General features: G+C 36.8%; 3 protein-coding genes across 8 annotated transcripts in view; all 3 read right to left on the bottom strand.

Annotated features, from left to right (window-relative positions):
• Positions 1 to 5,062: 5,062 nt before the first annotated feature.
• On the bottom strand, positions 5,063 to 39,349 carry IMPA1 (inositol monophosphatase 1). Of its 2 annotated transcripts, none has more exons than XM_059394775.1 (9): positions 39,242 to 39,349; positions 36,061 to 36,126; positions 35,551 to 35,684; positions 33,463 to 33,567; positions 31,898 to 31,943; positions 29,385 to 29,493; positions 27,563 to 27,671; positions 8,325 to 8,476; positions 5,063 to 6,568 (listed from the first exon to the last, which is right to left on the bottom strand). In XM_059394775.1, the coding sequence occupies exons 2-9, from the start codon at positions 36,121 to 36,123 to the stop codon at positions 6,453 to 6,455; spliced, it is 834 nt and encodes a 277-aa protein (XP_059250758.1). In that variant the 5' UTR covers positions 36,124 to 36,126; positions 39,242 to 39,349; the 3' UTR covers positions 5,063 to 6,452. The 2 variants fall into 2 exon arrangements, with proteins under 2 accessions (XP_059250758.1, XP_059250757.1); XM_059394774.1 differs by having other exon boundaries at positions 36,061 to 36,123; positions 39,242 to 39,322.
• A 5,883-nt stretch (positions 39,350 to 45,232) lies between these two features.
• Positions 45,233 to 48,346, bottom strand: SLC10A5 (solute carrier family 10 member 5). The gene is given in 10 exon segments (XM_059395516.1): positions 45,233 to 45,573; positions 45,576 to 45,724; positions 45,927 to 46,001; positions 46,003 to 46,231; positions 46,234 to 46,281; positions 46,284 to 46,354; positions 46,356 to 46,386; positions 46,389 to 46,486; positions 46,696 to 46,827; positions 48,306 to 48,346. Coding segments are annotated over 10 exon segments (1,215 nt in total).
• Positions 48,347 to 49,616: 1,270 nt separating this feature from the next.
• ZFAND1 (zinc finger AN1-type containing 1) overlaps positions 49,617 to 72,089 on the bottom strand; it is a 37,049-nt gene continuing 14,576 nt past the window's right edge. For 2 of the 5 annotated variants that reach the window (XM_059394780.1, XM_059394778.1), the window contains exons 2-9: positions 65,980 to 66,022; positions 64,369 to 64,408; positions 63,690 to 63,762; positions 62,392 to 62,519; positions 62,213 to 62,304; positions 61,325 to 61,446; positions 50,947 to 51,102; positions 49,617 to 50,839 (exon numbers count right to left, since the gene is read on the bottom strand). In XM_059394780.1, coding sequence (XP_059250763.1) covers positions 50,669 to 50,839; positions 50,947 to 51,102; positions 61,325 to 61,446; positions 62,213 to 62,304; positions 62,392 to 62,519; positions 63,690 to 63,762; positions 64,369 to 64,408; positions 65,980 to 66,001 — 804 coding nt within the window. In that variant the 5' untranslated portion in view covers positions 66,002 to 66,022 and the 3' untranslated portion in view covers positions 49,617 to 50,668. The remainder of the gene's footprint in view (positions 50,840 to 50,946; positions 51,103 to 61,324; positions 61,447 to 62,212; positions 62,305 to 62,391; positions 62,520 to 63,689; positions 63,763 to 64,368; positions 64,409 to 65,979; positions 66,023 to 72,089) is intronic. The other 3 variants (XM_059394781.1, XM_059394777.1, XM_059394776.1) reach the window with 2 other exon arrangements.

A 72,089-nucleotide genomic window follows, 5' to 3' on the forward strand; every position in this document is an offset into this window, starting at 1 on the left:
AATAACTACTTGATGTACTTAGGTGCTCCAATATTGAGTGCATAGATACTTAAAACTGTTATACTTTCTTGTAGGATTGACTCCTTTATCATTATGTAATGCTCTTCCTTTGTCCTTTGCTATTCTTTATTATTTTTTTTAAAGATTTTATTTATTTGACAGAGATTACAAGTAGGCAGAGAGGCAGGCAGAGAGAGAGAGGAGACAGCAGGCTCCCTGCTGAGCAGAGAGCCCAATGTGGGGCTCGATCCCAGGACCCTGGGATCATGACCTGAGCTGAAGGCAGAGGCTTTAACCCACTGAGCCACCCAGGCGACCCTAGTCTTTGTTTTAGTCTACTTTGTGTGATATAATCATTGCTATCCTGGCTCCCCTCCCCTCACACACACCATTTCCACTTCTATTTACATTGTATATCTTTTTCCATCCTTTCACTTTCAGATGGCATGTGTCTTTAGGTCTGAGGTCTCTTGCAGGCACCATATAGACGGGTCTTGTGTTTTAATCCATTGTGTCACTCTATATCATTTGATTGAATTATTTGGACCACTTACATTTAAAGAAAGTATTCAAAATATTTTTCAAAAAAATTATAGGAATGTATTTGCTGACTTTTGTTAATCGTTTCCTGGTTTTTGTTTTTGTGGTTGTTTTCGTTACTTCTTTTACTCTCTTTCCTTGTAATTGATAACTTTCTATAGTATTTTGTTTGGCTCTCTTTCACCTTATCTTTTGGGTACCTGCTATAGGTTTTGGGTTTGTGGTTACCGTAAGGTTCATATATAGGTTCCTAAGTATATAGCAGTCTATATTGTTGATGGTCATTTAAGTTTGATCACATTGACCACATTATAAAATATCTTCTTTCATCCCCCTCCATACTTTTTTAATATGTTATACTTTTATCTTTTAATTCACAATTTACTTCTAATTATGGCCTTTTCCAACTTTAAAGAATTCCCTTTAGCATTTTAAAAATATTTATTTTACATACAGCATGAGCAGGGGGAGGGCAGGGAGGTATAGAGAGAGAAAGAGAGAGAAGCAGACTTCCCACTAAGTGTAGAGCCCAGAGTAAGGTTCGATCTCATGACCCTGAGATCATGACCTGAGCTGAAATCAGGAGTCAGATGCTTAACCAACTGAGCCACCCAGGGTCCCCAAATTCCCTTTAACGTCTTTTAAGTCTTGTTTAGTGGTGATGAACTCCTTAACCTTTTTTTCTGTGCAAGTCTTACCTCTCTTTCACTTCTGAATGATAAACTTGCTGGGTGATTATTCTTGGATGTACATTTAAGCTCTTTGAATATACTGTGCCACTCCTCTCTGGTCAGCAGTTTCTGCTGAAAAATTCACTGATAGCCTTATGGAGTTTCCTGTGCTTAACTTTTTTGCTTCTCTTGATGCTTTCAGAACTCTAATTTTATCTTTAGCCCTTGCTGTTTAAACTATTGTGTGTTTTTGGGTGGACCTCCTTGGGCTCATCTTATTTGGAACTCTGTTTCCTGAGCTGGAGGTCAGTATCCTTCCCTAGGTTAGGGAAGTTTTCAGCCATTCTTTCTTTCAAATAAGTTTTCTGCCAAATAAGTTTTCTTCAAATAAGTTTTTTCTAACTCCTTCTGGAACACCTATAATGTAAATGTTCACTTGATGTTGTCCAAAAGCTCCCCTAACCTTTCATTTTTAAAAATTCTTTTTTTCTTTTTGCTGTTCAGCTTGGGTGCTTTCCATTATCCCCCAAATGGCTGATACATTCTTCTGCATCCACTAAGACTCTTGATTCCCTGTAGTGTATTTTTTTTTCATTTAAAAAAATTTTTTTTCTCAAGGATTTTATTTATTTATTTGACAGAGAGACAACAAGAGAGGGAACACTAGCAGAGAGAATGGGAGAGGGGAAAGCAGGCTTCCTGCTGTGCAGGGAGCCTGATGTGGGGCTTGATCCCAGGACCCTGGGATCATGACCTGAGCCGAAGACAACCACTTAATGACTGAGCCACCCCAGCGCCCCTTTTTTAAAGGTTTTATTTATTTATTTGACAGACAGAGATTACAAGTAGGCAGAGAGGCAGGCAGGGAGAGAAAGGAGGAAGCAGGCTCTCCGTTCAGGTCATGATCCCAGGGTCCTGCTCAGCAGGGAGCCTGCTGTCTCCTATCTCCCTTTCTGCCTGCCTCTCTGCCTACTTGTAATCTCTGTCAAATAAATAAATAAAATCTTTTAAAAATAGTAATAATAAAACAATGAATAGCAAGAGACAAAGGAAGAGCATTACATAATGATAAAGGAGTCAATTCTACAAGAGAGTATAACAGTTTTAAGTATCTATGCACTCAATATTGGATCACCTAAGTACATCAAGTAGTTATTAACAGGCATAAAGGGAGAATTTGACATTGATATAATAATAGTATGGGATTCTAACACCGAAGGCAGAGGCTTTAACCCACTGAGCCACCCAGGCGCCCCTAGTCTTTGTTTTAAAGTCTACTTTGTGTGATATAAGCATTGCTATCCTGGCTCCCCTCCACCCCCACACCATTTCCACTTCTATTTATATAGTCTTTTAACTTCACTATTGTGCTTTAAGATGGTCTTTGCTATTTTTGGCTCTCTATATTTCCAGGTAAGTTGTTAGCCCTCAAGACCTCACCCAAACCATTAGTATTTGGTGGACTGCATTCAATTTACATCAATTTGACAGGAATTAACAATGGAAAAATAGTGTTCTAAACAATAAATATGTATATTATTACTATTCAGATCTTTTAAAAATTTGTTATGTTTTATACTTTTTCTGTGCTGAGCTCTTGTACATCTTTCATTAGACAAATATTGGATAGTATTTAATGAAGATCCATAGTACTTAAAAAGCTATCTTATGTGTTTCTAGCTTACACAAATATTTTGTACTTTGACCTTATCTCTAGTAACACTACTAAAGACACTAATTAGAAAATCCAAAAGGATCTGCAAATAACCTAAGTGGGAAATCAGACAGTGAATTAGTTTTATTTCTCCAATCAATCCATTTTTTTTCTCATTTAATTTCTTACGTTAGTTACCATATAGTATGTCATTAGTTTTTGATGTAGTGCTCCAAGATTCATTGTTTACATGTAATACCCAGTGCGCCATGCAATATGTGCCCTCCTTAATATCCATCACTGGGCTCTCCCAACCCCCCACCCCTTTCCCCTCTAAAACCCTTGGTTCATTTCTCAGAGTCCACAGTCTCTCATGGTTCATCTCCCCCTCCAATTTCACCACCCTTCACTTTTCCCTTCCTTCTCCTAATGTCTTCCATTGCTATTACTGATGTTCCACAAGCAATCAATCCTTATACTGTTTTTTGTTTTTGTTTTACCTTGCATTGAAGGCTATAGATTTCCCTATAAGCAGTGCTTGACCTGTACGTGCAAATTTTAATGTTATATTTTCATTAAAATAAACCCTGAAAAACTGAAGAACTTTCAAGGGATAATGACAGAGAAAGAATTAAGGAATGGCATAACATTAAAAAAGTAAATAAAGGGGTAGGAAGATAAGGAAGTCCCTTAGAAACAAAAGCAAAGAGATGTTAAATAGAAAATAAGAGGATAAATCTAGGAGGTCCAATACCTGAATAATAGAAATTCCAGAAAGAGGACAGAGAATGAGGCAGGGAGGAAATGATGAAAGAAGCAAAACACTAAAGGACTTAAATTCCCAGAATGAAAGGATATGAATAACTAATTAGTACAATGGATGAAAAAAAAATTCCTATCACTAGGAAATTTAGGATTTTCTTTTGATTTCAGGAGTTTTCTAATATTTTCAATAAAAAGAGACTTGGTTAATGGATTGAAAATTGAAAGACTTCTCATCCTCAATTCTGAAGTGAGGCAAATTCTGAGGGAAAACTGTTTTCAAGCTAGCATTTTAGAACTACCCAAACTGGGTGCCTGGGTGGCTCAGTGGGTTAAGCCTCTGTCTTCTTCGGCTCAGGTCATGATCTCAGGGTCCTGAAATAGAGCCTTGCATTGGGTTCTCTGCTCAGCAGGGAGCCTGCTTCCCCCCCTCTCTCTCTGCCTGCTTCTCTACCTACTTGTGATCTCTCTCTGTCAAACAAATAAATAAAATCTTAAAACAAAACAAAACAAAACTACCCAAACTATCAATGAAGGGACAGACATTTTCTTGGGAGATTTCAAAACCTTACCTCTAAGCATCTGGAAGATGGGTGCACCAAAATGAGAGAATGAGCAGGAAGATCAAGGACAAAGATGACTGAACACAAGAGAAATAAAAAGAAGGGCCAGAGCTGTGGTGCAGCATACTTACTTAGCCAGTAACCAGTTTACACTGGAAGAAAAGGAAAAGGGCCCCCAAAAGTGTATCTATAAGAGGAAAAGAAAACAGTGCTAATAGAACAGAATACCTGATTAAGGTTGGACAAGTAGGAAACAAAGAGGTTTTACAATCCTGGGGAAAATGTATTGATTTCAGGAAGAACAAGTTGCACAGGAGAGAAAATATAATCATAACACACTACTAGTTAGCTAACCAGTGAATAAAAGTCCTAAGTTAAACACTGGATATAAATTTAACAGTAACAAGAAAGATATTCTTGTAATAGGAGGATGAAAAGGAAGAGGTAAAGGTAACTCACGGGTGAGTTAAAAGTACAAAATCCTTATCTTCTATAACAGCAAGTTAACAGATAATGAATAAAACCCATAAATATGTAACAATATATCCCTCCTTAAAAAGATGGAGGTAAATACTAGAAGAAACTGTAAAAGAGTTGGACAGATGAACTATTACTCAAATTTTCAAACTATTGTTGGATAACTCACTTGCCAATCCTTTTTCAACATCCAAAGAAATTTCAGCCACTGATTATCTAATTGCATTTAGAATAAAAAATTAAGTCAAGTCTTTTAGAAAAGCTGGGAAAACAGCAGGCAAAAAACCCCCAAGAACATATAATCAATCACAACTGCAAATGTCAAATATTTACAACTCAACACAAAACACCTAGAAGTACTTTAAACCAGAAATTTTAACAACATTCAATCATAGTTACTTAAAATTTTTCATCAGTCTTAATTAAAATAAATTTAATTGAAAAATTAACCGTAGAGTAATATAGTACAAGATATTTTTACTGCACATGACAACAGCACAAATACAGCATAATACTCAAATCTTAGTATATTTTTAAATATATTAGATGTGCACAACAATAAAATAACCTCCTACTTTACAGATGCACTTTTCATTCTATCAAATACAAGGCTCACATGAGACCTTAAATAATCTTCTGTTCAAGAGCCCAGGGACAAGGCTAAGCAGTCAATCAACCTTTTAAAACATCTATAAACCAGAACAATTTTCTTCGAGTTTCATAAGCCAAAGACTATTAAGGAATATTTTAAGACTGAATCGAATCTGGTAGCAAAGAAATTAAGAAATTTGGGGAAAAAAACATAGTTCAATATTAACAATAAAGTATATCTGCCAGGTTCTAGGTTTTCCTTGGCACAACCATGAAGCGTGAACATCTTTAAAACATGAATATTGAATTCGGTACAATTTTACAGTGTATCTAATTATAGTAGAAAAGTACATAGCTGATGAGAATGCTTTTTTGAAACAGCTTCTTGAATCCAAATAAATACTGTAATGCAGGGTCTTAGAAAATATATTAACTATAGAAATGCCCACAATTAGAAATGATATCTGGCAATATGGTAATTGAAATGGTATGGCAATGTGAAATGTTAAAAGGAATGATGTTAAACATGAAAACGATGATGGGATAATTTTTACTTTAAAACCTAAAATAAAAATAAAGAGTGGTGAGCTCATTACTTTATGTATGTTATAAGTAGGAATTGTTACCTCCAAAATATTTATTCTTTCAATGCTTATTTTTTAATTGCCCATATTTGACAGATACTCTGCTAGGTGCTATGTGAACACTGACGAGTAAAACTAGGTTCTCTGCAAAGAAAAATACCTTGGTCTAGGAAGTACCCATTATAGACTTACAAATTTAATTAAATATGGCTTTGGGAACTAAGGAGAAAATCTTTTCTAAAAAGTTACCTCTCTAATTAAGAATGCTATGCACATAGTCAATTTCAGAGGCTCATACATACTCAGAAACTCTAAATTGCTAACTATTGCAGTTGATGTGATTGATACCTTCTCTCATCAACTGCCTGTGTGTTTTTCCCCAAAGCACATTCTTACACACAAAATTTTTTAAAGCAATGAAATATTTCCTCTGTTCTTTCATCCCCAGTCTTAGTAAAATATAAAACAAAATCCTATTTTTCATCTGGATTTCAAAGAATTTAAACCAAACATATTCCACACGCGAAACAAACACCCTAAGTTTTATAACACCGTCAGTGTGTCAGCAAATATGGGGCGAAACAGTTGTGACTACGTGGTGCTGCTGCAATTACTCTTCATCGTCTCTTTGAAGTGGTATCACCTGAATTTCTTTGGCTATCCTTTCTGCTAAGGTTTTATTATTCGCAGCAATTATTCTTCGTGACATCAAGTCAAATGATGCACCTAAAATCAAACCAAACATGATTCCTGTAAAACTAGTATAGTATGTGTATTGGTCAATCATAGCATTTTAATACTTTGTTTTCTTTAAAAAAAAAAAAACTGTCATTATCATAATGTTTAAGCTTTGGCAATACATAAATGAGTTTTAAGAATCTTTTAGTAAATACCAGAGTTTTTTTTGGGGGGGGGGGGACTCTCAATCATACCAGTCTGAAAAATGTCATTTTTTTTTTCTAAATTTAAATTCATGAGTTAACATGCAATGTAATATTAGCTTCATCTACTTCTTTCCTGTGTTCTTTTTCTAATCTTTTTATTACTCTTATTACCTCTTTCATGTTTGGGAATCTATGGACAGGAAATCTGACTCCACAGCACAGCATTTTCATATCACTCTCCTTCCCATTTCTTTACTTCTTCATTGCTTTTCTCCCTGATCACTGGTGAATACTTTTAGCCCAGGTTCACTCTTCACTTAAAAAATTTTCACCATCTTGGGGCACCTGAGTGACTCAGTGGGTTAAAGCCTCTGCCTTCGGCTCAGGTCATGATCTCAGGGTCCTGGGATCAAGCCCCACATTGGGCTCTCTGCTCCGTGGGGAGCCTGCTTCCTCCTCTCTTCACCTGCCTTCTGTCTACCTGTGATGCCTGTCTGTCAAATAAATAAAATCTTTTAAAAAAAAAAGAGTTCCGGTGTACAACATTTATTTAACCTGGACTAATGGGGAAAGAATGGAGATAGCGTTCATATTTAAGTAATGTGTTCACGCCAGGGACAAAACGAAGATTTTGACAAACTGAGTCACGCTCCAGCTCACTATATGGAACACACATCTGAAAGTAAAAGAACTACGGCCACAGCAAGCACTGTTACAGATTCTGGACAATATTAACGGTCATATTGAATTAATATTATACTTTTGAATTTTCTTTGTTGTATAGCTTGGTTTATTTTTAATTTGAAAATGTTTTGGTTTCGGGACGCCTGGGTGGCTCAGTTGGTTGAGCGGCTGCCTTCGGCTCAGGTCATGATCCCAGCGTCCTGGGATCGAGTCCCACATTGGGCTCCTTGCTTGGCAGGGAGCCTGCTTCTCCTTCTCCCTCTGCCTCTGCCTGCCACTCTGTCTGCCTGTGCTTGCTCTCGCTTCTCTCTCTATGACAAATAAATAAATAAAATCTTTAAAAAAAAAAAAAATGTTTTGGTTTCATAGTTGTATCTTAAATTTGGTTTTATGTTTACACATGTATAAGTGATTTTAAAATAAAGTAATTCAAGATGGAAAAAAAAAAAGAGTTCCTGATACTCATGTCTGAAGAGGCTTAATCATTTATCATTATTAATCCTACATTATAATTAGCTTCTTATCCTTGCCTCTATCTCTAAATTTGTTTTTTATTTTTTGCTTTTTTTTTTTTTTTAGATTTTATTTGGCAGAGATCATAAGTAGGCAAAGAGGCAGGCAGAGTCAGAGAGGGAAGCAGGCTCCCTGCTCAGCAAAGAGCCCAATGCAGGCTCCGATCCCAGGACCCTGGGATCATGACCCGAGCCGAAAGCAGAGGATCAACCCCCTGAGCCACCCAGGCGCCCCTCAATTTGTTATTCTTATTTTGCAGAAAACTACATGCCTTGTTTTTGTTTTGTCTTTAAGAATTTATGTAATAAATACTAATATATATTAAACATTAAAGGAAAAAAACTACATATAAAGGAAAGTCCAACAGAGAGAAAAATGCTTTTACTGTTCCATAATTTTACCTGTCACATCCAATAGTACTCCACCAGCTTCGGTAACAATAATGCCAGCTCCTGCCATATCCCAGCAGTGAATTCCCATTTCATAATAGGCATCTGCAACTCCAGCTGCCACAAGGCACATATTAACAGCTGCTGTTCCAACACCTCGGATCCTAACAAATAACATTTAAAAATCAGATTGAAAAATATCTTTCAAAAAGACTCCTCCTCTAGTTTAATTGTTGAGAGAATTTACAAGTTAAAAAAAAAAACTTATCTAATTATCATGATATACTATACAGATGACAAAATTAATCCCCACAGAGCAATCGTTTAGTAAGCTAAACTCTAAAAGATATATTCAGGGGGGGGAAAAATGGAAAAAATGCCATCATTCTTCTATAATGGCATGCATGTATATTCATATTTGTCTCAACGTAGGGACTACAGCCCCATAATACAAGCAGTCTCTAGGAGGAGTAGAATATGTTATTGGTCACTGCCACATGTGTGCACATCAGAATGTGTGACTAAAGGGTTAACGGCACACCTGGGCTCTGGTGAGACGGAAGCCGACCTGAAAAGAGTATTACAGGTTTGTACCTCTTCCCTGGAAATATTAATGTAAATATGGATACTGCTTTGATAGCCATTACAGTAATAACCGATTCAAGAAAGAATCACTAATAAATGCCAAAATGAGCAAGCACAAGACTGGTATTTACATAATGTCAAATTACCTCCCCCAACATATGTAATGCATGCATATATCATTTTATTGTGTTTTGTTTTTATCACATATCATATATATTGATTTTTTTTTTACAAACTGAATCTATTGGTACTTCATGTCTCTTTATCACATTTTGGTAATTCTTACAATATTTCAAAATTTTTCATTATTATGTTGATCAATGATTATGACTCACTGAAAGCTAAGATGATTAGCATTTTTAGTAATAAAATGTTAAGGTATTATGCACATTGCTTTTTTAGACATAATGCTATTATATGCTTCATATACCATGGTATAATAAAAACATAACTTAGATGCACTAGAAAACCAAAAAATTCATTTGACTTGCTTTATTGAAGTAGTTGCTTTATTGCTGTAGTCTAGAACCAAACCTGCAATATGACTGAGGTATGCCTGTACCTATAATGGAAAAGCATCTTTATAATGGTCTACCAATATCAAGTGAACTAACTTATTATCACCAATCATGGGACAAAAAGCTATCAAGTGCCCCCTCCTATTATGCACTGAGAAAGACATAACATTGCTTCTCTAACATTCCTGACAAAAATGTATAACTCCAGTCTTGAGGAAACCAGACAGATTCAAATCAAGGACTTACTACAAAATAACTGATATACATTTCTCAAAAATAGCAAGAGCATAAAAGACCAAGACCAAGCATCTGTTCCAGATTTTTAAAAACTGATGATAAAGGACAACTAAATGCAATGTTTGATCCTGGGTTGAATCTTGGATCTGATTTTTTTCAAAGTTTGAATAAAGTGTCACTATATTAGATAACACATCACTTTTAACTTCCTGATTTTTACAACTGCATTATAGTTAGGGAGTATCCCCTTTATTAAAGAACACTGAAATATTTAAGAAAAAGTGTTCATCATGTCTGCAAGTAATTTTCAAGTGATTTTTACTCAAACTCCTTTTGTAATTATTTAAACCCCTTCATATAAGGCCGTGAGATCTGTTCATTGAAAAGGAAATAACAGGAGTTGGGGGGAGCAGGAAGATGGAGTGGTAGGAGCATCCTGAGCTCAACTCCTTCCACAGATACACCAAGATAACAGCTCTATCTGTGCAAGTCACTCTGAAAAACGACCCAAAGTCTGGCACCCAAAGTTAACTGTGGAAAGACCAAATCTTCTGCCCTCTTTAGGGCAGAATGGGACAGAGCTGCCCTGGAACCAAACCCCACTGGATGAGACTAAAACAGAGAGGAGCGACATCCCAAGTGTGGAGAAGTGAGATGATCAGACTCCATGCCAGGTACCCCAGGCACTAGGGAACCACACTGCAAAGATGAGCTCCCATAACATTTGGCTCTGATAACCAGTAAGGCTTAACTTTGAAAGCTGTTAAAGTCAGCAGGGTTTAACTCCAGGTACTTTAAAAATCAGCAGGCTTAGCTCTGGAAGAGCTAAAGCGCAATGGGAAACTGTCCTTGCCCTAAAATAACCCCAAACAAAAAACCTATAATAAATATCCCAGCCTAGATACAGCATAGAAGCAGCAATTTGAAAAGTGCCTGTGGTATACACAGAAAGAGACTTATTTACTAATCACAGAACAAGTGCTGGAGGGGCAGGAATCTTCAGGAAACTTCTCCAAGAACAAAAGTATACGCAGGCACCACTTCACTTCCTCTCCCCTAGCCTAAATAGCCTGACACATGTGGGAATCTGTGTAAACCCTATCCACCTATCTCACTAGCACTATATACCTCACCCTCCCCATACAGCCCACACCCACAACTTGGTGGGTATCCCCGAAAAGCAGCTCGTGCCCACCACATCCAGCAAACAGCCCCAGCAAGGACTAGCACCACTGCAAAGTGACTCTTTCTTGGGTAGAGGCAGGGATAACCCCACACACCAGCACACCCACAGTTCCAGCAACCAAACCTGTGAGCTGGCCACCCCAGGAGAGTGCTCTGCACTTGATGTGCCTGCAGCTACAGCAAACGGACTGGGTATAGATATCTACTCTGACTGCCCACCCCTCCCACCAAAAAAAGCTTCTCAGGAATCCCCACAGGGAAAGTGCCCTGCCTTTTGAAATGCCCATAGCTAAGGCAAACTAGATGTAGACACCTCCCACATACAACCATACAGTAGTCTCAAGCCTCTCAGTGGTGCAGGACCAAACCTGGTATGATGTGCCCATAGCAAGCAAAATAAGACAGGTCACTATAGCCAACTGGACTAAAGGCAAATGTGACTGGGCCACAACAGCAGGTGCACAGAGCCCACAAAGACACCCCTGTAGTGCCTGTTCTGATGCTCGGGGGCACGGGGCTCCAGGGCACAGAAGCTTTTCTTCATAAGGCCACTACTTTCAAGACCAGGAGACAGAGTTGACCTTCTTAATACACAGAACCAGAGTTTGAACAAATGAGGAGAGAGAAGACTATATCCCAAATGAATGAACAAGAAAAAAAATCGCAGCAAAAAAGCTAAATGACATGGAGATAAGCACTATGCCTGATAAAGAATTCAAAGTAACGGTCATAAAGATATTCCCCACTCAAGGGACTTGAGGAAAAAAAAAAAAAAAAAAAAACCCACAACAAGAAAAAAAAGAAAAAAAAAAAAAAAAAAAGATCGCAGATCTTCAACAAAAAGATAGAAAATTAAAAAAATAACCTAACAGAGATGAACTCAATAATGGGGGGAAAAAAACACACTAGAGGGAATCAACAGAACAAAGGATTGAAAAGAACAGAGTGGTGATCTGTAAAACGGTAATGGAAAGCAACTAAGCTGCACTATAAATAAATAAATAAATAAATAAAGGAAGGAAGGAAGGAAGGAAGGAAGATAAGGAAACTCCATGATTTCATCAAGCATAATAACATAAGCATTATAGGGATCTCAGAAGGAAAAGAGAGAAAGAAAACTTATTTGAAAAAATAATAGCTGTTTAAAAAAAAAAAAAAGAAGAAAAAGAAAAAATAATAGCTGAAAAATTCCCTAACCTGAGGGAAGAAACAGACCTCCATATTCAGGAGGCAGAGCATCTAAGGAAAGCCACGTCTCCCTACATTATCATTACTTTCTGCCTCATTAATTATTAAAAGAATTGTAAAAGCAACAAGAGCAAAAACAGTTGCATACAAAGGAAACCCCATAAGGCTATCAGCTGATTTCTTGGTAGAAACTTTGCAGGCTAGAAGACAGTGTCATGATATATTCAAAGTGCTTAAAGGAAAAAACCTGCAACCAGAATACTCTCTCCAACAAGATAATCATTTAGAATAAAAGGAGAGATAGAGTTTCCCAGACAAACAAAAGTTAAAGGAGTTCATTACCACTAAGCTAGCTTTACACAAAATGTTGAAAGGAATTCTGAGTGGAAAGAAAAGGCCCTAACAGTAAGACAATTATGAAAGGAAGAAATTTCATGAATAAATAAAAATAAATAATAAAGGTAGGCAAAATCTCTTAAAAAACCAGTATGGCGATGAAAACACAAAAGCAGTAAAATGAATTATACATACAATACTAAATCAAGGATACACAAAATAAAATTATATAAAATATAACATTCATAAAATGTGGGTAGGGGAGTAAATATTTCATACTTTTAGAATCTGTTTGAACTTAAGTGACCCTCAACTTAATACAGACTGCTATACCCATAAGATGTTATATATTAACTTAATGGTAACTGCAAATCTAAAACCTATAATAGATAAACACACACAAAAAAGGAGATAGGAATTAAAAGTGTAACACCAAAAAGCCATCAAAACAAAAGGGAAGAGAATAAAAGAAGGAATGGAGAAAAACAACCAGAAAGTAAGTCACAAAATGGCAATAAGAACATACCTATGAATAATTACTTTAAAGGTAAAAAGACAAAATGCTACAATTAAAAGATACAGGGTGACCGAAAAGATTTAAAAAAAAAAAAAAAAAGAAAGAGAGAGAGAGAGACCTATCCATTTGCTGCCTATAAGAGGCTTACTTTAGACCTAAAGACATGTATACACTTAATGGATGGAAGAAGATTCCATGCAAATAGCAGTGAAACAGAAAGCCAAGGTAGCAATATTTAGTTCACATAAATCTGTCTTATGTTACAGTCTCTGTTTTAAAGTCTAAGCCTGGCATTATATAATGATAAAGGGAACATTCTAAAAAGAGGATGTAACAGCTGTAAATGTCTATGCACCCAACACTGGACAACCAAATATAAAGCAACTACTAACAGGCATAAAGGGAGAAATTGACAATAATGGTAGGTGGCTTTAACACAACACTTACATCAGTGTAAGACCATCCAGAGAAAAAAATCAACAGGAAACAGTACCTTTGAACAACACATTAGACCAATGGACCTAACAGATATATATACAACATTCTACCTGAAAACAGCAGAATATATGTTCTTTTCAAGTGCACACAGAACATTTTCAGATCACATGTTAAGCCATAAAACATATCTCAATAAAATCCGTAAGACTGAAATCCTACCAAGCATCTTTTCTGACCACAACAGTGTAACACTAGAAATCAATCACAAGAGGAAATCTAGAAAGAACACAAATACACAGAGGCTAAACAACATGCTAGTAGACAATCAATGGGTCAACAATAACAAAAAAAAAAGTCAAAGAGGGAATAAAATCTATGGAGATAAAAGAAAATACAACTGTCCAAAATCTTTGAGATGCAGCAAAAAGCAGTTCTAAGAGGGAAGTTTGTATCAATACAAGCCTAAATCAGAAACAAGAAAAATCTCAAACACCTAACCTTACATCTAAGAAATCTATAGAAAGAACAAAGCTCAAAGCTAATAGAAGGAAATATTAAGGCTAGAGCAGAAATAGAGACTTAAAAAAAAGAAAGAAAAAAAGAAAATGTCAGTGAAACTAGGAACTGGTTCTCTGAAAAGATAAAGGTGATAAGCCTTTAGCCAGATTCAGCAACAAAAAAAAAGAGAAAGGACTGAATCAGAAGTGAAGGAGGATAAATAACAACTGATAGCACAGAAATGCAAAGGATTATAAGAATATTATGAAAATTATATTGGGCAACCTAGAGGAAATGAATAAATTCCTAGAAACATGTAAAAGTCCACACCTGAATCAGAAGAAATAGAAAATTTGAACAAACTAACTGCTAGCAGTGAAACTCAATCAGTAATCAAACTCCTAGCAAACAACAGTCTAGGACCAGATGGATTTACAGGTGCATTGTACCAAACATTTAAGGAAGAGTTAATACTAAAATAAATTTAAAAAAATAAAGAATATGTATTCTTCTCAAACTATTCCCCCCAAAAATATTAGAAGGAAAGCTCCCAAATTAATTCTATGAGATCAGCATTACTCTGACACCAAAACCAAAGACACTACAAAAGAAGAAAACTACAGGTTAGTATCTCTGATCAACACAGATGCAAAATCCTCAACAAAATATTAGCAAGCCAAGTTCAACAATACATTAAAATGATCATTCACCATGATCAAGTGGAATTTGGTCCAAAGATGTAGGGATAGTTTAACAGTCACAAATCAATATCATACACCACTCAACAAAATGAAAAGTAAAAATCACACGATCATCCCACTAGAGGCAGAAAAAGTGTGACGAATTTCAACACCTATTTATGTTAAAAACCCTCAGCAAAATTGGTTTACAGGGAACATAGCTCAACATAATAAAGGCCATATATGAAAAACCCACAGCTAACATTATGCTCAATGGTAAAATACTGACTGATAGCTTTTCCTCTAAGAGCAGTAACAAGACAAGGATGTCCACTCCCATCACTTTTCTTCAACATACTGGGAGCCCTAGTTGCAACAATCACACAAGATAAAGGAATAAAAGGCATCCAAATTGGTAACGAAGAAGTAAAACTGTCACTACTGGCAGCTGCGCAGCTACTATACATAGAACACCCTAAAGACTCTACCAAAATACAGTTAAAAATGAGACATGTTTACACCAAATCAACTTTTAAAAAAGATTAAAATTATGTGATGCCTTTGATTCCAAATATGCTTTCCTGCCTATTTCTTACTGCATATCAGATTTAAGAAAGAACTAGTAACAAATGTTAAACAGACATTTGACTGCTTTTCAAATACATAAAACCAAGTTAACTTTAGCGGCTTTTGATAGTTTATATAAAGAATGGCATATGGAATTTTCCCCGTTTCTCATGGGCTATGTGATCGTTCATAGCTCATGTCCTAGAAAGCAAATATCAAGCTCTTTCATAAATGACCCCTTGGAATTTCTATTCAGACACAGAACTGCAGGCTGGAAGAACTGCTACCTACTGGCAATGCTTCTATTCATTTCTAATAAATATCATAGGCTCTCAGGCAAGGGGCCTGATAGTCAGAAAAGAACATATTCTTTTATGGACAAATACTGCCAGAGAGTACTTAATTATCAAATAATCAAGACTGTGCTATAGATTTTACAAATGTGTTCTGAAGTCTATCTTAGTCTGATCCATTTGGAGAATTTTTGGCATAAAGTAAAGAAGAACTATCTTCAGTATCAGAGATTTGAGTTTGCAATCCTACTTAGCTGCTTAAAACTGTAATCTTGAGAAAGTTTCCTCTTCAAGTTTTACTTTTCTTGTCATCAAAATGGGGATACCAACTTACTCTGGACACTGTTGTTAATGGTTATAATAAATATATGCAAAGCCCTTAGGAGAGTGCCTAACATCTGAAAGGTCCTCAAAGACTATATTTAAGATGAAATTATTCTTTAAACCATGATGCCAGAAAACATTACAGAAGCAAATCGATGTGCATTTCACCTAAATAAGTCCCTAAACATTAAACTAAAGGAAATAGACCTGTAATGATTTAACTTTGCTACATAAATATCATTTACTAGTTAGGAACTTATTAGACTGTTTCTACTTGTTTAAAACATTCATTCAAATTATAACTCTCTTTAGTTTCATGTGCATGTGTAAATAACCCTTCCAAATTCACATTCAATCAGCAGAATGCAAAAGATCACAGAAAGAAATCAGTAAGTCAGCACTTCTTGGCAATATTTTCCTTGTTCTACCTTTAAGAACATACAAAAATAAAAGGGCACTTCAGACCATGGAAATAGAAAAGGTTAAATTTATAAAGCACTTATAGCTCTTTTATGAATAACATAAACATTTTATTGCCTACAGTTAAAGTCCTTGCTTTAAAATAGTGCTGTAGCTACAGTCTTTTTTAATCATATTGCTCTTCCCTCAGGGATATCATTCTGAGACATTATATACCTTCTTTTCTTCTTCTTCTTCTTTTTAAGTAGGTCCCATGCCCAATGTGGGGCTTGAACCCATAACCCCAAGAATAAGAGTTACATGCTCTAGACTGAATCAGCCACTCACCCCTAGGTCCTATACTTTCTTGACAGGAACTTTTTTTACTTTACTTATTACAAAAGAGGTCACAGATCTACAGCCTAGAATTATAGTTTGTATCAGACCAAACTGTACATGTAATGTCCTGACTCCTAAAACGAAAATCTAATGTTGAAGACAGATAAATGGTCTGGAAGCCAGGGTTCTAGTCACATCTCCATCTACCTGTGTGATCTCAGACAGTCACTTTACCTCTCCGAACCTCAGTCAAGTCACCTACAAATAAGTCTGGATTATCATATGGTCTTTGGTCAGTTTTAAGAGCCTTTTAAATCAATATTTTCAGAAGGCAAAAGGTAGGCATAATTGGTAGTGAAATAAAATCCCCAAAATCTGTGGTTATTATTTTTCTCTATTTTTCTTCATGAAAACAACCACAATAAAGGTCAGGAGAATTCTACTTAACATACACATTAACTACACTAAATTTAAGAACCTCAAAACTCTAGCTTCCCTTTTAAGGACAAATGTATATACCTGTTTAATATCTGCTTTTAATTCTTCATCTACAAAACTTCCATTATAGAACGACCCTCATGTTTGGAACATAATAGTGGCATTCTGATTTAAAACTCACTATTTTCTTCCCCCCCAAAATAAAAATAAAATCAATGAGGACAAGTAAAACGTATAGGAACCATTCCTTCAGCAATTCTAGGAACTAGAAAACATAAATTCTCTGTAACTAGTGGGAAAACAGAAAAATCCTAATATAGCACTGCAAGCTTGAGGATACAGAGTTGGGGAGGGAGGCAGAAAAGATTCTGTCACAAGGAGGAGAAGGGAGCAGAAGAGCCAGAGGGAACACAGACAAAGCTACCTTAAGAAAGAGAAAGTGAGGAGAGGAAGTAAGATGGCGGAAGAGTAGGAGACTGAAATATCATAATATCCCAGGAGTTCAGCTCGATAGTTACCAAACCATTCTGAACACCTACAAACTCAACAGGAGATAGAAGAAGAGCAGCAATTCTAGGAACAGAAAATCAACTACTTTCCAGATGGTAGGACATGCAGAGAAGTGAATCCAAAGCGATGGGAAGACAGACCACAGCAGGAGAGGCCAGCTCCTGGCAAGTGAGAGAGCACAAAATTGGAACTTTTATAAGTCTGCTCCACTGAAGGATGTCGCTCCAGAGGCTAAGCAGGGGGGCGGGTAGAGCCCTTGCAGAGACAGTGTGGTTTCAGGACCCGCAGGGTGACAGAAAGACCAGGGGTGCCTGTGTATGGCAGAGCTCCCAGGTATCAGAGCAGGAAAGCCGGCTCCAGACATGGAGCTGAGGAGTGCAATCTCAGCTCGGGGTTACCTTAATCTGAGATCCGAGGCACAGTCAAGCCACTGCTCTTCCAGTAGGTACCCTACAAGTGGCAGATCCAGAAAGACCCCCTCCTTCCTCCTCTGAGAGGAGCAGCACAGGAGTACACTGCAGGAAACTGCTGGGTTTGGAAAGTCCAAACAGGGCTATGTGCCAGACATAGAAACACAGTCACAGGCAGGATGAGCACGGAATGTGGCCGGAGACCAGGGAGATGGGAGGGAGTGACTGCTTTACTCTCAGGGTGCACTGAGGAGTGAGGCCCCGAGCTCTCGGCTCCTATAGGCTGGAGACTGGGAGGCTGCCATCCTCATTCCCTTCCTCCAAAGCTGTACGGAAATCATTCAGGGAACAAAAGCTCCCGAGAGAAAACCCAAGCAGATTACTTAGCCTGGCCCCTGGCAAGGGCAGTGCAATTCTGCCTCAAGCAAAGACACTTGAGAATCACTGCAAAAGGCCCCTCCATCAGAAGAGCAGCAAGAACATCCAGCCAAGACCAAGTCCACTGATCAATGAGAACTGCAGAACTCCAGAGCTAGGGGAAAACAACACATAGAATGCATGGCTTTTTTCCCAAGATCCTTTAGTCTTTCAAAGTTAAATTTTGTAAATTTCTTTTTTTTCTTATTCTACTTTTTTAACTTTTCCTCTTTCCTATTTATATGGCTTTTAACAATTATATCTTATCAATACCTTTTTAAAAAATCTTATTAACTTTTCATTGTTATAGTCATATTCTATCCCTTCATTGTATTTAACCTTATTTTTTGTATACATAAAGGATTTTTCTTTAAAATTTTGGGATACAATTTCTTCTAATAGATCAAAATATACCCTAAATCTAGCACATGGCTTTGTTCTAGTTTCCAGCCTGATCACATTCTCTCTTTTCTTTTTCCTTTTTCCAACCAACCTCTTATCAATTCCTTTTTCAGAATCATTTTGAATTTTCATCTTTACAGTCATATTCCAATGCTTCATCATGTCTACCCTTATTTTTGTATATATATAAGTTTTTCTTTCTTTAAAATCTCTTCTAACAGAACAAAATACACCCAAAATCAAGTGGTGGCTCTGTTCTATTCACCAGCCTAATCTTTTTTTTTTTTTTTTCTCCTTTCTTCTCCTTCCAGTTTCGGGTCTCTTCCAATTGGGTTAGTGTACATTTTTCTTGGGTCGTTGCTCACCTTTTCGGATTTTGTCCTCTTGTTTATCTATTCTTATCTGGGTAAAACGACGAGAGAAAACTCACCTCAAAAAAAAGAACAAGAGGAAGTACTGACAGCAACTGACCTAATCAATATGGACATTAGTAAGATGTGAACCAGAGTTCAGAATAACAATTATCAGGGTGCTAGCTGGGCTCAAAAAAAGCATGAAAGACACTAGAGAATCCCTTTTTGGAGAAACAAAATCCCTTTCTGGAGAAATAAAAGGACTAAAACCTAACAAGTTGAAATCAAAAAAGCTATTAAAGAGGTGCAATAAAAAAATGGAGGCTCCTACTACTTGGATAAGCAAAGCAAAAGAGAGAATTAGTGATATAGAAGACCAAATGATGGAGAATAAAGAAGCTGAGAAAAAAAGAGATAAACAACTACTGGACCATGAGGGGAAAATTTAAGAGATAAGTGATACTGTAAGACAAAACAATATTAGAATAATCAGGATCCCAGAAGAAGACAGAGAGGGGCAGAAGGTATATTGGTGCAAATTATAGCAGAGAATTTCCCTAATTTGGTGAAGGGAACAAGCATTAAAATCCAGGAGGCACGGAGAACCCCCCCTCAAAATCAATAAAATAGGTCCACACCCCATCATCTAATAGTAAAACTTATACACTTCAGTGGCAAAGAGAAAATTCTGAAAGCAGATCAGGACAAGAGGTCTGTAACACACAACAGAAGAAATACTGCATTGGCAGCAGACCTATCCACAGAGACCTGGCAGGCCGGAAAGGACTGGCATGATATATTTAGAGCACTAAATGAGAAAAATATGCAGCCAAGAATACTATATCCAGCTAGGCTATGATTGAAAATAGAAGGAGAGATAAAAAGCTTCCAGGACAAACAAAAATTAAAAGAATTTGCAAACACCAAACCAGCCTTACAGGAAATATTGAAAGGGGTCCTCTAAGCAAAGAGAGAGCCTAAAAGTAACAGACCAGAAGGGAAAGGAAACAATATAGGGTAACAGTCACCTTACAGGCAATACAATGGCACTAAATTCATAACTTTCAATAGTTACCCTGGATGTAAATGGGCTAAATACCCCAATCAAAAGACAATGGGTATCAGAATGGTTAAAAAAAATACAAGACCCATTGATATGCCGTATGCAAGAAACTCATTTTAGACCCAAAGACACTTCCAGATTTAAAGTGAGGGGGCAGAGAACAATTTACCATGCTAATGGACATCAAAAGAAAGCAGGAGTAGCATTCTTTATATCATATCAATTGGATTTTAAGCCAAGGACTATAATAAGAGATGAAGAAGGACACTATATCATACTTAAAGGGTCTGTCCAACAAGATCTAACAATTTTAAACATCTATGTCCCTAACATGGGAGAAGCCAATTACATAAACCAATTAATAACAAAAGCAAAGAAACACATCAACAATTATACAGTAATAGTAGGGGACTTTAACACTCCCCTCACTGAAATGGATAGATCATCTCAGCAAGAGATCAACAAGGAAATAAAGGCTTTAAATGACAGACTGAACCAGATGGACATCACAGATATATTCAGAACAATCCATCCCAAAGCAACATGGAACATTTTCCAGAATAGATCACATCCTGGATCACAAATGAGGTCTCAACAAGTACCAGAGGACTGGGATCATTCCCTGCATATTGTCAGACCACAAAGCTCTGAAGCTAGAACTCAATCACAAGAGGAAAGTTGGAAAGAACTCAAATACATGGAGGCTAAAGAGCATCCTACTAAAGAATGAATGGGTCAACCAGAAAATTAAAGAAGAATTGAAAAAATTCATGGAAACAAATGAAAATTAAAACACAACTGTTGAAAATCTTTGGGACACAGCAAAGGCGGACCTGAGAGGAAAGTATATAGCAATGCAAGCCTTTCTCAAGAAAAACGAAAGGTCTCAAGTACACAACCTAACCCTACATCTAAAGGAGCTGGAGAATAGCAAAGAAAGCCTAAACCTAGCTGGAGAAGAGAAATAATAAAGACCAGAGCAGAAATCAATGAAATAGAAACCAAAAGAACAGTAGAACAAATCAACAAAACTAGGAGCTGGTTCCTTGAAAGAATTAAAAAGATTGATAAACCCTTGGCCAGACTTATCAAAAAGAAAAGAGAAAGGACCCAAATAAATAAAATCACGAATGAAAGAGGAGAGATCACAACCAACACCAAAGAAATACAAACAACTATAAGATCATATTATGAGCAACTCTACTCCAGCAAATATGACAATCTGGAAGAAATGGATTCATTCCCAGAGACATATAAACTACCAAAACAGAACCAGGAAGAAATAGAAACCCTGAACAGACCTATAACCAGCAAGGAGATTGAAGCAGTCATCAAAAATCTCCCAAGAGAGAAGAGCCCAGGGCCAGACGGCTTCCCAGAGGCATTCTACCAAACATTTAAAGAAGAATTAATACCTATTCTCCTGGGACTGTTCTAAAAGATAGAAGTAGAAGGAAAACTTCCAAACCTATTTTATGAGGCCAGCATTACCATGACCCCAAAACCCGACAGACCCCATCAAAAAGGAGAATTACAGGGCACCTGGGTGGCTCATTGGGTTAAAGCCTCTGCTTTCGGCTCAGGTCATGATCCCACGGTCCTGGGATTGAGCCCCACATCGGGCTCTCTGCTCAGCAGGGAGCCTGCTTCCTCCTCTCTCTCTGTCTGCCTCTCTGCCTACTTGTGATCTCTGTCTGTCAAATAAATAAATAAATCTTAAAAAAAAAAAAAAAGGAGAATTACAGATCAATATCCTTGATGAACACAGATGTGAAAGTTCTCACCAAAATGTTAGCCAATAGGATCCAACAGTACACTAAAAGGATTATTTACCACGACCAAGTGTGATTTATTCCTGGGCTACAGGGTTGGTTCAACATCCACAAATCAATCAATGTGATACAATACATTAATGAAAGAAAGAACAAGAACCATATGATACTCTCAATAGATGCTGAAAAAGCATTTGACAAAGTACAGCATCCTTTCTTAATCAAAACTCTTCAAAGTGTAGGGTACATATCTCAATATGATCAAAGCCATCTATGAAAACCCACAGCAAATATTCTCAGTGGGGAAAATCTGACAGCTTTTCCACTCCGGTCAGAAATACGGCAGGGATGTCCACTATCACCACTGCTATTCAACACAGTACTAGAGGTCTTAGCCTCAGCAATCAGACAACAAAAAGAAATTAAAGAAATCTGAATAAGCAGAGAAGAAGTCAAGCTCTCACTCTTTGCAGATGATATGATACTTTATGTGGAAAACCCAAAAAATAAAGACGCCACTCCAAAACTGCTAGAACTCATACAGGAATTTAGTAAAGTGTCAGGATATAAAACCAATGCACAGAAATCAGTTGCATTTCACCAACAGCAAGAGAGAAGAAAGAGAAATTAAGGAGTCAATCCCATTTACAGTTATACCCAAAACCATAAGATACCTAGAAACAAACCTAACCAAAGAGGCAAAGGATCTGTAATCAGAAAACTATAAAGTACTCATGAAAGAAATTGAAGAAGACACAAAGAAATGGAAAAACGTTCCATGCTCAAGGACTGGAAGAATAAATATGAGGAAATTGAGAGGAAGGGTGGGGGGCTGTGAAAATGTCTATGCTACCTAAAGCAATCTACACATTTCATGCAATCCCTATCAAAATACCATCAATTTTTTTCAAAGAAATGGAACAAATAATCCTAAAATTTATATGGAACCAGAAAAATCCCCAAATAGCCAGAGGAATGTTGAAAAAGAAAGCCAAAGTTGGTGGCATCACAATTCCAGACTTCAAGCTCTATTAGAAAGCTGATATCATCAAGACAGTATGGTACTGGCACAAAACAGACACACAGATCAATGGAACAGAATAGAGAGCCCAGAAATGGACCCTCAACTCTATAGTCAATTAATTTTAACAAAGCAGGAAAGAATGTCTAATGGAAAAAAGTCTTTTCAACAAATGGTGTTGGGAAAATTGGACAATCACATGCAGAAGAATGAAACTGGACCATTTCCTTACATCACGCACAAAAATAGACTCAAAATGGATTTAAGACCTCAGTGTGAGACAGGAATCCATCAAAATCCTTTACAAGAACACAGGCAGCAACCTCTTCAACCTCAGTTGCAGTAACTTTTTCCTAGAGATGTCAAAAAGGCAAGGGAAGCAAGGGCAAAGATGAACTTTTGGGACTTCATCAAGATCAAAAGCTTTTGCACAGCAAAGGTAACAGTCAGCAAAACCAAAAGACAACTGACAAAATGGGAGAAGATATTTGCAAATACATATCAGATAAAGGACTGGTATCCAAAATCTATAAAGAACTTATCACACTCAATACCTAAAGAACAAAGAACCCAATCAAGAAATGGGCAGAAGACATGAACTGATGGCCAACAGACACATGAAAAAGTGTTCCATATCATTTGGCATCAGGGAAATACAAATCAAAACCACAGTGAGATACTACCTCACATCAGTCAGAATGGCTAAATTTAACCAGTCAGGAAATGACAGGTGTTGGTGAGGATGTGGAGAAAGGGGAACCCTCCTACACCATTGGTGGGAAACAGTATGGAGGTTCCTCAAAAAGTTGAAAATAGTGCCACCCTATGACCCAGCAATTGCACTACTGGGTATTTACCTTAAAGATATAAATATAGTGATCCAAAGGGGCACATGCACTCAAATGTTTAGAGCAGCAATGTCCACAATAGCCAAACTACGGAAAGAACCTAGATGTCCACCAACAGATGAACGGATAAAGAAGATGTGGTATATATATATATACAATGAAATACTATGTAGTCATCAAAAGAAATGAAATCTTGCCATTTGCAACTACATGGATGGAACTAGAGGGTATTATGCTGAGAGAAAGAAGTCAATCAGAGAAAGACAATTATCACATGATCCCACTAATATGAGGAAATTGAGAGGAAGGGTGGGGGGCTGTGGGGGGTTGGAAAGGCAAAAATGAAACAAGATGGGATCAGGAGGTAGACATACCATAAAAGACTCTTAATCACATGAAACAAACTGAGGGTTGCTGGCGCGGTAGGGATAGGGTGGCTGGGTTATGACACTGGGGAGGGTATGTGCTATGGTGAGTCCTGTGAAATGTGTAAGCCTGATGATTCACAGACCTGTACCCCTGGGGCAAACAATACATTATACGTTAACTAAAAAAAAAAAGGGTAAGACAAACATAAAAATGCTGAACAACATGTAAAAATTGCTAATTCATAGTCCTGCTACAGGGAAGGGGCTGGGAAAAAAAGTAGAACCTCAACTCACAGCCACAAGGAAGCTACACTTCTTGGGGAGAGTCAGATAAGATCGGTTATTCTACATATATGTGGATTCTAAAAACAAAACAGGATAAAAAAACAACTGAGCTCTTAGAGAACATATTGGTGGGTGCCAAGGGTGGGAGGTTGAGGGGATTGGCAAAATGGGTAAAGGAGATCCAAAGGTACAAATTTCCAGTTATAAAATAAGTCATGGGGATATACTACACAGTGACTACAGTTAGTAATTTTGTACTGCATATTTGAAAGTTGCTAAGAAAGTAGATCTTAAAAGTTCTCACCACAAGATGAAAAAAATCTGTATGTGGTGATGTTAACTAGACTTACTGTGGTAATCGTTTCACAATATATCCAAATATGAAATCACTATTCTGTATACTTGAAACTAAAATAATTTGTCAATTTATTGCCAAAAAAGAGAGAGAGAGAGAGGGGTGGCACCTCTTTTAGACAAAGAATTGATGGAAAAGAATTAGGCATGAAAAAATAAGGATCCTGCAGAAATGAAAGCGAAATAAGACAGGCCAACCCTCACCGCCCACCACAATTTAATAGATTATCAGAAAGGAAATTGTACAGAAGGTCAGAACTGACAGCAAAAACAGGTACCAGAAACCCTGATCACAAAATAAAACAGAACCGAAAAAAGGAGACCATAATCACATAAAACTACTATAAAATATCAGGTATTTGTTAATGAAAGTATTTGGGATTTTTTTTTTTTTTTTGCCTGATACAGTCTCCCCCCAAAACTCAACAATGAAGCTATAAAAAACTGAAAATGAAATCAATCCAACCTGAATTGAATATCCTCAAATAAATATTTGTAAATATGGGGGCAGGGGAGGGTGTTAAATGAGAAATACAAAAACTACTGCAGAAACTGTGGGGGGAGGGTGTGGAGAAAGACAGAAAACAAGAAATGAATGAACCCAGAAAAGGTGGTGGAAGGGAGAGACAAAATTAAATCAGGAATGAAATCCCAATCACAAGGTACCTGAAGGACAACATATGCCAATAAAAATCTAATCAAAGGCAATGAAGAAAGGAAATACAGGAAAGTAGTAAAAAGGGCTAGAGAGAGAGTAGCTGAGAAAGACCCAAAGGAAACAGCATTCCTACTAGTGCCCTCATGAAAATGAAAACAACAGAAAATGAAAATGAGAACTGAACTAGTATTTAAAACTATAACTCAAAAAAATTCTCCTGGATGAAAAAAACCTGAATATACATGTTTAAAGGAGGAAATTCTGCCAGAATGAACAATTCCAAGATCTGTCCTTGTAAAGCTATTAGCCATGGAAGATTAAAAGAAAAAAAATTTCTCAGAGTCTCCAAGTAAAACATGAAATTTTTTAAGATTTATTTGTCAGAGAGAAAGAGAAAGCACGTGTGAACAAGCACACACAAGCAGGGGGAGCAGCAGGCAGAGGGAGAAGCAGGCTCTCTGCTGAGGAAGGAGCCTGATGTGGGACTGGATCCCAGGACCCTGGGATCATGACTTAAACCAAAGTCAGACGTTTAACCAACTGAGCCACCCAGGCATCCCAAAATATGAATTTAAAAGCCAAGAAAATTAGAATGGCATCAGATTTCTCAAAAGCAACATACAAAGCAAGGCAACAGTAAAACAGCATTTTCAAGACATTTAGTTCATACTTTTTCTTAAGGATATTATAACCAACCAAGCTGTTCAAGTTTCAAGGCCAAAGAAAAACAGTACGGAATGTGCTAGAACTCATGGAGTCTTTTATGCACATGTGCTCTTCTCAAGGAATCTATAGAGGATGAGCTATAAAACGCTTGCTGTCCTTTCCTAAAGTCAAACAAAAAACTAAGACTAATGTATGAGACAGGTGAAGTAGACAAAAAATAAACAACATAATAAGGTTCATCTTTAGGCTATATATCAAATACTATACCCTAATAATGGAGAATATACTTTTTTTTTAGTATGTACAGAACTGTCCCCAAAATTAATCATATACTAGGCACAAACAAAATATTAGTAAGCTCAACAGCAGATTCATTACAATGTAATAAAAATTAAAATTAAAAATGAAAATTTTTAATGCAAAATTAAATTAAATCATTAATTAAATCATGAAATTTTTTAAAAATTAAAATTAAAAATAAAATTTTTAAATTAAAATTAAAAATGAAATTTGAAAAAAATTCCTTATATAAATTTAAGAACACAACTCTCAGGTAAAAGAGGAAATACAAATTACAGATTTTGTGAAAAATAATTAATGAAAACCCTACATATTAGTATCTGTGGGATACATTTAAAACAGCAGTAAGATAAAAATTCATAGCCTAAACACTTATATTAATAAAAAAATTAAAGAATAAAAATAAATTCAAGACAGAGAGGAGAAAAACTGTATATCAGATTAATAAATCATAATCCTGGTTCTCTAGGGGAAAAAAAATGACAAAATACTAAGTAATTTAATTAAGATTTCCAAAAAGAAAAAAGCACAAATATAAAAAAGAACAAGTAACAAGGAAGAAGTAACTATTGAGAGAAACCAGAAATAAATTTTAAGAGTCTACCTTGTATTCTTCTATGCAAATAATTTGAAAGATGAGGGGAAGTGGATAATTTCTTAGGCTGTGGAAATATTCAGATCAAAAGTGGCTGAAGAGATGTGACAACTATATTCATGCTTGACCCTACACTGACTTGCACTGGAGGAAGAAAATGCTACAAAAGACATTGTTAGGTCAACTACAGAAACTAAATATTGATGGTAGATTAGATAAAATGTAAATTTATAAAGTCAACAATTATATTGTGGTTATGAAAAAAAATCCCTAATCTCAGGAAATAAATTGAAGTATTTTGGAGTAAAGAGCCATAATATAACTAATTTACCCTAAAACAGTCCAGAGGAAAAAAGGTGTATATGCACTTGTGTATGCACGCATTCATGTATATATACACACACATACACACAACCACACACATACACACACAAAGGAAATGATGAGATGATAAAGCAAATGGAGTATAATGTTAACAACAGATAAATCTGAGTAAAGAGCATCCTTTTTTTCCCCATTATTTCTGCAAATTTTGTCAAGTTTGAAATTGTTCTCAGATAAAAAGGTTTTATAAATTATATTACAAAATTATAATTATGGGAGTGATCCTAAGCCTGTTAATGGAAAATTTATTCTGAAAATGTTAAATTCTCTGGAACTTTAGGGAAGAAATAAAAAGAGCTTACCCATGAATAGGAATGCACAAAAGCTTTTCCAGATTAGAAAGAACAATTCTTACAGTCTCTGGTGTTCTGGAAGAGCCAAACTCTGTCACCAACAGTGATTTGGTAATATCTAAAAGAAAATGTTTTAAATAATCACTAAGTTTAGTAATAAGAACTCTGATTTAAAAATGTGATCCTTGTAATTCAAAATAAAATAGGACAATTTTCATCCCTCGTTCTAGTTGTATCATATTTCTTTCATTCTAAGCCTTGAAGTATTAGAATTCTGGTAAATGTAATATCTTTAATAATCAAGGAGTCTGCTTCTTTGAACATCCCCCCAAAATATAAAATATAACCAATCTGCTTACATGCATGATACCTTTAGTGGGAAATAAGCAAATACCTTAATTTAAAAAGAATTTACAAAATAAATAATTTAAATATCGGTTTGAAATAAAACAAAAGTTTAAACTGAATGGTGGCTGACCTCCATTTACTAAATTGATAGATTACCCAATATTTTCCATTCCGTCTTTGAAACAACATGATTGAAGCTCTTAACACACTCAACACCTTTGGCTAAGAGACTCCCTGTGTAGCATACCCTACACTTCCATCTCCTTCCACTAGTATACACTTACCAGCTTGTTCTAAACATGTTCACAATTACTGTTTCTTCTAATAATCTGATAATCTAATTAAGAATTATAAAATGCAAAAAAAAATTACAAAAAGGGAAAGATTTAGTTTCTACAAAAGCTACCACATTACTTTTTTTTTTTGCATTTAAAATGCTTCAATTTTTTTTTATTTAATTTTTTTTTTCAGTGTTCCCAGATTCATTGTTTATGCACCCCACCCAGTGTTCCATGTAATAAAAGCCCTCCTTAATACTCACCACCAGGCTCACCCAACTTCTCATCCCCCTCCCCTCCAAAACCCTCAGTTTGTTTCTCAGAGTCCACAGTCTCTAATGGTTTGTCTCCCCATCCGATTTCCCCCAACTCACTTCTCCTCTCCATCTCCCATGTCCTCCGTATTATTCCCTATGCTCCACAAGTAAATGAAACCATATAACTGACTCTCTGCTTGACTTACTTCACTCAGCACTTTGATAAGATGCATGTTTTTTCACATGTTATCTTAAAAATTAGGATATATCCCAATCTTTAGCATCCTAGAGTTCAATAAAAAGAAACTAAAAATCTGCTCTCAACTTAAGTGTCTGAGGAAAAAAATTATAGAAGTATAGGGGGATTCTGAACTTAGACTGATTTGCAAGTATCTTTAAGTTCTTGCTGCACTTAGAATCTGAAGTACAAACTGTGGGAGATGTTGGACATAGTTTATGGAAAAAAAGGGACTCAAAAGTTCAATGAGCTGTCACATAGAAGACAAAATGCCAATCATCAAGGTCGTAAAAAATATACAGACCTCATTTTTAATGATTCCCAACATTAAAAGACTTTTTCCCCCTAAGATTTACAGTCTATCAACTGGTCCCAGTGACATCAGATCAGAGGAATTTGACAAAGAATTTGAGATGCAGTGGCTGAAACAATAAACCATGAACTTCACAGGGGTAGGAAGCCATTCTTATTCATCTTTCTATTCCCAGCATTTAGCAAGCTGGTGAGTCTGAGTGGTGTTTGCTGGACTATACTTTCTTCCTTGCTTCCACTACCACATTCAAAACTGTGGTGGAAACAAAAATGTAAAGGGAAAAGACATGTAATTTACAAATCTGTTAAAAACTGCGAGAACTCCATTGGTTAACTCAAAAATAATGAAAAACACGTAAAGAATATCAACCACACCAAAAATGAGAGGATAAACCTACCTTCCTGTTGTGAAACCTGTAATTTTTGACCATTACAAAAGGCTCCCTTTCCTTTCCTGCCAGTATACATCTTATCCTCCAGGCAACTGTATACCACTCCAAATTCCATCTGCGGAAGGAAAAAAGTTTCCTTTATCAAACTTGAGTATTTTTCATCATTAAATCAATACTTTTTTTAAGACAGTAACAAAAAAATCTGTATACTGAGAATGTTTTCAAATAACTATTATGGGATACTTAAAATGTTAATTTCCAGCTTAAACAGAGGAAAGAGGTCATCAGACTTGAATCATTGACTCTTGTCCCATCCATTTCTCAACTCAACCCACCTTGACCTCTCACCCTCCTGCCTCAGATAGGTAAGTATTTCCTACTTTCTAAGGTGAATCTTCCTTCTTTATTGATTCCGACCCTCTCAAATGTCTTTGAAATACTCCTCTACCAACTGATCCTCCTCCTCTCAGATTTCCATTCTGATACTTTCACACCAAATTTCTACCTCCCCCACAAAATTTTCAAGATGTTATCTTCTCCTTTTCCCTTCACTGCCTAAAGGGTAGTCTATACTTCACCTCTTTTATTCTCCTCTTAACAAAAATTACAATTTGGCTTCTGCCCTGATCACACACACTTCCAAAACTTCCCTGAAAGAAATTACCTGTGAACTCCTACTAACCAAATACCATCTCCAAATATTGGCGACTGCTGACCATCATCCATACTTTATTACATATTTATAAATGGAAGTACTGGATTATTACTTAATCCAGTACTTATTTCTTAATCCAGAAACATGGGAGTACTGGATTATTATTTAATAATTATATTTAATAAATAATATTTATAAATAAATATTTATAAATAAATAATTATTATAAATAAATATTATTTAATCCAGTACTCCCATGTTTCTGGCAGTATACATAGTCCTACCTCTTTCACTAATCTGTTTTTGTGTCACTTTTTCTGAGGACCTTGTTCTCTGTCCAACCCTTAAAAGTGGTGTAGGTCAGGATTTGTTCACTCTTCCATTTCTTCAATCCCCTTCTTGGATGTCTATATTCTTAGAGGTTTGTTCTTTCCAGTTCATAAATTCAACTACCACATTTAACTGTGGCCTGTACCACCTACAACCATACTATCACAGGGCAGAACCTATGCGTCCATTAATCTTGCAGAAATCTCAACCAAAGAGGTCAAAGATCACTCATTACCTGATCACACATCATTCCTTCCCCAAATGTCTTCTTCAAATTTTATTTTTTGGTTTTATTTTTGGTTCTGGCATTTCCTCAGCCACCCTCACTGCCCCATCTTAGTTCAGAATCACCCACCCTGCCCCTCTGGTATGATCTCTGCACTGCAAGAATTATCTGTCACCCTGTACTTGAAGAACCTCTACTGGTTTTCTACAGCCTAAAAATAAATGTTCTGGCATAGACAAGCCACAGTGCCTCACAATAAACCACAACTAACTCGCCTCATCATTTCTACTCCTGCCACTTTCAGAGTTTACTCTCAATGAATATCTCGTTCCCTACACACATCATGCTCTTCTCCAAGCTGTTCTGATTAAAATACTTTCCTCCGTTTCTTCTTTATCTGAAAAATTCCTCCTTTTCTAAAACCCAACTCACATGACCAAACTCTAAAGACCCCTTCTGTTATGAAGATTTTCCCCAAACCACTCTTGGGCAGAACTGGATACACCCTCTTCATGTTCTCACAGCATTTGTTTCATAGTTCCACTATGTATTTATCTGTCTGCCCATCTAACTTCAGCATGAACTGTGAGTTAGTTCAATGGCAGGGCAGCACATAGCCCAAGGCTGATTATAGGGTAAAGGCTCCTTTAGCTTCTTTCAGAAGTTCTCACTAATTAGTGCAACCCTGTGCCTAAGATGTGTTTTTATTTTCACAGATTTTTTATCTCTCCTGTATACATACTGATTAAATACATCACAAGCTCCTGGAAGTCAGGTATGACAGATGTTAGTAAACATCATTCATTGCTGGATCAATGAAATAGCCAAACAGCAAGGAAATGCAATAGCTACAGCTTGTATTCTACTAGGTTTCAAATTAAGCAAATATTTGGATTCCTGAACATACTCAGCATTTCCCAACCATGTTCTGGCCCCTACCATTTTCTGGTCTTTCAAAGTCTCCCTTCACAGACACCTTAAGGCATTCTTAACTCAAATCCCTCCACTTGCATCTAGCATTTCAGATCACACATCAGCTCCTATCACATCTGACTCTATCACATATATAATGGTGATTAAATATGAATTGTATTTCAGTCACTTATCTGTATTTTTTTCTTTTAATTATTGCTTCTCAGAGATTAAATTTTCTTTACTGGAAAAAGCATCACGCCAATTCTAACAGTTCTGCAGCTTACTTTGAAATAATGCAGCTATATAAATTGAATATAGAAACAAACCTAAATTTATGTACTCTTTCTTAGAAAATGAGAGCAAGGCATTTTACTATAAATTTAAACAGCATACCTTTTTATTTACAGTGAAGCCAATCGAAACAGCTACAAAAGGAAATCTTAAAAAAACACACACACATATACAAGTTAACCAAGATAAAAATTACTTTCAATAAAGATGTTTTCTCATAATGTAAATGACTACAGAATTTTTCATATAGTTTCAACCCTCCTCCCACAGAACAGTGTGTATAGTATGCACAGACTATGGGGACAGGTGGGACATGTATATACGTACACACATTCAAGATGCTTCTAGCTTCTACAGACATGAAACATCTTTGAAAGAATTCACAAGAAATAGATAACAGTGGCCACCTCCAGAGACTGGTGGTCACCTCCTGAGAAACTGGGGTCAGAAGTGGAGGGACACTTTGCACTGCATGACATTTTATATCTTCGGAATGTCAAATGCCACGAATATAGTAACTGTAAAATACTTTTTTCAAAAAATACGGAATTTAAAAAATTTTTAATTGTTCATGATTAAGAAGTCTCTTTCCTTTGGTTATTTCTCCCATAGTCAGGACCTATAAACACAAATACCAAATTGTACAGAACAAACTGTTACTTGTCTTTAATACCAAATTTGGAGTTTCACACGTGAAAAGTAACTGTTAGCCACAACTATTGCTATGGCCTCATGACAGTTTGAACACATACATTGTAATTTTTGACTCAAGAGTCAAGATGAATAAAATAAGACAAAATGTGTTCAACTACTGAAAATAAAAAGTTTAATATTTAATAATTTTCATTTTAACAAAAATGGGACCATAGTATCCACTCTGTATTAGAATCTTGTTATATCAGGAGCATCTTTCCACATTAACACTCCACATATAGATTCTAGATCTTAGCTTTACAGACTTTAACAATTCTGTAGTAGTAAAGATACGTATAGCTACACAGCAACTTCAAATATAACATTTATGTGTAATCCCAACAAACTAGGCTACCCATTTTAACTGTCACTGGCAAATCCCTCAGGCTTTCTTTTAGTGCTAATATACTGAGTTACATACTTACTTTGTGCCAGGCACTATACAAGGTCTTATATAAAAGTATTACTCACTGAATCCCATGAACAAACAGTTCTATAAGGAAGGTAGCATCAAAATGTCCATTTCACATATTAAACAACAACTGAGGCTTAGAAAGTTTATAACTTGCCTAAGGTCACAAAGCCTATAAAAAAGCATCTGAAATCAAGCCCAAGTCTGTTGAGCCTAAAGCACACACTCTTTTTAATAGTTTCTTCTCCTGGACTGAACCCACTCTATACAGACAACACTCTCTATGACCCCCAAAATTGACTCCATTAGTTCCTTAATCTCAAAGTAGCAATACGGCTTGCTTACATTTCTATCGGGCTCCACCAGTGAGAAAAAGAATGGTGAACAGGGCCCCTCACTGCCTAAGCCCACAGCATGAATATTTCATCATCTCTTCCATATCTGATGAAAATTCTGCATGATACCTTTCACTCTACAAACTATATAATTCTCTAAAGTATCTGGGTCCATTTAGTTAATATACAAACAGTAATTACAATATTAACATTTTTAAAAAACATACCTATGTACAAAATTTGTTGTCCCGTCAATAGGGTCAATGATCCATGTAGGGCTGTCAGTTAAGACACTTTTTTCCCCAGCTGCCACAGATTCCTCACCAATGAAACTACAAGCAAGAATGATAAATTCCAAATCTTCACACTGCATTCAGCAATTTTCAAACTTAAATATTTCCTTAGATTCAGAGTCTACTTTAATACATAACAAAAGTCCACACACCACTTTTCTATTGTTGTTCCTTCTTCCTTCAGACTGATAAAGTGAGAAAACTTTATTTCTCCCAGAGCAAAGTCATGTGAAAAATAAAATTCAGATTCTCAAATGTAATACCAGGGTTAAGTAAAGGCACTCACATGTGAGCATGCACTCACATTTGTTGCAGATGAGAACTTACTAAGAAAATGTGGTGGTTTTAAAAAAATAACTCTACACATTCTCTCATGCTCTTCTCTTTAAGAGGTAGAACTTGACACCCCTTGCCTTGAGCATGAATTTGAACCGAGTGACTCTTTTCTAACCAACAGTCAAAGCAGAAGTTACAATATGCAACTGTGAAGACTTGTTCACAAAAATGGTACTGTGGTTTCCATCTTTACTCTATTTCTCCCTCTGTCCCTTTCCCCTTCTTGCCTCAGGGGAAGTAGTCACAACATCAAGAGCTGTTCCATGGAGAGGCCCAAACGGCAAGGAAATGAGGGGAGCTGCTAGCAGAAAACCCTTGAGGAACTGAAGTCACCAACAATCACATACATGAATCCTTCAGCCTTAGTTGAGGCTTGAAATGCTACAGTTCTGACCAGCAGTTTGACTGTAACTTTATGAGACCCTGACCAGAACCATGCAGCCAAGCAACTCCCATATTCTTGACCCTAGAAAACTCTGAGATAATAAATGTTTGTTGTCTAAAACTGCAAAGTTTTTAAAATAATTAGCTATACAGCAACAGACAATATAGAGAACATTAAATAAGTCAGTGAGAAAGCAAACTACCCATCAAAATTACTATGTCTACATGCCTTCCCAGAACATGCTATGCAATAAATCTCAGGTGAATTTTGTAAATGGTGTCTGAGTTCACTGGTTTTCTTTGTATTTCCTTTATTCATTATTTTATTTCCTTTACTCAATACTGAACTGTCCTACAATCCTTATGATTCTCTTTTATCCCCTTTTCACTTAGCTATAAACCTTTTTACTAAGAGGGAATATATTTAGCCACAGCTTTAAACATTTTTTTCTTCTCAATGGCTAAAATACCAAGAACAGATAATGGCATGACCAAGAAATTGAGAACGGGGGGTGCCTGGGTGGCTCAGTTGGTTAAGCATCTAACTCTTGATTTCAGCTCAGGTTATGATCTCAGGTTTGTGAGCTCCAGCCCTGCATCAGGCTCTGCGCTCAGCAGAGTCTGCTTGAGATTCTCTTTCCCCCTCCCTCTGCCCACCCCCACCACGTGCTCTCACACTTTCTATAAAATAAATAAATCTTTCAAAAAAAAGTAGAGAATGACAATGTTAAAACTTTAAAATGATGACGTTTCTGCTATATGTTTCTGTAAGAGAGCCCAGATCTTAGTTTCTCTCAAACTCACTGAGGTTACCATCCCTCTATCACATAAAAGAGTTTGCAATATAGAGAATAAAACTTCTAAATCATACCTATGGCAGGCATTTGTCATATTAGCTTCTCAGCATCCAAACACTCCTCTTACTATGAAGGAATCAAAATACCTCCTCTTTCCTCCTTCCTGGCAGCTTGATCTTGGGCAGACAATCTGAGTTCAGCAAGACTTTCCTGCTTAGGATTTGCAAACTTGAGATAATGGGGTAAAGATATCCAAAACCAGCAGTCATGAGACTACCACCAGTGGCATCTGAAGCAATGGATCCTGGGGCACCTGTAGCTCTGCCTTTCTTCCTGATTTCTGCCTATGCCCTGCATTTAGGGCTCCTGAGCTGCCCAACACTCCAAATAAATTCCTTTTCAGCTTAAGTTAAAGTCAATTTCTGTGTCTAGAATCAAAATTTGTCTAGTACATTGACTCTGACCTAAGTTTCAACTTATCATGTGAAACTAAAATAAAAAATACCTGTGAGATGGATACTTTTCTTTTATGGAAGAGATAAGCATTTTTTCAATTTTTTGGTCAGTAGCGGTTACCAAATCAGCTGGAGAACTTTTAATCATGACATTCATTTCACCTTTTATGGCTTCACGAACCACCTAAAAAGATTTTTTGATAAGCAAATAGAAAAGCATAAATCATTTTAAATCAAACTAAAAGATAAAATATAGAAATGGCTTAAAACATTCAATCTGTCTGAAATGCTGTTCTTAAAAATGTCTTACCAAAATGTATATAAAATAATCTTTCAGTGGTTATGACCTGGATACAAAATCATACAATCTTACATCCTATTTTAAATTCACAATTGTCATTAGAAAGATTTAACAACAAAAGCAGAGTATTGACTCCATTGAAAATGTTTAGTAAAATGAAAACAAATGCAAATTAATCAAAATGCATGTTTTATTTCACAGGACAACCCCATGCTGCCCACATCCATCACATAATGTCTGACAAGATTTCTGTTCATACCTCTCCAGCTTGTCTTGCTAGGGTTACTGCATAATCCATGCATTCCTGCCAAGGATCAGCCATCTTCTGAACAGATTTAACACAAGTCAGGACAAAGCAATTAAAAAACTCTAAGTCTTAATTATAGAATAGTTAGTTCACAAAAACATCTCAGTTAGCACAATACTTTCACTCAGGTAATGAATCACACGTGTACAAAATCACAAATGTAATCATTGCTTTAGAGTTCAATGTTTTTCAAGATTCACTCATAGGTCCATTAAAAAATATTCTTACCTAAACCACTTCTATTGTAGAACATTTACATAACAAAAAAACTCTATAAAAGTGTTTCCCAAAGTGCTCATAACATCATGTTATAAAAATATAAAAATAAACAACAACACACACACACACTGGTTTGGGGAATGGAGAAGAAATGACACATAAGTACTTTAAAACATAGCTGTATGTTTGGGTAGAGAATGAAGTTAAAATAAAAGAACACTGGGAATGCTGAAATTAAAGAAGCTTTGAAAGAAAGGCACAGAAGGTATATACTTAATTCTTGTATTTAAGTCCACTATCTTTCTGTTATAACATGAGGAAAAGAAAATTCCAGGACTAAAAATATAATACATTTATTTCCCAGAAAAAAATAACATATTTTTCTCTTCTGAACAGTCCAGCTTTCCACTGACTTCTGAAGAGAATATCAAAATAACTCACCACTGGTTGACTACACTCTAAAATCGGAACCTAGGACAGTAAAGCTCTTCAGGAGATCAGAAGAATGTGGCATCACTTATTAAGCAACCCCAGGGAAGCCTGGGTGGCTCAGTTGGGTAAGCATCTGCCCTCAGCTCACATCATGACCCCAGGGTCCTGTGATTCAGTCCCGCATCAGCCTCCTTGCTCAGGAGAGAGCCTGCTTCTCCCTCTGCCTACCATTCCCCCTGCTTGTACTCTCTCCCTTACCCTCTCTAACAAATAAAATCTTAAAAAAAAAAAAAAAAAAAAAAAAGAATAGAATGCAACTCCAATTTTGTCACCTTTATAATTGAGAATAACTGACAGTTTCACCTTAAAGACTGCTCAGAATTCCCTACCATGGTGCTCACAGTGTAGGAAAGAGAGGAAAGGAGGGGAGGGCAGAGGGCAGAAACAGTAAGCTGTTTGTTCCTGCTGGTAGGTTTTTTTTTTTTTTCCTGATTTTTTTTCTTTTAAATGTGAAAGGGAAGCCACTTTTCAAGTTACAGAAGTCACTGCTTAGAGTATCTCAAGAATTGTTTCCAAACTCTTTCCCCCCGCTCTGTTCTTACTCCATTCCTCTGTTCTAGACTTAACAGAACTAGATTAACTGAACAGTGCATATGCTTTCTTGCCAGAAACTCCGCTCAAGCCTCTCATATCTCTGCCTTCTAACAGCAACAGCACTGATATAACTCCTACCAATTCTTCAATGCCCATTTCAAAAGCTACTTTTTCTTCTAGGGATTCTCCATCTGGAATTCATTATTTGTTTAATCATTTGATAGTTATTTGCTGAATACCTGTGATACCCTGTGTACTGCATCATAATGAGGAAAACAGGCCCAATTCACTTACTCATTAGTGGAGAGTCGGATATTAATAATAAAAAAATCAGACTACATGCAAAATCGCAAACGTAATAAAGTTTAAGGAGGACAAGTACAGTGAGAGAACCTTGTGAACAGGAGAGCTTTAACTGGGCCTTAGGTATCAGATAAGGTTGCCCTGACAACATCATTAAACCAAGCTCTGAAGGACAAGTGAAGAGGCATTAACTAACTCAAGTGCAGGTAGGTGAAGAGTAACTAAAACACCTAAGTGTAACAGTTCAGAGATCAAGGGAAGGGGGGAGGGATGAGACTGGGGGAGATAGTAGGCATCGTCCCAGGCAGGGCCTTAAAGGTAACATTTTGATTTGAGAGCCATGAAGAATCATTTCACCATGGCTATTGAAGAGAACAGACTGGAGGGTGGAGGGGAGAGTGGAGAGTGGGTACTGGGTAGACTGGATTGCAGATTTAGATTTAGGATGCAGTAGTCCAGGCAGACCTGAAGGTTGGCTTAAACCTGGGAGAGTGGCGGGAGAGGTGTTTATAGAGAAGTTTAGAGAATGGCGAGATGCTTGCTTTAGGAGGTAAAGTTGGGGGCGCTTAGTAATAATTTGGATATGGGTATGAAGGAGAAGAAGAGTTCAGAGATGCCCAGATTTCCCACTTCTAGCAACTGAATGCATAATAGTGACATTCACGGAAGCCGGGAGTAACAGAAAAGAGTCAATCTGAAGATGTGTGTAGGAGGTGGAGAGATCAAAAGTTTAATTGGTAGAGCACGAGGCGGCTTTGTGAAGCCAAAAGGAGATGCCAGTTCGGCAGCTGCTCTATGGATCCTGAGCTCACAGAAGAGATAATGACCTTCAGATGTAAATACCAGGTAAGCCACCTAGGTAAGGCAGCACTGAGTCCTGAGCCTGAACGACAGTCCCAAGGAAGGAACAGAACACACAGTGAGAATCTGGGAGGACGCCTTGGCCTGAAGAGCCCATAAACTCTGTGCATCACACTTGGGGCCCTCAGGAATGTCCTCCTTACGTTTTGATCATTTGTGTAGGTGCCTAATGTTCACAACCACTTGGAGCCTATCTCTTGATGGAAACGAGCATATTCTATTCACCTTCCCTTTCCTAAAGACAAACGCCCGACACATTCCCAACTGTTTCTGTCTGTCCACAGCCTTCCTGACGGTGGGAACCATGCCACCTTCCTATCACCTGTCCCCAGCAGCGCGACTGCAGACAGCAGGAAGTGAGGGGCTCGCCCTGGGACTGCAAGACCCTGCAACCATGCCAGGTCTCTGAGCTTCTTTGAAATCAGTAAAATGAAAAAGAGAAAAATTATTCTACGTCAGCGGCCACAAGGGTTCAGAGAGAACCCGTGGGCGACACCGCTACACGACGTGGGGCCTTCCCCGTTGTCACCCGGAGGAAGGGGCTAAGGTAACACTGCAGGGATAAAGCCCCCCCACCCCTCCCCCAAGCCGCCTGCGGCCTGGGTCCCTGCGCGCCCACCCACTTCGGCTGGGGGAGGGGAGTGCTGCCTGCAGCACCCACGCCCACAGCTCGGACCCACACGGCCCGGCGGCTGATACGAAGTCGCAGGAACGCAGCACTTACCTCAACTTGGGGGACGCGAGACTCACTAAGCTGCCCCGCGGGATCTGCGGCGGAGTTCTTCCTGAGAGAGCGAGAAGTCTCCGCGACAGGAAGTCCCACCCCTGCGGCCCCGCCCATGTGGGCGTGACTCCTTCGGGCCGCAGCCCCGGGCGCGCCCGTGTGAGGCTCCGGCCCCACCTCTCCCCGAAGGCCTGGACGAAGGATTGTAGATTTTAGCTTCATTACTTCTGGTTCCAACTTCCTTTCTGCAGCCTGCGCTTTCTTCAGAAATTTAGAAAAACTTAAGAAACTAGCTTTTTGGTTCATTGTCAGTTATCTTAAAATAATCTTGACCTCGCGCTGGGGTGGCTCAATCAGTTAAACATTTGACTCCAGCTTAGGATCCCAGGATGCTGGGATGGAATCCTGCCTCTCTGCCCCCCTCCCTCCCACTCTGTCTCTCATGAAAAAAGAAAATCTTCAAAAAATTATCTTGCCAGGGCACCTGGGTGGCTCAGTGGGTTAAGCCGCTGCCTTCGGCTCAGGTCATGATCTCAGGGTCCTGGGATCGAGTCCCGCATCGGGCTCTCTGCTCAGCGGGGGCCTGCTTCCTCCTCTCTCTCTACCTGGCTCTTTGCCTACTTGTGATCTCTCTCTGTCAAATAAATAAATAAAATCTTAAAAAAAAAAAAATTATCTTGCCAACCGCATACCGACGACGTGCGTTGATCTAACCAGATAAAATTTTCCAGGCTTTTGAAGAAATGTCACCAGAGCCCTCTTAAAGCCTCCTTTAAACGAACATGGTCCCACTGCCTTAGCAAAGCTGCTACAACTAAAATCAGTGTAAGAAATGTTAAGTCAGAAGATCAAATCTTACTCCTTATTCAAATTAAAATCACTTCACACTTCCTACCTCAAATGAACAGGAAGTCCAATCTTTTTCTAGGGGCCTCACAATTGTTCTCAAGTAACTCAAGAGTGTTTTCAGTCCAAAGAGACCATTCAACTTCCAAATGCCTGAAACTGAAAATCCTGTAGTGCACAGCAGACATCGCACAGATCTGCACAGATCCAGTTTTGGCAGTGTTGCAAATTGGTCCCACACAGTCCAAACGATTTTTATTCAGCTGTGAGTTTTGAGGGCTGCAGAGGTCTCCATACCTGGTATACTGTCCTTGGCTTCCCAAAAGTACAATTTTTAAAGCTATGTCATATTTACAGCCATTGTTCCCACTACCAAAGATCATCCATTGTTCCAAGGTGTTTGGGAGTTAGGGAGGGGTCAGATTCCAGCATGAGCCACATACTATGCCAGGACAAAATCTGCTTCCTGATGGGGCATCCAAGTCACCATTCCAGACTTCCCTAAAGGCAAGTTCCCTTTTCTTCGTCTTTGAGATATCCTTTCCTCCTGGTTGACTTCCATCCATGAGAAAGGTTCTGATTGGGCTAAGCTTCAAAGTAGAAAAGAGGTGAGATCTAATGGCCTTGATACTTTCCCAGACACCTGACTATAATAAGAGGGGGTGATTTGGGGCAAGGTCCTTTATTAAGCCACAGAGTGCTAAGGTCACACACTTGCAGGAGCAGTAAGTGTCCAACTGCCCTGTTATTTGAATAAAGAGGGACAACCATGATGATTCCTTTCCCAGCAATCTTGGGTATCCTGTAACTTAAGTGTTAACTTAAGTGTCTGGAGCTGGTTTCCTTTAGATGGCAACTCTTTTCACTGGAGAGAAAAAAAATCAGATGCCACATACCAAGACTTTACTATTTAGTGGACTTTGATTTTAAGATGATAAAAATTTACACAATGTGCAGGTCCTTAGGGATGGAGTCTCCAGAATACCTCATAAGGTTTCATGTTTTGACATAACAGATTAGAATTGCAGATAGACTTTTCACTCTTGGAACAATGTATCCTAGAATCACCCCCTCTTGAGGGTTGGAAAGAAACTATTAAAAAGCATCTTACCCCTCTACCTCTGGATCTTTTGTCTAAGCAGTCCTGGCTATATAAAATGATTGGTGTGAACTCAAGCAATCAGACATGCTTTATGCCTCATTCTTAAAAAAAGAATAACTTGAGTAACTTCATCCCCAACCAAATTAGATGAATGTTACCATGTAAAAACCTGTTTTCCATGAAACATCAATAAGAGAAATTATATTCCTACCTCCATCATGCACATTCAGTTGCTCTTAAGGTTACAGATCATTCAAATATGTATAGAGTAACAACAGAGTTTACTATGTGTTAAACATTGCTCTGAAGACCTTACTAATATTAGCTCATTTAACTTTCACAACAATATCATCATACTATCATTATCCCCACCTTCCATATAAATTTAGGTCTAGAGAGACTGACTTGACCAATGTCACCCAGCTGGTGACAGAGCTGGAAGTATAGACCCAGGCATTGTCTGGTTCTAGAGTGTATGATCTTGATCTTTATAGGTATTGCTGATTAATTCAATGTTTAGTGAGAACCAACTCTATTTAAGGCACTGAGGTAAACACTGTAGGGAATTCAAGAATAATATTTGGTCCCTCCTCTCAAGAAGCTCTTTTTGCTGTTACCATACCTAGAAAAAGCAGAAGCTGTGAATGGTTATTCCTTGTCAACCTGAACCTTCTTCACTTTGTCCCATCACACTGTCAGAACCACAGACTTAAGGAATTGAGCAAGATCTTAAACATGAGTTGAATACCCTCATTTTACAGATTTGAAAAATGAAATGCAAAGAAAGGTCTTATTCAAGGTCACAAGGTTAATGATAAAATGTAACTAGAAAGGCAATTTGTCTCCCACTCAATAAAGTATGTTCAGGGGCACATGAGTGGTTCAGTAAGTTAAGCATCTGCCTTTGGATCAGGTCATGATCCCAGGTCCTGGGACTGAGCCCCAAATTGGTCTCCTTGCTCAGTGGGGAGCCTGCTTCTCCCTCTCCTCCCTGCTTGTGCTCTCTCTTGCTATCTCTTTTGCTATCTCTATCTGTGACTCCCCCTCTCTCAAATAAATAAAATCTCAAAAAATAAAGTATGTTCATGAAAATGTATATAAGTTAAATTTGTGTAAGCTTAACTATAAACTCCTAAGTGGAGATTTCTGTTTAAAGGAGTCAGTAAGGGCGCCTGGGTGGCTCAGTGGGTTAAGCCGCTGCCTTCGGCTCAGGTCATGATCTCAGGGTCCTGGGATCAAGGCCCGCATCGGGCTCTCTGCTCAGCAGGGGTCCTGCTTCCTCCTCTCTCTCTGCCTGCCTCTCTGCCTGCTTGTGATCTCTCTCTGTCAAATAAATAAATAAAATCTTAAAAAAAAAAAATAAAGGAGTCAGTAAAATATTCCATGTAGGTGATTATTTTATAAAGCGAATAATAACCATCTACCACCATGCCAAACCAGGTCTTTTATAAATCTTGATATTCATATACTGGGTTTGGTGAAATTAGAAAAAAAGAACTCTGGTTGTCGTATTTGTTGGCAAATTAAAAAAAAAAAATTCCCTAATACTACGGGTAAGACAGTAAATATCACTGATAGGAAATGTTCAAAGTTTTAGGCTCCATACAGACTTATCAAATTCATACTTCAAACCATTAGCTATTTCAGGGTCAAAAGTGTAATAGCTAACAGCAACAGCTAACACTGAGCATGTACTATGTGCAAGGTACTATAACTAAGTACATTATATGTACTCACTTAGCGTAGTAATATATGTAAAATATGACCTCATTTAATTCTGTGGAATTGCATACAATTTCTGAACATGAAAGACTCCATTTTGAAGCTTCATTTTCCTTTCTAACTACGGAATTCTTGAACTGGGCCAAAAGTGACAACTTTTTATAAGGAGTTGCTAAACAGAACAACTGGCATCAAGACCATAAAACTGTTGGTATGAGCTTATGAAGACAGAATAATTAAAGCACACCAAGATTAGTTTCATTTGATAGCACCAATTAAAGTCAGAGTAATCAAAGCAGCTCAACTAGTTAGCACCAATTAACAGGTTTTTATTTTTCTCTCTTTATCAAAATCATGAGATTACCCCAATTCTTCTTTCTCAAAATAACCTCTTGTCTTCCCCACATGAGTGGGACACTTTTCTGGTTACTAACAGAATCTGTGCTCTCTGAATTGCAATTCGGAGACCCCAAATAAAAAAACCTTTCTTATTCTCTTTTGCCTCTTTTTCTTGATGATAATTCCTACAACAATTTGACAGAGTTCACATTATTACCTCCATTTTTTTTTAACAAGGAAACTGGACTATAGGAAGATTCATTTGCCTACAACTACAGGTTAAGGAATTGTGGGAAGCAGAATTATTTAGAGAGATTTCTCATTATTGATGCCCATACCATCTTTGGAGAAGAAAGCAAACTCAAGCTAGATACTGAAACTGCCACTGAACATTCAAAAGTGGCATAAAACAAGCACACATTTCCTTTGGGGCCTAGTCTGTGCTTTTAGCCCTTCATTTGAGTTAATACATAAGAAATGTGCTAGACATGGGAAGTATCAAAATGAATACTGTTTATACTATTATATTGTTTGTATGATTGTAGTTCTCATGTTCAAGGATTTATAGCAAAATAGGGTATGACAGGAACATATAGTTGTAAAACAAACCAAGCTGGCTAGATATGATATATTAAAAAATTGAGCATTTAGAGAAAATTTCACTTACATGTTGCTAAGCATGATTAGCGAAAGTTTCATAGCAAGATTGACACTTGAGCCAGGTCTGTGGGAGTAGTCATAATTTAGATAAAGATGAGGCCTGCCCCTCAGGTTAACAGTGTGAACAAAGGCATATTCATGAGCTACCGAGTCATCCGGTTTGAATGGAACAGGATGTATGTAAAGAAGTGGGGGTGGAAATAAAACTGGGAAGTGAGAATGAAGTCAGATAGGACAGTGTAATAAAGAAATGGATTGCTAAGGAATACAGACTATTCAAAAGGCAAAAAAGCTGGTAGCAGGGAAGATATACAATCAAAGTTAGATTTTAGGAAGATTAATCTGACAGTGATTGGAGAGTGGGCAGAGGGGACAAAAGCCAGTTAAAGATTTAGGAAAGCAATAATATGGGGTAGGGAAAAAGTGGTATTACTGGGAATGAAGAGGAGATTGATAAAATGATATTATAGGAAATTTTCTGTAGGAAATAACTGGACTATAAAGGAAAGAATGAAAGGAAGAAAGGAGAAAAGGGGAAAGAGATGACCCTGTGTTTCAATATAAATGGTAATGTCTTTACTGCCACATGGGCAAGACAGAGGAAGTACAGTTATGAGAGCAGAGAGGCTACATTTAAACATACTGGGGGAAAAAAAAAAGACATTGATTCTGATGAGCCAATGAGAGATCCAGGTCAGAATTTATATATTCATTCACTGTGTGAGCATTTATTTATTTATTTATTTATTTATTTTTAAAGATTTTATTTATTTATTTGACAGGCAGAGATTACAAGTAGGCAGAGAGGCAGGCAGAGAGGAGGAAGCAGACTCCCTGCTGAGCAGAGAGCCAGATGCAGGGCTGGATCCCAGGACACTGGGATCATGACCTGAGCTGAAGGCAGAGGCCTCAACCCACTGAGCCACCCAGGCGCCCCTGTGTGAGCATTTATTGACTGCCTATTACATGAGAGCCCTTTCATAAATACTTGGAATATATCACAATCACTAAAGGATTATTTATTGCTCTTTCCTGTTTATGAAACCCTAATAAAGGGCCATATTCAAATTCAACTCTATAAAACATTTCCAAACGAACACAGTTGAAAAGTGGCCTCCTTCCTGTGAATTTCTGTACATTTAACTGTCTGTACTACTCATGGGGTGTTTAGCATTCCCATAGTGTCAGATTTTCAATCAGATCATAAGTGTTTTGAAAACAGGCATCATTTTAGGTATACTTTGAATCTCCCACAGTACCTCATTCAGAGTAAGAATTCCATAGTGCTTTAATTGTTCGGGATTTCTTTTTCCTTTTATCTTCTATGATAAGGATACATCTTTCCTTAGCCTTGTAGAAAAGAGGAACAGTAACATTTCACATCCAGAACGCATAACCACTGTAAAATGAGTCACAGAAGCTAAGTCGGTCTTGGACTGTGAAAAAGAGCTGAATAATGGCAAGGGCTAAGAAACTAGCATCCCACTGTTGATAGCAGCAAGTTTACAAACAGGAAGAGGCAGCAAAGAAATTTTAGAAAAGGAGTACCCAAACAACAAACCCAGAGCAGGAACTAAGACACCCAATAAAGGCACCTCTAGGTTAACCATTTTTAGAAACATTCTAAAAGTAAAATAAATCCCTACAGACATTAAAATGGAATTCTAATTATTCTTGCCAAGAAGTTTGCTTTTTTAGGTATTCTACACTTGACTATTCCAACTGATGTTAAGTATAAAAAGGTATATGTAATTTTAGAAACAAGAATATGAAATGTGCATGATAACCCTAACACCCTACTGTACTTGTATAAGAACTGGCAAACATCGGGGCGCCTGGGTGGCTCAGTCGGTTAAGCATCTGCCTTCAGCTTAGGTCATGATCTCAGGGTCTGGCTCTGAGCCCAACATTGGGCTCCTTGCTCAGCAGGGAGCCTGCTTCTCCCCCTCCTCTGTTACTTCCCACTGCTTATACTCTCTTTTTCTCTCTCTGTCAAATAAATAAAACCTTAAAAAATTGGCAAATATCAATATCAGGGCCAATAGCACTGAACTGCAAGTTATCTAAATGGCCAAATGACAACTCTTTCTAGAAGCAGAAGACATTCATTCCTCCTGGGCATGTGCAGGTCATTATAAATCCAAAAGCCTAGGTTTTGCCTCCTGTGATACCAGATCTGTGTCAAAGGCAATCCATAAAGTGGCATAAGAAAAAAAATTGCGTAACTAACCCAAGAATTATTGGCAAAGGTCTCTCTCACACTGTTTCAAACACCTGCAATTCAATATTGCAACCAAATGCAAATCGGTAGAATAAGCATTTAGGATATTTCAATCAATATGCATTGGTGCCTTAAGAAGACCATCTTTCTTTGTTTAAGCACTTTGACTTTAACATTTCTTGAACCTTGCCTACCTTCAGAATCCCACAGTTGATGAGACAGTTGTCTCTCCATCTTCATCTGTCACTAGGTTTTTGATAAGGTTTTTGTCACATTCACCACTTGGGGCAGTTTAAGATCATCTATTTGCAACAGGAGACAGCTGGAGTTTGGCCAATCATCTTCATAACTTGATCTTCAATGACACTTTCTTCAGTTTTTTTTTTAAAGATTTTATTTATTTATTTGACAGAGAGAGAGATCACAAGTAGGCAGAGAGGCAGGCAGAGAGAGAGAGGGAGAAGCAGGCTCCCCGCTGAGCAGAGAGCCCGATGGGGGGCTCGATCTCAGAACCCTGGGATCATGACCTGAGTCGAAGGCAGAGGCTTTAACCCACTGAGCCACCTAGGCACCCCACTTTCTTCAGTTTTTATGAAAAACAGCATTTCAGTCTTTTCTATATTCAGAACACTGAGAAATGACTTCCTTGCTTCTCCCGGAATCACAAATGACCAAAGCAGAGTAATAACAAGTTTGCTAATTGTTTTGAAAGTTTAAATAAATCACGTATGCAAAACCATTAAAAAAAAACTAAAAAAAAACATTCTTCGTGCAGATTCAAGTGACAGTCTGAAGTTGTTAGGTAAGCTGTTTTTGCTGTACTGAAGTCTAATAGGAGGGACTATCGTGCTTTTCAAAATATGAAGATATCTAGTGAGTAACGCAACTTATTTAACCTGTAGTTGCAAAAATGCAAAAGCCATAGCAGAAACCTCTTTCCTCCGGACTTCTCATTTCTGCTAATGAAAAAACAATCTCCTGTTTACCTGAATTCAAAACCTTAGTGTCGTCATTTTTAATTCTCTTTCTTCCTATGGAAAACCCACACTAAAAGCAGTCATATCTAAATCTAAAATAGAGATTGAAGAGGCCTATAAATGGGTATCACTATTTTATTCATTCAAGTCAAAATCAAAATATTTACTGAACATGTTTGCTGGGGCACTGAGCTAGGAGCTGGGTATACAATAGTAATCCATTCAGACGCAGTCTCTGCCCTCTTGGAGCTTAGTCAGGTAACCTCTTATTATCACTTAAAAACCTATAGTGTTCAGGGGTAACTGGGTGGCTCAGCTGGTTAAGTATCAGACTCTTGATCTCAGCTCAGGTCTTGATCTTGGGGTTGTGAGATTGAGCCCCTTACTTAAAAAAAAACAAAACAAAACTGTAGTCCTCATATACAAGCCTTGTAGCAACCTTAGTCTGATAACAGTTTCCTTAGACTGATGAGAGTGATTGTTATCAGGCAAAAACCAAAACTGGTTTTGATGTCCTTAAGTAGTAAAAAAAAAAAAAAAAAATTCCTGGATGATTACCAGATAAGCTTGGAAACCTAGGAAAAGCAGATGGCTGCATCCGTGGCCAAAGGTACAACCTAGTTAAAGAGCACCACTCCTGGACACTTGGATGGCGACAGAGTGGTGCACAGGAAGGCCACTGGCATAATTCTAATCTCTTACTCCTTCCTATAACACTATTCCCTATTCACAGCTAGGGACAATGACATTCAATTAACCCACCTTAGGTCATATGCCTGTGTCTTATGAGGAATAAGGAAGATATCAGGCTTTTTTGGAGTTCAACCCACAGGCTCACAAACCCTTTTGTATTTTCCAAACAAGAGGAGGGAGTTCTGATGCTAAGCCAAAAAAAAAAAAAAAAAAAAAAAAATTTAAAGAAGAAAAGAAAACTACTGCAATGGTCTCCTATTGAGCCTATAGATCTAGTAGTCCCCAAACATATAACCATTTCAGTGGCTCCTTCATACAATCATGACACAATCTTTATCAAACGAAACTCTGAAGGTTATGTATTAAGTATTACAGATAAAATATTTGCCCCACTTTTGATAAGAATTTGTCAAACCAATTTTTATTGGACATTTTTATAGGTCTTTTAAATATTCCATTTACACAGGCTACTCTTTCAAATGCAATAGATTCTGCAAGTCATACCTCTTGTTTCCATGTACCACATTAGGAAAAACATGACACATTGTACCAACCTGAAAATAGGGAAAGGAATGGATGTTTCTGTAGTACCTCAGTTAAATTACCAGGGAAGTTGCCTAGTTTACAATTACAAAACAAAACAGACATAAAAACTTAATGAACCCAAAACTATCTTTATACTTGTATGACTTAATATCTTAATGTGTAATTTTTGTTGCCCAGGTCAAGGGTGTGAAATATTAAAGCTTTGTTCCCCTTTCTATCAACAGCCTTTCCCTTTGCTCATGTTCTCCAAGCCTTCTCCTCTCCTTACCTGAAAACCGCCAGGAAAAAAACCTGACAAATCTGGGAAAAATCTGATACTCTTATCATTTACATGTATTTACTGGCTGATTACATTTAAACTGAGGTTTATATCATAGTGGTTTACAAACACTTATCTAAATATAATGCGCCCCCCCGCTCCCATTTTGGGGTTTCTTCTTAGAATTCTAATTGTCCGCAAGCAGGCAGAAAGATACCAGGGTTAGGTGGGAAGTCAAACCCCAAAATTTCATTAAGCATACTCAACTGAAACCCCAAAAGAAATCCTGAGAAAAGTCTGATTTTTGTAGTTTAGAAATGAGAAGGTAGAGAGACCTTTTTACCCACGATCTTGTTTTCTAGATGACTGCTCATGCTGAAACCCCTGGTCCCTACAGTCTCTGAGGATGGTGGTACCTGTGTGTTTCTTCTATACTAGTTTGCTACACTATCTGGGACCTGATCTAACTTACCTCTCCTTTGCCGGCTGACTTAAGTCTTTTCCTCCATGCTGCTTTGTCTGTTTTCTAATCACTGACAAGACCTCTTCTTCATTCTCCCTGGGTATAATTCAATTTCTGCCCATCTTACCTCACTTCTTCTCAAACCCCCATTGCTGTTTTTTCTGGTATATTTAACTTTAATTCAATTCATGAGGCATGTGTTGGTCACCTATTACATGTAAGTAATTATGACAGATGCTAAGGTCTGTATTAAAACTTTCTGGTCTCTGGGAATGTATTTAAGGATTATTTCTACTTCTGGTCTTGTAGTTTCTAATAAAATAACCACTGGAACATCTATATTTACTCTCTATCTACTCATTCGGCATTTGCTACACAGCTTTTTTATAAGTATGCATACAACTCATCATTATATCCACCGTGGCAATTATAATCAAATTCTTATATTTGGTACATACTCCAATAATCACCTTAATAAATGAACAAGTAGCTGACATAAATCAGAAGTTATCTCCATTCCTTTCATGAAAATACAAAGACATGAACATTCTGAGTTTAATTCCTTTATTTAATTATATGTAAAGCTACTTTGTGTCCATGACAATTAAAACACAAAAGGGACAAAGCCTTTACCAAAAAGAACAAAAAAGGGAAAAGAAGAAATCATTTCTATTTCTTCTATATGGTAGTACTTTGTTGAGTACCGATGGAAGAGATAGATCAGTCAGAAGCATTCATTTTAATGTGTTGGTAAAATATAATTCCTTTTGGTATGTATTTTGCTTTGATATATATAAAGATACTGAAATGAAGTTGTGCTACCTCATCTTACTCTCATTTTTGTGCTACCTCATCTTACTCTCATTTGTAATACATTTACACAAACAAAAAAGGTAAATCCTACTGGAGGAGGACCTTTATAAGAGAGATATGCCCCAATGCAGTACAGAGAACACCAAGAAAATCATTTCTTCTTCCTACCCTGAGATTCCTCATCTAATAACTTAGAAGAATGAATAAGATGGTCTCCAAGTTTCTATGATTCATGTATACACATCAATTTATACATCTGGATATATAGTTAAGGCTTTATATACCGTGGCTTCATAATACAAGGTTTGGCAAGGTTACTTGCTTAAAGCAAAAGTGATACATGTATTTTTTCTTTCTTTCTCTCTCTCTCTCTTTCTCTTTTTTGGATACATGTATTTTCTAAAAACCATCTCTTTCTTCCTCTGCCTTAAAAGTAGCAATGTCCCAAACATGAGTCAGCTTAGATCCGAGAGTAAAGAGGACACGCAGCAGCGCCACAATAGCTGACGTTAACTAAATGAAATACACCTTTTTGTTGTTACTAAGCACAACCTAATAAAAGCTAAAGATAAGAATTTACTAATAACTGAATGTCTGCTCATAGTTAAACTTTAACACAAAAATTCCAATTTAATTTAACAGAAAACTGATAATGTAAATTATGACACAATGGAAATAAGTTAAAAAGCAACTTTTAAAAATAAAATATATGTATATAGTATTTGTAGTAAAAGAAATTGACTTAACATAAAATTTTCTTCATTTCTGGCTTGAATCCTTACATGACTATTCCAGATAAGAATCAACATTTTTTAAAAACTGTTCTTCATCATTAAGATATTCCAAGATAATATTTCCACCATTATATAAAGGACAATCTTCCTTAGCAATCCAGGTTTCCAAAGTATGGTCCAAGGGTAAGGCTTCTCCTGAAGTAATGTGACATAACCTTAATTTCTGTTAAGGGAAAAAAATTAAAGGAAATAAATCATGCTGTAATAAACAAACATGCTGGTATCCAGGTATCCTAAAGCTTTTAAAGAAAAATTATAACCAGTTGTTACCTTAGCTGTTAATTTGTTATTATCATTTTTAAGACTGGTTAAAGAAGCTGCAAAGTCTATGACCTTTCCAATGCTCCATCGGTGGCAAAAGAACATTGGTTTGCTCTTCTCTTTGCTCCCCTTAGGTAAGAAAACGTGAAAGTAAACTCTTTCTTTCTGTAAAAATAAAAAGTTAAAATACAGATTACACACACACATACACACACACTCTCACATATATAAATAGAGAGCATCTGCTTTTGTTCGGTGAACTGTCTTCCTCTCTTCTTATAGTTAGATGATTACCCTCTAATGATGTATCTTTTAGTGGGAATATCAGTCACAGTACCCAAAAACCCACCTAAAATGCATATGCATAGGAACTAAGGCCCTAGGCTAGGGTGGTCTGTGCAAAGACAAGATGTGACATAAAATTAGGTCAATCAAGGTCTTTTCCTGGGATTTTATATTCAAAAACTAGGAGAAGGGAGGGGAATTTTTTTTTTTTTTTTTTTTTTTTAAGGAGTTTAGTTTTTTTGGGACACCTGGGTGGCTCAGTCGGTTAAGCATCTGCATTCAGCTCAGGTCATGATCCCAGGGCCCAGGATCGAGTCCCATATTGGGCTCTTTGCTTAGCAGGGAGTCTGTTTCTCCCTCTCCCTGCTGCTCCCCTTGCTTGCACTGTCAGATAAATAAAATCTTAAAAAAAAAAAAAGAGCATAAATACAAAAGGAAAAATTTTAAAGCTATAGCCTCACCCAAAAAAGGGAAAGAAATAAAAGAAAAAAGAAAAAGACAAGCATCTGTGAGGATCAGAAATGAAACAAACACACACAAGTGATAGGTAGGCAGGCTGAGCCATAAACTTTCAAAGCTCCAGAAGAGAAAGCAGTAGTCAAAAGTTCAGCTGTGGGTTAGTGGGAAACAACAGTGGCACATGGGGATGAAGTACCTGGATGGGGCTCACTGCCTGGAAGCAGAGGCTAGCACTGAGTTTGTGCTCCAGGAAAGGACGCTGAAGAACGTGCTGCTGAATGCTAACTTAAGATACTGCTTATAAAACATAGTATTTAGAAAGGCAACGAAGCACAGAGAGAACCTCCTGACAGTGAACAAAGCCAAGGTCTTCCAACTGAGTAAATGGATCCATAATAACCTGAAAAGCTCTGCAGAGCAAAAGCACAATCTGAGTAGACTGGCTAGTGGAAGAAAGTGCAAAATTGCTAAAGAGGGAGAGGTGAGTGACCACAGTGAGCAATACAGCGGGAATACCTCCTACTTAAGACAGACATGTGGAATCTATAAATAGAAATTCAAAACAAAGGTTAACTTACCATAGGCAGATGAACTAAACGAACTTGAAAACGATACTTTTATGGATATATCCATAAAAAAGGGACCAAAAAGGATGAATCAAAAATAGGCAGAAATGAAACAAGGCAAGTTATGAAGATCCAATGAGAAATATAAAAATTTTAAAATATAGTTTCCGAAATAAACTCAAACAAGAGAAATTTCAATAATATTCAATGAAAAGGTTTAACTGATTGGAAGATGTAATTGAGAAAGTCCTCTAGAATGTAGCACAAATAGGCATAAAGATAGAAATTATAAATCCAAAAATATGTCTAACAAAAGTTAAGAGAAGGAAGCATTATTCAGAGGTAATGACTATAATTTTCCAAAAGTAAAAAAAATAAGTCAAATTAAAAATGTACCTCCAGGGCCAACTTGAGCAATCAAAACAAATTCATATGTAGAAACACTGCACTAAAATTAGAAAATATCATAAACTCCTAACTACCAAAAAGAGACTGATTACCCATAAAGCAACAAGATTGATAGATGCTTCCTCAATAATAAACAGTGACCAATGAATAGTGTATTAAGAGAGTTGAGAGAATCTAATGGACAATCCAGCTCAAGTGAGGGCAAAATAAGAGCTTTTTCAGAAGACCTGAAGTTTACCAGTGAAGACTCTTAAGGAATGAACTCTAGTACTTACTCAAAATAAAAGTGAGTCCTAAGGAAAGGAGAAATTCAAAAAATATGTTGGTAAATTTTAATAGCTACTGATTTAAAAAGAATCGTGTGTGAACAAAGATGAAGGGATGAGACACACTCAACTGGATGTGAAAGCATGTCAAACTCCTTGTCTTATTCAAGAGGATACAATACTAAGTAACTTTAGATTCTGAGAGAAAATTTGGTAATTATATATTTTTAAAAAATTAAAAATGTAAGCACATGCCTAATATCATGTTATGAAACATTACAGTGGAGATTCTAGAAAATATAGTACAGAAGATGAATTAAGCAGTATAATTACTAAAAAATTAAAATTGAAAAATCCTTATTTGTTAGTGGGGTGTGATTGTTTACCTAGGAAATGAAGGCAAAGAAGAAAAAAATCACAGTTTGGTGATGTGACTGAGTAAGATGAACAGGAAGCACCTTTTTTTCTCTATATTGGCAGTAAGTACCTGGGTATAGAGGTAGATGGAAATATTCTGTTCACAACAGAAACAAAACCCATGAGATAATTAGGGATGAAAATAAGGAATAAGATTTAAATGAAGAAAAACAAAATGTTACAGAAGACAAAGCAGGAGCTAAATAAATGAAAAGACATATAGGATTCTTAGACAACATTACATATCCTACAATGCAAATCCAAAGTGAATCCCTCAGAACAATTTCAGTCCAAACTAGCTGGGAGAGTGAATTTTACTTTACCTAACTTACAGAAATCACTAGACAATGTATTTAGGACCTTTTACTCAGTTGCTTACACCGAGTGAGTAGGAAGGAAGCCAGAATCTCCACTACAAAGAGGAAGAGTTCAAGAGGGTAAATCCTCCTGAGAATACCAAAGGGGTCTTCTTATAAATGGCCAAACCTTTACATCCTATTGACGCTATTATTCACAGCTTATATTCTTGTGGGAAATGGGGGGCAAGGGAAGCCACATATCTAAGACTATGCTGTGTTCTCTCTTGCTATTTATAATGATTTCTTTCAGTTTCTCCATTTCTCCTTCAAAGAGCCTAAAATCTTTAAAGTTACCTACTGGAGTCTGCCACTCAAAACCTTGTTCCATCAAGACAACCATGAAAATCCCAAGAGGTTTTTTTGTTTTGTTTTTACTATAGTTGACATACAACATTACATTAGTCTAGGTGTATAGCATAGTGATTTGACAAGTTTATACATCATGCTATGTGCACCACACAGCTACCATCTGTCCCCATACAATGCTATTACAATATCATTGAATATATTCCAACGCTGTGCCTTTTATTCCCATGACCTATTCATTCCATATAACTGGGAGCCTGTATCTCCCACTCCCATTCACCCATTTGACCAACCCCCCCACCCATAAAGTTTAATTTGAATATAATAAGGATGAATAATATGGGTGAATAAAAAATAAAACTGCTAAGAAAAAATACAATGGGACTTACATTTTATATTAGGACATTCTATAAAGCTATTGCATCATATCAAGTCGGTACTGATATGAGTAAAAAATGAGTGGAATAGGAAATCCAACAATAGACCCAGTAAAAATAAATCTTAAACTTTTTATGAATTGAAATACCAAATAGCACCTTCAATAGGAGAAATGATTTAATAATTGGTGATGACAAAATTAGCTAAAAAACTGGAAGAAAATAAAATTGGGTCCTTAGCTCGTAGTTTATGCTAAAAACAAATTCTGTATGGATTAAAGACAAATGCAAGATGCAAAAAAATAAAGAAAACCAAAGCAGAAAAAAAGACAAATCTTAGAAAAAAATAACCACTGATAATGTCAATGCAATACATAAGCAAAATCAAAGTATTAGATTTTGAAAAAAATAATTTCCAAAGAAAACTGGTTATAGATAAAAAATGTTTACCATCTTTTATGCTCCAATAATTTCCATAAGTTGACCAAACAACATAAAAGGATATGAGTATGGGTTAATAGGCAACCAAAGAGAAAAATGATCAAAGGATATGTATAGGTGACTAAAAGAGCAGTTATACATGGCCAACAAACATATTAAAAGATGCTCAAACTGAACAGTAATCAGGACCTGCAAACTAAAGCAATTAGAAATATCTTTTTATAGCCATTAGACTGGAAAACATTGAAAAGGATAACAGCTACTTGCAAACCAGGGGAGGAGGAAAGGGTACTTTCATGTCTGGCCCCAAGAGGCAGTATATTAAACTGGGTAGGGGGGCAGCCTCATCCTGAGGGATCTTAGACAACTTCAGATTATTCATCTGTGAAATGAGGACACAGAATACAGAATATTCCAGTATTTCCAGTTATGGAATGTACCAGCAAATGTGTATGTATTAAGAGAGAAAAAATTTAAAGCCACAAAATAATGCTCGGCATGGTGTAATCAGTCAATAAAAGCTGACTTAATAACTGCTGCTAGTAGAAATATAAATTCTAAAGAATTTAGAAATAAAGAAATGTAAATTTCTTTATAAAGCAGTTTGGCAACACCTACAAAGATTTAAAATACACATACCCATGGGGCGCCTGGGTGGCTCAGTGGGTTAAAGCCTTTGCCTTCGGCTCAGGTCATGATCCTAGGGTCCTGGGATCGAGCCCCGCATCAGGCTCTCTGCTCAGCAGGGAGCCTGCTTTCTCCTCTCTCTCTCTGCCTGCCTCTCTGCCTACTTGTGATCTCTGTCTGTCAAATAAATAAATAAAATATTTTAAAAATAATAAAAAAAATAAAATACACATACCCTTTGACCAAGCAAATATTCCTTGGAATTTAGCTCACAGAAATAAGAAACCAGATTGAGACTATTCAGCACAGTAGCCAAAACTAGAAACAAACTGAATGTTCATCAAGAGAAAAATGGCAAACAAAACAAAACAAAACACCTGTATATCCAAACTGGAGTATTTACCTAGTTTTTTAAAGAATGATTTAAAGCCACACCAGCTCCCTTAAGAGAATTTCTGCTGGGCATGAATGAAAAGGATATATAGAGATAATGATATATAGCCCACCTAAACCTGCCTTATTTTTATTTATAGCCATAATCACTATTTGACATGGTATCATATATAATATTTAATAGCCATTCTCACCTCTTGGAATATAAACTCCATGTTGGCAAGGACTTTTATTTACTCTTGTATCCCCAGGGCCTAATATATAGTGATTAAAAAGAAAAAAGTAGGGGTGCCTAGGTGGCTCAGTGGGTTAAAGCCTCTGCCTTCGGCTCAGGTCATGGTCCCGGGGTCCTGGGATCGAGCCCCGCATCCGCCTCTCTGCTCTGTGGAGAGCCTGCTTCCTCCTCTCTCTCTGCCTGCCTCTCTGCCTACTTGTGATCTCTCTCTGTCAAATGAATAAATAAAATGTTAAAAAAAAAAAAAAAGAAAAAAGTAGTGACTAAATGAAATGATGCCATTTTTATAAAATAATGAAATAATAACCAAAAGATACTTTGTGTTTGCATACATATACAAGTAAACATTTCCATTTATGTAAAATTATATGTATACACACATACACATGGGTGTGTGTGTATACATATGTATACGTGTGTATGTGTATATATATATATGTATATATATATATTATATGTAAGTACGTGTGTCTAAACACAAACACACATTAATGCAAGGGGAAAAGTTACAGCTACAGACCTGTGGCATTCCCCACGTTAAGCTATCACCTGTGTTAAGAACATGGTTTCTGAAGCCAGCCCACCTGGTTTCAACTGGTAGTTCTCCACTTAGTAGCTATGCTACTAGCGAATTCCTTAACCTTTTTGTGCCTGAATTTTCTTACCTTTTAGGCAGAAATAATAGTGCCTATATCAGAAGCTCCTTGCAATGATTAAATGTGTTAGGAGAGGGCCTGGAACAAAGTAAGTGCTATACAAATTTTTACTATTATGTTTCAGTAATGAAACAACTGCAAAGTAATCTGAACAATGTATTATTGGATACCTTAGGGCAGCCCTTGTCAACCTTGTCACTACTGACATTTTGGATCAGAAAACTCTTTACTATGGCCACTGTCCTATGCATTATAGGTGGTTTTACAGCATCTCAGGCCTATACCCACTAGATACCACAGGATCCCCATGTCCAGTTGTGACAAGCAACTCTAGGGGACAAAAATCACCCTCAACTGAGAACCATTGCCTTAATGGGAAGAACATGGGCTGAGGATGGTGTGTTGGTTTTTCCCTTTATACATCTTTTAAAGGTTACACTTGTAAAAGCATGTACTACATTTGTAATTTTAAAACCATCAAATCAAGATTTCAAAAAAAAGGGGAAATATTAAGAAATAATCACCCAACAATGACTATAATCAATGGTTTTAAACCAGCAGAATAAAAGGGAATATAGAAAATGTAATCAATATAAAAGACATGAGGAGAGAGAAAATAAAGAGAAAGGTTGATTAGCAAAAAGCATAAGATGGAAGAAATGGGTTCAAATGTATCAGTGATCACAATATAAATGGATTCAACTCACCTATAAAAGATACTATCAAACTGGATTAAAGAAAACAAAGTCCAGCTATATACTGCTTACAAGAGACACCCTAAAACAAAACAGAAAAGTTAAATATAAAGGGATTTTAAAAAGATGTAATAGTTAAGTAGTCACTTAAAGCGTGAAACAGTATTATCATTCAAAATAAGATTTAAGGCAAAATTCATAAAGATATAAGAAATGCATGTACCTGATAATAAATATGTATAGAAAAACCGTTAGAATTACAAGAAAGAAATCCGACAAAACCAGTTATAGTGGGAGATGTTAGCACTCTCAGTCTCGGACTGATAGATCAAGCAGACCGAAAATTAGTATGCACATACACATACAGACATGCATATGAATACACACAAATGGGTGAGGGGTGGTGGCAGGAGAAAGACTGCAAATGACTGAGCAAAAAGGGCAAGATGTAAATAATTGGTACCCTCGGATAAAGAGTATGGAAAAATTCTCTGTACTCCTCTTGTAACTTTTCTCTGTTTAAACTATCAAGTTAACAAAAAACCCCACAACCAAACAAGTATGCTGAAAATAAATTCACTGCAAGAAGATGGAAAAAGATCAGAAAATCTAAGCAAAGTAAATAAAAGGAAATATAAAAGCAGAATTCAGTGACACAGAAAGGAAAAAAAAAGGCAAAACAAAACAGTAAAGAGGGCACTAAAACCAAAATATGGTTCTCTAAAACAACTAAAACATAAATTAAGACACACATATACAAACCTCTAGCAAGATTGTTCAAGGGGCAAACAAAGTATCAGTAAAAAATATTAACATTGAAATGGAACGATTACTAAAGACACAAGAGAGATTTTGGAACATAAGAAAATAATGAACAACTCTATAACAATAAACTGGAAAATCTACACCAAACAGGAAGTTTTAAGACAAATTAATGTTTACTATAATTTGGGGTGGCTCAGTTGCTTAAGTGTCCTGACTCTTGATTTCAGCTCAGGTCATGATCTCAAGGTCCTGACACTGAGCCCAAACACTGGCTCTGCACTCAGTGAGGAGTCAGCTTGAGATTCTCTCTCTCCCTTTCCATCAGCCCCTCCCCCTAGTCCATACTCAGGTACTCCAATTCTAATATATAAAAATCCTTTAAAAAAAATTTACCAAAATTTCAAAGAAAGGACTACTCAAATAAACCACAAACCATTTAAAACATCGAAATAGTATTCAAAATTCTCCCCTCAAAAAAGGCAACAGATTCAAAGGTTGTTAATACCCTTTAAAACAACCCTTCAGGAACAAATAATCCCCACTCACTCACTCAAGATTTCAAAGAATAAAAAAGAAAGCTACTCAATTTTATGTGTATAATATAGGTACTAATATCAAACACCAAATAATAGCTAATCATTTAGTGCATTTTAGAAGAATTACATACCAGAGTCAAGCAGTTTATTCTGGAATATATGGATGATTCAACAAAAATACTGATTAATATAACTTAAAACATTTGTAAGGTAAGAAAAGACACCCACTTATCCTATTGGATGTAGAAAAAACTTACAGTAAGTGTTCAAACCTATTCATGATATAAATTCCTTGCAAACTAGGAATAGAAAGAAGTATTGATAACCTGATAAAGGCTACTACCAAAAATTTATAACAAACACAGCGTTTAATGATGAAACGTTAAAGTCATTTGCATTAAAGTCAGAAAAATGATGAAGATGCCTACTCTCATGTACATTATTTCAAGACTTCTGGAGATCTCAGCTAATGCACTAAGAAAAATAAGGAGAAGAAGAAAAGAAAATTTGGGGGGAAAAAAAGAAACCTAAGAAACTGTCATTCACAGAAGATATGGCTACACAGGAAACACCCCAGAAAATCTACAAGCTATGGGAACTATTAGAAAGGTTATTTGCTAGACAGAAAGACAACATACAACAATGAGCAATAACCATTAGGAAAATGTAATTTTTTAAAAAAGATGCTGTCACTTAAAATGGCAACAAAAATGATGAGGAACCTAAGATATATAAATATGTGTAAACATTATAAAATGTTAAAGACATTAAAAAAAAGACCTAAAGAAAAATTGGAAATCATTAGATGTGAATGAGAAGAATCAAAACTCTAAAAGATGGCAACTGCTGCTAATCTAAAATTTAAGAATTCCTCTCAAAATTGCAATTTCAAAGAACAGGACAAAGTGATCCTAAAATATTTACAAATGAATAAAGTGCCAAGAACAGATGTGGTTGGAAGCAAAGAAGCAAAGAATAAGGTGGAATGACCTGTCCTACTTATTAGAAAACTATGATAATAAAGACAGTTTGCTTTTTTTTTTTTTTAAGATTTTATTTATTTATTTGACAGACAGAAATGACAAGTAGGCAGAGGCAGGCAAAGAGAGAGAGGAGGAAGCAGGATCCCTGCTGAGCAGAGAGCCCGATGTGGGGCTCGATCCCAGGGCTCTGGGATCATGACCTGAGCCGAAGGCAGAGGCTTTAACCCACTGAGCCACCCAGGTGCCCCGACAGTTTGCTCTTAATGCAAAGACAGACAAACAGACCAAAGGAACTGAACTGAGATCCATAAATTAATCCTAAATGTATAGAACAAATGTATAGAACCCTACAGGGGGGAAAAAATCTACTTCCCTTACAACTAAGTTCCAAATGGAACAAAGAGTTGATAATTTTTTTTTTTTAACTTTTAAAGGATGATATAAGAAAAGAACTTATTTCAAAAAGTACAAATCTTAAGGAAATTAAATCTGAGTACATTAAAATTCTAAAGTCTGAACCACTAAAGAGTCAAAAACAAAGTGAAAACAAGCCGTAGACTGAAAAGATACGTGAAACTTGTTTAGTCAAGAAAGCATTGGAACTCAGAATATATAAAAAATCCTATAACCTTTTTTTAAAGTGTGGGGGGAAAATATCCAACAGAAAAAATGTGCAAAGGACATGAATTGTTCCGACATAAAATGGCCAATAAATCAATGCAAAGTAACTGAACCTTATTAGTCACAAAGAAATTCAACTTTAAACTTCAGTAAGATAGAAACAAGAAACACTGAAAACCCTCAGATACTATAGGAAGGAGATAATCTGTACAACCACTGACAACACAAAGTTGATACTATCTAGTAAAATGGAAGATGAGGAAACCCCATGACCCAGCTTTTCTATTTCTAAATATATTCCTTAAAGTAGCATTTTTCAATATGATTGATGGTCTCCATCCTTTAAGGGTTATAAAATCAACAATCTTTAAAATGAAACAGAACAAAAACCAGCCAAGTATGTAACACCTAAGGCTAGTATACAACAGAACTAGGTATTACTTACTGAAACTGTGTTAAGGTACATATTTACATATGTATGCATGTATGGACAATGTACTGGGATATTATATAAAATATAATTGATACTATGGAGTCTTAAAGGGACCACCCTAGAAAAATGTTCCCACACATACACAAGGATGTTCACTACTAGAAAAGTTTATAATAGCAAGAAAATTAGAAAAAAATCTGAATCTGTTCATTAGGAAAATGGATAAATTGTGGTATATTCACACTATAAGTTAAGTCACACTATGGAATAATGTGCACCATCAAAATGGTATCAAAATAAATGAACTAGACTAAATGTATCCACATAGGTAAGTGTTAAAAACATGATGCCAAGTGAAAAAAAAAAAGGTTGAAAAAGAATACAGATGGTTCACTGACACTTTGTAAAGTGGAAAAAACTCAAAAGTATATACCATATAATACTAGTAACAATACATATCAGGTTCAGATTAGCTGTTACTTGATGGGTGGGAAGAGTAAAAAGGGAGCTTCAGCCATATTTGGAACATTTCTGTTTTTCAAAAATCTCTGAGACCCACCTGTGGCAATGACTTATCTCCAACAGCATGCATTTTTAATTTCATCAATGCTACCTTTGCAGCTGTTTCACTATTTTTTGCACCTTTCCGTCGTTTACTTGCTATCTCTCCGGTCTTAGAATCTAAGAAATAAGTATAAGCATACAGGCACATAAAATTTTTACATTACATTTTCCAGAGTTCTACCAATTACTATTTATTAGTTATGGCCTTGAAATGTACACAAATTACATACAATGGACCTATATAGAGACCACAATCTTTTTGTTGGTATTATATTTACATGACCATTAAAAAAAATATAGTGAGGTTGACCTAAGCAATCCCCATATCAAAAACTCACTGTTACGTGCTTTTTTCCAATGTAAGTCCATTTAATCCAAAACAACCCCTAACAACTCTGCAAATAACTTTGAGATTTGGCTATAGAAGATCTTAAATGAAGATACGATTCTAATACAGAATGAAAATTCTGAACATATTGCCAGAGAGACTGGTTAAGTCACAGACACATTCTTCCTGGTGCTTCAGATTATCAGCAGCATTCATAGGATAGCTGGTAAGACTTAAGATTCATATTTAAAGAACGGAAACCATTACATTGGCCTTATGAATACCATGTCTAGCCATGATAGTTAACCAGCTGATCTAAGTGGCCCAGTAAAAGAGAACATCTGGTAGGGCACATCCATAGAACTCCCAGTTTTTCACTGGTCACATAGCCCTTGTGAGAAAATGTCACAAAAATGTCATCAAAATCTCCACCAAGTTACAAACATTGAGGCCATAAAAACACCTTCCATAATGTGCCTGCTGATCAAAGAAGCAATACTCGGTAACAAATACACAGCAGTAAGGAACAACAAAACAAGCTTTCTAGATACTTGCCAATAATATCTTTAACAAGTTTCTGAGTGGCAGCCATACGAGGCTTAGGAATTTCCAGTTTTTCACATTCATGATCCGACTGATGACGGTGCCTATGAGCAACAGAAGAGTGACACTAGTTCATAAATTTGCATACAACTTAAACAGATATACAGAATTTGAATGATCTCAGTGATCACCTCAGGCAAAAATTCTTCTCACAATAAGGACATTTAACTGGCACAAGCTCTCTTTCAGCACAGTCCTTGAATGAGCATGGGTAAGATGTAGGCTTATCTGACTTCAATTTCTCATTGATTACAGTCACCTGAAAAATGTACAAAGAGGAAAATGGCATTATATATTTCACATTTAAAGCAAATCAACATCTATTTTAGAAGGCAACATTCTTATAGGTTTCGCTTAAACTTGTCAGAACAACTTATGTTCTCTCACATAACAGATTATAATAAGGTATGAGAAAGGATTACTCTGCTGACTGTTTTACATTTTCATAACTTTCTTACTATGGTATATTTATCTTCTAAGTCAAGTTAAAATGACTGTTCAGTTACTCTTCGTAATTTTAGTCTTCTACTCTGTATCAGTCCTAACTAAGATGCCCCCATAATAATATGTTTAGGTGATCATTTCATCAACCCTCAAGTGGCAAGTCATAACTACTTTCTATGCTGATTTTAGGAAGTTAAATATATATTATATATATGTATGAGAAAACTTAAAAGTATGTTTATCCATGATACAGAAGGTTAAAGATGGTTTTTACAATGATACATTCTCTATTTTGCTACATGCTCTATTCTGCATTTTTTATTATATTACCAGCAAATATTGAGGAAGAAGAGATTTTACAAGATTTATAAAAAAAAAAAAAAAATCCAGGTCAGGCTAGTTTGAGTTTTAAGTAACTAGGTTTTTAGAGTTGAATGAATTTAGTGAAATAATCTCTTAAAATTACAACCAAAGGGCATTCCTCTATATAAATCGTAGTTGTATCTTACTGGAATTGATTATTTTTCCAAATTTGATCTAATGGTAAAATTATTTTCATTTCATTATTTAAGGAGATCTTAATTGACATTCTATGAGAGACATTCACAGAAGTCAAGTGATATCGTAAGAAAAAGGAAAGCACAGAGAAGATTAACAAGCTGAAGAAACATCAATATGTTTACTATATGACTACTTTCCTCCAATTAACTTGCACAGTATCAAAATGTTAATTTTTATTTTCCTAACATAAATCACCTAACCCTCAAAGGACCAGATTTGGACTGAAGCTCATTTAACTTTCTATAATTGAGAAAACAGATATAAAAGTCCTTAGTAAAGTGCTTGGTAAATGTTGGGCAGGAATAAAATATCAACTGAAGAATGTAATGCACAAGGCTTTCTGCCAAATCAACTCACTTCAGTTTAACTTCCTTCCTTTCTCTGACAAAAGGAGATGAAGCAACTTATAAATTTGAGAAATTACCTTTGGTAATGGTGGGCTCAGCTTTCTCTTCTTCCCTGTTGGAATTGAACTGCTCTCTAGGAGGAGGCCTAACCTGGTGAAGCATAGCTGTGACTAGTAGGAAAATATGCCTAGTTCTGGATTTCCTTTGCAGCCTACACTACTCCACACTAAGCTTCATCATTCAGTTTATCCTCTGTGAGTAGTAGCAGTGATTTTTTGGCTTCTATCTAACTGCTCTTATTAATCTTTCAATTAGATCAGAACCGGAGTGAGGATTTTATTGGACTAAAGTTTTGTTCCTGGTGATCTAAGGCTAATTGAGTCAGAACAATTTGTAAATACCAAATCCTAACACTAGGAAATAAGGACAATGAACAAACGCTGGAGGAAAGCTTAAAGGAATATATGATGAAAATGTTAACTCCATTGTAGATTTATAAATATAGAGCCTAAAGCTGTAAGTGGGCTACCTAAACCTAATCACAATGTTTAAGATTGATAACAATTTATAAATACCAAGGAAACCAATTTATCTTTAAAACAAACTGAGAAAAATAACATAAAATGAACTAAGAGCCTCTTTACATAACTGGTTTAGTATGCCAAATTTTAATCTGTGGTACCTTGACTGGTTTTAAACTCAAATTCTGAATGAAAGTACATAAATACAAGCATTTTGTTAGAACTAGTAACATACCTCAGGACAGCTGTGTGACTCCCTGCTTCTGTGTTCAAGGCTTAAATAATTAAAAAAAAATTTTTTTTAATTCAATCAAGTAATGTGCTTAAAGATAACTGTAGTAATAAGATAGTATCCTTAAGAATACTCACACTACATTAAATGGTTAATGGTTAGTATCATTAAGAATACCCACAATACATTAACTCTGCATATAAGAATAAACTGAAATGGCAGACAAATTAAAGACAGAGCATCTAGGGGCACCTGAGTGGCTCAGTGGGTTAAGCCTCTGCCTTCAGCTCAGGTCATGATCTTAGGGTCCTGGGATTGAGCCCTGCATTGGGCTCTCTGCTCAGCGGGAAGCCTGCTTCCTCCTCTCTCTCTGCCTGCCTCTCTGCCTACTTGTGATCTTTCTATCAAAGAAATAAATAAAATCTTAAAAAAAAAGAAAAAGAAAAAAGAGCATCTCTAGTCTCAAAAGTTTCAAAATCCAACTGTTCAACTTCAATATGAATAAAGCAATTCATCACTCTAAACTGCCTCTCAAAGCTTCAAGGTATGTGCAAATACAAAGAGTCTTTTAATTCCTTTTATTTGTCAAAGATCATCAAGAATAAATTGTCAAAGAAATGCTCTACTTCTGAAAAATATGCCTTACTTTTATTTAATCCTAATAAATCTTTGAGTTACCTTCTGAAGATAATTAATTTTTTCCATGTTCTATTTAATAAGTTAAATGCCTAAAACATGGAAGCACCTGGGTGTTTCAGTAGGTTAAGCATCTGCCTTCGTCCCAGGTTATGATCCCAGGGGCCCTGGGATCTAGTCCTGCATGGGGCTCCCTGTTCAGTGGGGAGTCTGCTTCTCCCTCTCCTCCTTCTGCCTGTATCCCCACTCATGCTCATGTTATCTCTCAAATAAAATCTTAAAGAAGAAGAAGAAGGCCTAAAATACAAAAGTTTAATTAAAAAGAAAAGACCTTTTTCAAAATCTTTGGTTAGTTCCCAGGTTTTATCTTGCATGTGATATATGTGCAATGGACATGTGATATCCAATTTAAGAAATGTATAGGCTAGATTCTTCATTTTAATTAATGAAGTACCTGGATTGTTTTCTACCCTACTCTTTTTATTTTTTTTTTTAGGATCTTATTTGTTAGAGAGAGACAGACAGACAGTGAGAGCACATGTGCACCAGCAGGGGGAGCAGCAGGCAGAGGGTGAAGCAGGCTCCCTCCAGAGAAAGGAGCTGGATGCAGGACTCAATCTTGGGACCCTGGGACCATGAGCTGAACCAAAGGCAGATGCTCAACCGAATGAGCCACCCAGGAGTCCCTTCTACCATATTCTTTATATTGTCGTTATGTTCTCTCCTTATGATTACAAGACCACAATATAACTTTTATGTAAACTCACACATACAAATTCATTTCTGAAAGTTTAAAGTTTACCCACATGTATGCACAAGTAATCAGAGCCTAGGATTATATTTTCTAAGTAATTACTATAATACAAAATATCAGTGGCTAAATTAAAAACTATTTTAAATCATTCTGCTTTTCAGAAATAAATCTCATATTACAAACACTAAAATTACTCCCAAATCCTGTATAAAAATTTAACTTACCAAAATACTCCTGAACAACCATCACACACAAAAGGAAGAAAATCTAAAATTGAGGGGAAAATGTTACATGCACTGGTCATTATCTGATTTTGACTTAGTTTTCTTAAACAAAAAGATCCTTAAAGTACTGAACTACCTCTATATGAGAATTCTTCTTTTTTTTTTTGAGAACTCTTCTTTTTGACCTGTATCCCAGTGTAGGAAATAGTGGTTAACTAAAAGCTATCACAACCTCAAGCACTCTGGGAATGACGGATTATCAGGAGATTAAATGTTCTTTGTAGTAGTGTGCTAAATCAGAAAAAAAAAAAAAAAAGTACTGGGGTTTTTTGGATGCCCAGATTTATTATATGTCGTTTCTGAGTACTGTATGCTGCAAAAATCCTGCATTTGAAGTGAAAATCCTAGGTTTCAATTCTGATCCCACAGTTTACTAACCTAGCAATGCTAAGCAAAGTGTTTAATAATGAAGTTTTGGGGCAATGAGAAAATGACAGTGTAGCAGGACCTAAGCTCATCTCCTCCCACAGACACACCAATATAAAAGCTACACCTGAAAAACACCTGAAGATGTGAAACAGATCTTCCACGCTTAATGCTACAGAGGGAGGACATACTGGAAGGGTAGGAGGAGTGGAGACACAGTTCGGATCCAAACCTGTGGTAAGACTAGACATAAATAGGGACACAAGCACAGAGAAGCTAGAGGATCAGAGCCCATACTAAGCACCCCAGCTATTGGAAACCTGCACTGGGAAGAGAAGTCCTCATAATATCAGGCTTTGAAAACCAGTGAGGCTAAACTTCACAAGCTTTTAAAATCAGCGGGGGTCACCTCCAGGTATTTAAAAAATCTCTTAGAGCTAGAAGCAATAGTAAACAGAGTCCTCACACTTAAAAAGCTAGAATAAGTAACTGCTGGCAACTAGCACAGAAATAGCAGTTTGAAAAATACCTGGGTATTCATGAAGGCAATTTATTTACTAATCTCAGAATGTGCACTAGAGGGACAAGGTCCTCAGACTTCTCCAAGAACCGAAGTGCTGGAGGGCACCATTTCTCTTTTCCTCTCCCAGGTTAGATAGCAGGGCCCTTGGAGAAACCAGCACTAACACTCTCCAACTACCTTGCTAGCAGGGTGCCTCTGTCCATGCATTCACCTGCCTTCCTACCACATCCAATCCGCTCACCTCAGCAGACTCCCTCCAAAGTGGCTCCTCTCCAGCTGTATCTCCAAGCAGTCCCAGCAGGGACCACACTCCAAAGTGACTCCTGCCCTGGGGAAGTGGGGATAACCCCACACACAGCATGCCCAAAGTTCTAACAGCTTTTAACAGGCCATAGAGGGAGAAAGCCCCACCTTCGGTTGGACCATAGAGGCTGTCTGCACACACCTACTCTGAATGCTGGCTCAGCCACTTCCAAGCCCACCAAGGCCTCTCAACAATGCAGGAACCAAACTCTGCCCAGTGTGCCCACAGGAAGCAAAGTAGGTCACTGCAGCCAACAGGGCTGAAGGCAAATGAGACTCAGCCACAACAGTAGCGCACATGCAGCCCACAGAGAAGACACCCCGGAGCACCTGGTGACCAGGTGTCATTGTACTACAAGCATCACAGGACCTCTTCAACACATGTACACTAACTTTGAAGACCAAGATACATAGCTGATCTCCCAAATACATGGAAACAGAGTTATACAATATGAGAGAAAAATATGTCCCAAATTAAAGAACAGAACAAAAAATCACATCAAAAGAGTTAAAAGAAACTGTGATAAGCAATATACCCAATAATGAAAACAAGTAACCATCACAAAGATACTCACTGGACTTGAGAAAAGAGTGGATGAAATTCAGAGAACTTCAACATAGATATAGAAAATGTAAAACAGAAGCAGAGATGAAGAATTTAATAGCTGCAATAAAAAACACACTAGAGAGAACAGATAAGGGGAGCAGTGGAACAGAACAAAAATTCAGAAGACAGGATAATGAAAAGCAAACAAGCTGAAGAGTAAAAAAGAAAAAATAATAAAAAATTAGAATAGGATAGAGGAAATCAGCATCATCAAGTATACTAACATTCACATTATGGGGATCCCAGAAAAAGAGAAAAGGTGGCAGAAAACTTATCTGAGGAAGGAAACAGACATCCATATCCAAGAAGCAAAGAGAACCTCCAACAAGATGAACCCAAGGAGGTCCATACAAGACACATAATAATTAACATGACAAAAAGTAATGAAAAAGCGATAAGTTTAGGTTCGCCTGGGGGCTCAGTCAGTTAAGCATCTGACCCTTAATTAAAGCTCAGGTCATGATCTCAGTGTTATGAGATCAAAATCTGCATTGGATTCCATGCTGGACATGGAGCCTGCTTAATGTTCTCTCTCTTTTCCTTTTGCCTCTCCTAACCCCTTCCCAAAAGGGTAATTTTAAAAGCAAGAAGAAAAACTTAAAAACAAAAACAAAAACAGGTATATACAAGGAAAACCCCATAAGGCTATTAGCTAACTTTCCAGCAGAAATTTTACAGGCCACAAGATAGTGGCATGATATATATGCAGTACTGAAAGGAAGAAACTTGCAACCAAAACCACTCTACCCAACAAAGTTATCATCCAGATAAGCAAAACTTAGAGTTCATCACCACTACATGAGCTTTACACAAAACACTAAAGAGAATTCTGAGTAGAAAGAAAAGGCCCTACTATAAGAAACTTATGAAAGGAAAATATTTCACGGTTAAGAGTAAACATATAAGGTAGTAGACAAAAATCACCTATAAAACCAGCATGGAGGTTAAAAAGCAGTAAAATGAATTGTACCTATAAAAACGAGTCCAATGATACACAAAATTATGTAAAATATGACATATACATACAATGTGAGTGGGCGAATAAACATATAATCCTTTTAGAACAGTGTTTAAGCTTAAGCAACCACATCAACTTAATATAAATTGCCATATGCATGTTACAAACCTCAAAATAGCCACAAATTAAAAACCTGTAATAGATATATACAAATAAAGAGAAAGGAATCCAAGCCTAACACTAAAGAAAGCCATCAAACCACAAGAGGGTAAGAGAAGAAAAAACAAGAGAACTACAAAAACAACCAAAAAACAAGTAACAAAATGGCAATAAGTACATACCATTCAATAATTACTTTAAATGTAAGTGGAGTAAATGCTCCAATCAAAAGATACAGGGCAACCAAATGGATTAAAAAACAAGATCCATCTAGAGGCTGCCTACAAGGGACTCCCTCCAATGTGAAGGACACACATACAACTGTAAGTGAAGGGTTGGAAAAACATACATGCAAATGGAAGCCAAAATACTTACAGCACACAAAACAGACTTCAAAACAAGCATGGAAGCAAGAGACAAAGATAGATAATGATAAAAGGAACCCAACAAGAGCATATAACAAGTATCTATATACCCGACATAAGAGCATTCAAAAACATAAAGCAATTACTAACAAAGGGAGAAACTGACAGCAATACAATAGTAGTGGGGCATTTTAACGACTCACTTGCATCAATGGGTTAATCATCCAAACAGAAAATCAATATGGAAACAGTGACTTCGAATGAAACATTAGACCAGATGGACTTAATACATACACAGAATATTCCATCCCAAAACAGCAGAATACATTCAAATACATACACTCTCTAAGACAGATAAGCTATTAGGCCACACAACTAGTCTCAATAAATTTAGGAAGACTAAAATCATTATCAAGCATCTTTTTTTAACCACAAAGGTATGAAACTAGAAATTGCAAGAAAAAAATCTGGAAGGAACATAAATACTTGGAGGCTAAATAGCATGCTACCAAACAATGAGTGGGTAACCAAAAAATCAAAAAGGAAATTAGAAAAAAAATACATGGAGATAAATGAAAATGAAAACAGTGGTCTAAAATCTTATTATGGTCAAGTAACCTATTACAAAGGAGGCAAGATTAAACAATGTGAAAAAGACAGTCTCTTCAATAAATAGTGTTGGTTGGGGCGCCTGGGTGGCTCAGTGGGTTAAAGCCTCTGCCTTCAGCTCAGGTTATGATACCAGGGTCCTGGGATCGAGCCCCACATCAGCAGGGTGTCTGTTTCCTCCTCTCTCTATCTGCCTATCTCTCTGCCTACTTATGATCTCTCTGTCAAATAAATAAATAAAATCTTTTAAAAAATAAAATAAAATAAAATAAAATAAAATAAATGGTGTTGGGAAATCTAAACAACTACCTGTTAAAGAATGAAACCAAAAAAATTTCTTACACCAGGCATAAAAATAAACTGAAAATGTATTAAAGACCTACATGTGAAACCTAAAACCATGAAACTCCTAAGAGAAAATACTGGCAATAATTTCCTTCCTTGCATCAGCATTAGCAACATTTTCTAGGTAAGTCTCCTAAGGCAAAGGTAACAAAAACAAAATAAACTTGGAATTATAACAAATAAAAAAGTTTTTTGTATCAAAGGAAACCATTAACAAAAAGGCAGCCTACTGAATGGAACAAGATATTTGCAAAAGGGATTAATATCCAAAATATATAAAGAGCTTATACAACTCAAGATAAAAAAAAAAACCAAATAACCTGATTTTAAAAAATGGGCAGAGGCCCTGAATAGACCTTTCTCCAAAGAAGATATAAGAATGACCAATAGATACAGGAAAAGATGCTTAAATCACTAATGCTCAGGAAAATGCAAACCAAAGCCACAATGAGATATCACCTTATACCTGTCACAGTGGCTCTTTAAAAAAATTAGAAATAGAAATACCATCAAAAAAAAAAAAAGAAATACCATATGATTCAATCATTTCACTACTGGGAATTAACCTAAAGAAAATGAAAACACTAATTCAAAAAGATACATGCACCCCTATGTTTACTACAGCATTATTGTCAATAGCCAAGATATGGAAACAACTCAAGTGTCTACTGATAGATGAGTGGATAAAGATGTGGTACATAAGGGATGCCTGGGTGGCTCAGTCGGTTAAGCCACTGCCTTCAGCTCAGGTCATGATCCCAGCGTTCTGGGATTGAGTCCTGCATCGGGCTCCTTAATTGACAGGGAGCCTGCTTCTCTCTCTGCCTCTGCCTGCCACTCTGCCTGTTTGTGTGCGTGCTCTCGCTCTTTCTCTCTTTCTGACAAATAAATAAATAAATAAATAAAATCTTAAAAAAAAAAAAAAAGATGTGGTACGTAAATATACTACAGAATAATACTCAGCCATAAAAAAGAATGCGACCTTGCCATTTGTGGCAAAATGCATGGACTAGAGGTTATCACTATGAAATAATACAGAACAAACATACCATATGATTTCATTTACATGTAGAACTTTAAACAGAAACAAACAAAAAACTGACTCTTAAGTACACAAAACAAACTGCTGGTTGCCAGAGGAGAGGTGGGTGGGAGAATGGGTGAAACAGACAAAGGGATTAGGAGATGCAAACTTCCAGTTATAAAATAATCAAGTCACAAATGAAAAGCATAAGGAATGTAGTCAATAATATTATAATAACATTGGATGGTAACAATGATGACTACGTTTATCATGGTAAGCGCTGAGCAGTAAATGAATTGCTAAATCTATATATTGTGTACCTGAAACTATACAGTCAAGTGAAGCTGGTATGTCCAATCGCACTTTTACAAAGTGAAAACAAAAGGTACATTTTATTTATTTATTTTTTTTTTTAAGATTTTATTTATTTATTTGACAGAGAGAAATCACAAGTAGATGGAGAGGCAGGCAGAGAGAGAGAGGGAAGCAGGCTCTCCGCTAAGCAGAGAGCCCGATGCGGGACTCGATCCCAGGACTCTGAGATCATGACCTGAGCCGAAGGCAGCGGCTTAACCCACTGAGCCACCCAGGCGCCCCCAAAAGGTACATTTTAGAGAAGACTACAGTTGCCCCCGAAAAGGTCTCATCCTATAGGGTACCTTAACTAAAACAGAAAGAGGTCCTATAGGGACGCCTGGGTGGCTCAGTTGGTTGGACGACTGCCTTCGGCTCAGGTCATGATCCTGGAGTCCTGGGATCGAGTCCCGCATCGGGCTCCCAGCTCCATGGGG

Source organism: Mustela nigripes, chromosome 3 (assembly GCF_022355385.1).
Source record: "Mustela nigripes isolate SB6536 chromosome 3, MUSNIG.SB6536, whole genome shotgun sequence".
In the NCBI taxonomy this organism is placed as follows: domain Eukaryota; kingdom Metazoa; phylum Chordata; class Mammalia; order Carnivora; family Mustelidae; genus Mustela; species Mustela nigripes.

Bases quoted from the DNA above. Each gene is read 5' to 3' on its own strand.
- IMPA1 (XM_059394775.1), bottom strand. From the start codon at position 36,123: ATGGCTGATCCTTGGCAGGAATGCATGGATTATGCAGTAACCCTAGCA. The intron at 33,568-35,550 runs GTATTTTTTATT...TCTTGCTTGTAG, and splicing joins GAAAAGTATCCATCTCACAG to TTTCATTGGTGAGGAATCTG. The intron at 29,494-31,897 runs GTATGCTGTTTA...TTCCTTCCGCAG, and splicing joins GCTTCACTGTAAATAAAAAG to ATGGAATTTGGAGTGGTATA.